Source organism: Phalangium opilio, unplaced genomic scaffold (assembly GCF_054372755.1).
Source record: "Phalangium opilio isolate 3A_F unplaced genomic scaffold, DU_Popi_V2 ptg000209l_1, whole genome shotgun sequence".
Classification (NCBI taxonomy): domain Eukaryota; kingdom Metazoa; phylum Arthropoda; class Arachnida; order Opiliones; family Phalangiidae; genus Phalangium; species Phalangium opilio.
In genome coordinates, this window is record NW_028324217.1 from 21,960,612 (window position 1) to 22,032,700 (window position 72,089).

Below are 72,089 nucleotides of genomic sequence, written 5' to 3' on the forward strand. Positions count from 1 at the left end.
CTCACGCTTTCCTGGACTGCGATGTAATATCCCGATTTTCTCTCTTTGTCAAGGACCTTTGACACGTAAAATTTTAATATAATAAAAATAAATATAAATCTAGATTTCACATTGATAAGTTTAGTACAACAGAATTCTAAGTCGAAGCTTAAAAAATGTACTATGTTAATAATTATGTTATCATAAATTTTAAAGTTATTTATGATCTTGGTTAAGTGATTTTTTACCTATTCTTCTGCTAACTATAAGACCAATGTGGAATTCTGGATAGTGAAACACCCAGGAAATATCTCCGAGTGATTTTAAAATTACAATTCTGTTGAGATTTTTATGGACAATTTGAAATACATAGTTTACAGGCATCTAGGATTCCTACCATTAATAGAAGGAGATTAGTCGACTAAAAGCGTAAAATCGTCTGCTATCGCCTGGTCTCCTTGTTTTAATGGTAGCAAATCTCCATTCCTGTAAACTATGTATAAGCACCTCCGGCTAATCGCGTAACGCCCTGCCTTCTTGATAACAAAATTCTCGTGGCACGCTCCTAGCCAAATGAAATTTAGCGCGAGATTTGATAAAATTGCTCGAGATGTAGAGCGTGCAATGGCAATTTTGATAACAGTAATGCAAAACGTTACGTGATTGGTCGGAGGTGCTTATTTAAAACTATCCATAAAATCTCAACCTAATTTGAATTTTAAAATCATTTGGAAGTATTTTCTGAATGTTTCATTATGCAGCCTGGTCTTATAATTAGTAGAAGAATCGACAAAAATCGCTTGATTTTCCTTTTCACCCTGCTTTTAACAGAAGCTTCCGAGCACGTGGGTGGCAGTTGAAAAAGAGCCACGAGCTCGAAAGTTTCTGTTAAATATTTTGTACTTTTATAATAAAGATTTAACCTGTGTATTTCTTCAATTTTTGATTAAACTGTATAAAAATAATGTTATCAGTTATCACTTACACTGTTATGATTATTTTCCTCTTTGAAGAAGTAGTAGTAGTTTCCCCTTTCATTTACCGTTATCTCTAGCAGACAGTTTTAGTTTTTGACCCCAGCGCCTGGGCCGTCCCATAGCCAACTCTATCACGCGCTCGCGGACACAAGCTGCTCGCAGTCGCGGGGCTACCCGGCTAGTTTCTTTTTCCTACGAGAGCTAGCTACTTCCGACTCACTTTCGTGAGTGTACAGCATATTTGGTGGTTAGAATTAGCAACCGATGGTGACTGTCATTTTTCAATTAACCCAAGATTTAGTAATATTATCCTAAAAAAGTTAATTAGGTTGTTATGTATCGGTCACGCGGTGGCGCTAAAGAAGTAGCGTCCGCCTAAAGCGAACAACGGATAGTTTTCAAATTCTATGTAACGATGCTTTAATAGTGGTTAATCATAAAGCTCAGATGGATCCAGAATAGTATGTTCTTACCAGCAGAGTTGGGCACTCCTCCTTAGATAGATTTTTTTCCTATCAAACTATCATAGATGGCGAAACTATCAACTCTTCTGACTATATTTTAGACTGACATTGCTGGTTAGATAGATATTTTTCCTCTCAAACTATCATAGATAGCGAAACTATCAACTCTTCTGACTATATTTTAGACTGACACTGCTGGTTAGATAGATATATTTCCTCTCAAACTATCATAGATAGCGAAACTATCAACTCTTCTGACTATATTTTAGACTGACACTGCTGGTTAGATAGATATTTTTCCTCTCAAACTATCATATTTGGCGAAACTATCAATTCTTCTAGCTATATTTTAGACTGGCATTATTTGTTAGATAGATTTTTTCCCTCTCAACAAATTATAGATGGTGAAACTATCAAATCTTCCTTCAATATGTTAGATTGGCTCTCATTGTTAGATAGATTTTTTGCCTATCAAATCAAATTTAAATCTTTAGGAACGACTAAATTAATCGATTATTTAATTTCCGGACTTTAAATTTGATTGTTTTCGATCAAACTGATTTGGGCTCTACCTAATTTTACTCTGTTTAATCGATTCCTGATATTTCCTGATTTTGTAGAATTTCTAATATTTTCATATATTCATTTCCATAATCTCATTTCTCAAGTTTGACTTTTAACTGTCTATAGTTCAAAAGCTACTATCCAAACTTTTTCAAATTATTCGCCCTTGATTTAATCTAAACCATCTACTATAAACGGTTAACTAATAATAATTAAAGGCAAAAATTGCAATTAAAAACTGTGGGTAGTAAAAATCAGAAAATCTACACTTTAATTTATCTACTTCTACGTTTGGATGATTTCGTGGAATCGCTCTTCCTCCTCGAGTAGTCGTTCACATCAGTGACAGCACGGAGCTTCTATATACAAGAAGCTCCGCCTTCACAGTTTGAACTGTTGAACCATCGTTTATTTTATTTTTATTTATTTGTTTGAGAGGGTTATAACGACCACCAAGTACAGAATCTTCTTATAGAATAAACCTACACTTGCTAACGTTCAAATATATTAAAAACTTCGATATCATTCAAAAAACGACTTATCTTTCCAGAAATTTTCATAACTATCAAAATTGCCTATCAAAGATTAGCACAATTTTTTAAAATGAAATCAGAAAACAGATGTCGCCAAATAAAATCACTCAAAGAATCAATATATTTCTCAAGGAATAATGCCTATCATTTTTTATGATTTCTAAAAGATGGGGTTAGTAGCCAGATCACGTTGAGAATCGATATTTTTTTCTAGAAGATTTCAACGAATCAATGAATCATATCAACTTTGAGTGCACTTTCTAAGCTATCAAACTCAATCGATCATTATAATTCAAATTTTTCTCGAAAATAACTATCAAAATTGATACTTTGATAGGGGCAGATTTAGTTTTCTATCGTATCAAGTGGTAAAACTATCAAATGATATGATAGTGCCCATCTATGCTTACCAGTCTATAGAAGAACTCAATCAAACCAGTTTTAAAACTTCCCAATAGTGTTACCGATATAAACCAGGCAGCTCGGTCAAATTCGGAAAAAATAAACATAAACAAAGAAACAACTTTCGAAAATATATTTAGATTAAAATTTGATCACTGAAACGGTCCTAAGACAATATACGGAATGCAAACGTATCCTAATGAACGCATGATAAAATATATGCGACAATATGAACAAACAGTAAAACACAAAAAGCCTGATTTCAACGGTAAAGTCAGGGTTAGCGACAATTTTCCTGTCTCTGTTGAAACCATCTAGTATACCTGAGCTGATGACGAAGTTAAAGTAATTAAAGACGCAAATGACGATCCAGGACATTTAGCAAGTACTACATCAAAACCTGAAGAAACTTCCTACAATTTATGTGCTAATGAAAGCTCCGAGGGGACTGATAACGGAAATGGAAATCGCTCGAAAGAAAAAACCTCAAACGTTTGGAAACAAGTTTGGAACAATTCGAAAAACGTATCCAAAATTTATTATGACTTATTTTAGCATCGTCTTTGTGAATTTTATTACATTTAATATAAAATTAGTTCTGAAAATGGCGGTGTTACAACTGGGTATAGTGCACCAAGAGTCTTGTCTCTGAAAATGAGCGGCGCTTCCGTTAATACAATTTCTAATGGAGAAATTTAATGGACTGTTACATACACAGCGTCGGACCATTCATTACACAAGCCGATGAAATATGGTTATTGTCCTACACATTTAAAATGTAAATCCATCTATTCATTCATGTGACTTCTACGTTTATGTACTATCAAATGACACTTCTGTCTGCATATACATAGTCCCACCGATCACTATTGAGGCGTTTTTCAACATTGTATCATCAAATTACTCAAATGATTACTAGCATATTCGCACTAATCTAATTCTGTGGGTTTTTCACCACTGTGAATAAATTGATGTCTGATCAAATGACCCTTCTGCGTGCTTGCATAGTCACACTGATCACATTTGAAGGGTTTTTCGCCGCTATGAATGCGTTGATGCGCGATCAAATTACCCTTCTGCGTGCTTGAAAAGTCACACTGATCACATATGAAGGGTTTTTCACCACTGTGAATGCGTTGATGTTGGATCAATCTATTATTCCACGCACTTGCATAGTCACACCGATCGCATTTGAAGGGTTTTTCACCACTGTGAATGCGTTGATGTTGGATCAAATTACCATTCTGAGTGCTTGAAAAGTCACACTGATCACATACGAAGGGTTTTTCACCTCTGTGAATGCGTTGATGTTTGATCAAATTATTCTTCTGCGTGCTTGCATAGTCACACCGATCACATTTGAAGGGTTTTTCACCGCTATGAACGCGTAGATGTATTTTCAAATCATAGTTCCGAGTACTTGCATAGTCACACCGATCACATTTGAAGCGTTTTTCACCGCTATGAACGCGTAGATGTATTTTCAAATCATAGTTCCGAGTACTTGCATAGTCACACCGATCACATTTGAAGCGTTTTTCTTCGTTACCCTTCTTAATGTGAAGTTGTGGACCCCTTTTATATTCAGCAGAATATTTGATCCGAGTTGAACGTGTGTTCCTGAATTTCCCTACAGAAATTTATTAATGAAATATAAAAACGACACATACGTCATTTACAATATAGTATCAAAAATACATTAACATTCAAGAACAATACGAAAAATCATTGTTTTTATTAAAGTATGAGTAAACGACCTAATAAACAACAAGTTGGGAAACCAAAATAGACCTCTACGAGTCGAGACGTTGTTCTTAATTAAATATAATTTATATTGATTATTTTTATCGTCAGTAATTTAGCTTAATATTAGTTTAGGCATTCTAAGAAACGTAATTCCTAAAATCATTTTAAACATATCTATTGTTGACGTTTCAATTCAAGCGTATGCCTCTTTAACAATTTTTGGAAATTTAGGGTATATAAGGCGATTGATTCAAAATAAATAATAAGAAAACCCGCAATTGCGTGAGCACGGTGACAGACACGTCCAGTGTAATACCTCTCCGTGACGACAGACACGTCCAGTGTAATACCTCTCCGTGACGACAGACACGTCCAGTGTAATACCTCTCCGTGACGACAGACACGTCCAGTGTAATACCTCTCCGTGACGACAGACACGTCCAGTGTAATACCTCTCCGTGACGACAGACACGTCCAGTGTAATACCTCTCCGTGACGACAGACACGTCCAGTGTAATACCTCTCCGTGACGACAGACACGTCCAGTGTAATACCTCTCCGTGACGACAGACACGTCCAGTGTAATACCTCTCCGTGACGACAGACACGTCCAGTGTTATACCTCTCCGTGACGACAGACACGTCCAGTGTAATACCTCTCCGTGACGACAGACACGTCCAGTGTAATACCTCTCCGTGACGACAGACACGTCCAGTGTAATACCTCTCCGTGACGACAGACACGTCCAGTGTAATACCTCTCCGTGACGACATCGTCAAACGGAGAGGTAAAAAGGGGATGAACATAAATTGAATTGCAAGAGAAACCTTGGCTCGAAAGGACGTATTTTCAAATTCAACGGATGTTCGGAGAATCAAATGCTAACTGATGCTGCGTGCAGACAAGCTACCATTCTCATTCCTTCTGGAACCCACTCTCTGTTGTCACATCTAGTTTTCACTTTGTTTCTCTGCCTAGCAAAAGGCACCCTGAGTACAACTCGATCTTCTTCTTCTACTTCTGATAGAACGTTGTTTTCGTAAAACTCACCGAATAATTTCCCTAGCCAGATTATTTAACTCAAAGCGAGATAAATGTAGAAGGGCAGCTATTTACTCTCAGATTAAAACTCATGCAAGAGGGGTTACTCGAAACGAAACCCTGTCGATATCTAGTTCGACAACTTCTGACAGAATACCATTTTTGTGATTTTCGAGACCGAGAGAGATGTCGATCGACAACTCCCTTTCGAAGCTTACAGAATAGGCACAATGGTGTTGTTAAGTAAAAGTCGTACCTGATTGATACTCAATGCCCCGGCCTAACCGTCCCCCGAATAAATGTTGCAGGGACGTTAAAGAAATTGGTTTTAATCCGCGGACATCTTGAAAAATGGCGGCTAGAAATGACTTACGTGCAATTCCCGAATGAGGCGATTCTGGAATCTTTGGAGTAATATTTTCAAATGTCTCCAAGTTGGGCTCCGAACCATTATTTTCAACTTGAATCGGAACTTCGGGTTTATCAATTTCCATAGAAGTCAATTCTGATAGGTCATTTGGGTTGCGTTCAAGTTGAGGAACACACACTGGCACACTCAATGACTTCGGATCAACACGCTTCAGTTTTGGCAAGCACAGTCTCATAGTTTGATTTTGCTTATTATAAGTTTTCTTTGTATCTGTCAAGATGATCGTGGATTGGTTATCATCAAGATCGTTTTCACGGGCTTCTTCTAGCGGATCGCTTTCGGCATTTGCGTCAAGAGGAAGATCCAAATGTTTTTCGGATTCAACATTCAATTCAGGAACACGAAATTTCTTCGATGGAGTTGAATTATCCTCAGTGTCCCCCTCTGTCGAGACACTTTGCGATTTACGATAAGAATCGTTAATGGCAATATTGTTTTCAAGAGGTTCTCGTGGCGGATCGCTTTCCGTGTTCGTGTCAGGAGTCATTTCGAATTGGTTTTCAACGTTAATTTTTGGTGAAGGCGCACATAGAGGCAAACTGTCACTGTATTTCAGTTTATGGACACAAGGATTCGTAGTTCGCGTTATAAACCCCATATTTTCAGTTTTTTTCAAGGTAGTTTCGGTGTTTGCATTGCCAACCTCAACAACAGGTGATTCTTGGACATTGCGCATCACAACTGGAAGGGTTAACTCCTGGCCATTAATTCCAGAATCATTTTCAACGGGTTCAGTTTTCACTAATTCATCGTTATCTAATTGAAGTATTCCACTTTTCTCCTATTTTTTAAACAATTAACAATAACTCTCATTCTTAAAGTAATTCTCTTTCCAATCGAGTATGAAAGTGAAGAATGTCGCATACCATGAGATCTTTGATTCTTTTCTCCAAGTCTTTAATGACCCTATTGAGTCTTTCAATTTCGTCTATTTGCTTATTTATCGTTAATGATGTTTTCACTCTCTCTTTTGCCATTTTTGAAATTAAAACATTACACTAAACAAAATGAGATTCCATTTCAAAACAATCTTCGGACTTTCTTTGGCTGAAAGTATTTTAAAGGGGCAAGCGAGAAAAAAGGGAAGATAATGACACGCAAGAAGGGGATCAGCAACAAAGGCCCTCGTCGGGTTTCTTTGTTAATAATGAAACGAAGGACGTGTTACCAATCCCCTTAGCTTTGTGCCAATCCTGATAGGTGTTTTCACCAATAACCTTAATTAATTAACCCACTCATAGAGTTTGGTTCTATTTCAAGGGACACCTGATTCAACAACTGTCCATTTAAACTTTCTCATATCTCTGTGCTTAATTTCACACTGCTAAAAACCCCTATGCTTTGAAAATACCTTGGCTTCCAGTTTCCTAATTCGATCATCTCTCGCTTTTACTTCATTGATTAGATCATCTTTGCTCAAATGATCATAGTTACATTCTTCCTCGTAGTCCATTTCCTAAAAACAAAGTTTCAATAACTTAACTCAGTTTGTCTTAAACAGGCAATATTCGAATAATTTCGCAAATACCTCTTTAATCGCCAACCTTTGAAGATTTACTAAACTCATTTCGGAGTTTTGTAACGAGAGTTGGTGAGATTGTAAATCTTCCCTAAAATAAAATAATTTTTCAAACTTAAGGTAAATCAAAAACGGACAAGGAAAGTTTCCCCATCGATGTAGCTTTCGCTATAAAAAGCTAAGAAAAACATAGCAATGCTTAAATTGTGACACTTTTGTTCAAGACTAGGGATTTTCTCAAGCACATTTTCTGAATACAACTACAACTAGCTTCGTATAAATTATTTATTCTGCTAGCATTTTTTATTTTTTAAACAGCAAGAAAGATCTATTTCTTTTCAAGGTATAATAGTTTCAATCGGTTAGGATCCGTTATGCCTGTTTAACATGATCCAAGTTGCATTATATTCATCACTTACCAGTTTAAACGTTCCACCATAACACGACATTCTTTAACAAACTCCATCTTACTTTGTACAGTTTTCCTGTTATGATAAAATACGTAACATTTTAATAATAATAAAAAGTATGGCCATAAACAAAGATTTAGTGTTACCAAGGGCGTTTCCCGTCAGTTTAATATACATTCTTACCAGGCAAGGCTTATATTGACGTTGTATTGGTTTCACAGTTACTCACACTGCTATGTTTTTGGGGTCTTAAAGAGAAAAAGCTTCAAGTTTTATTAAGAGCTTTTCTTGTATATAGATACTCTTTTTAATAATCAATAAAAATACATTAAAGCCTTTAAAGGAGGAGCCGTTACCGTAACAAAGGAATTCACAACATAGTACAAACGCCAAAAAAGAGAACGTCTAGCAGACAGCTTTTTCCTAACCAATCAGTCTGGGAAATAAGGATATTTTTTAAACTAGTCCTTGGGAGTACAGGGTGGGAATGGGAAATAAGGATTTTTTAAAACTGGACATTGGGCCTGCCACCCCCTGGTCTGGAATAAATAAACTGGTCCATGACAGGGTTGAAAATAAGGTGAATTTTGTAAGTGGTCCTCGATACCAGCGACCCCTCATGTTGGAATTAGAAAACTGGTCCTTGGGACCAGTGACCCTCGCATTAATTATTATTTTACCGGTCCCACTATAAATTAAATTTCTAAAATGTTGAGAATAATAAGCACGTAAAGACAGAAAAGTAAAGAAGCTGAAAATTCTAATTGATTTTGAATTTTTACTGTAGGAAAAGGTAGCATATAACAATCCATAACAGTTAACTTTTATTTCTTATCACAATTTTTCAACTAGTTGCCACTAAATATCAATCAACATGTCTAATGATATTTGAAGTTCTTAATCCTTTTCTGAACTATCCTTATTCCTTATTGCATTAATTAGAGATGGGCCGATACCAGTTTTAACCGATACCGATATCATTCGATACTTGGGAAACCGATACGTACCGATACCGATATTTTACCCGATCCTTCGAATAAACCGATATTAAACCGATACCGATATATTAACCGATATCAATAATAAAATAAATAAGAAAATAGGTTGTAGAGATGGGCCGATACCGATCCCATATCGGTATCGGTACCGATATTTTTGACTTTTACCGATATACTTCTTTAAAAAATATCGGGTAGAAATATCGGTTCACTTTTAACCGATACCGATATATCGGTTAAAGTCAAATATCGGTACCGATACCGATATGGGATCGGTATCGGCCCATCTCTATTGCATTTTACATAAATTCGGTGGCAATATCTTCTCTCGCTATCAGTAAGCCAGATCAAAATCCTGTGAGTATAGACTACAAAACTTTTGTAGGGAAGTTGTAGCCAAGGAGTACTAACTACCTATGAGTAGAATTGGTAGAAAATGTGTTGAGCTAGAAAAATTCTAATAAGGAACCCCGAACTTAATAAACTGGTCCCACCGTCTATTTTTTTCAATTAGAAGGGGATGAACATCAACTTAAACGGAGAAGAAACCTTGGCTCAAAAATCGAACCGCCGTATTTTAAGCTTCTCTTTGCTCTAACCATATTCAACGGATTTTCAGTGAATCAAATGCTAGGTAACGCCGCTTAAAGACAAGTTACCAATTTATCGCGTTCTGGCACCCCCTCTTTGTTAAAATAGTTTTGGTCGAAATAATTACCAGCGATAATAAGAAATGAGTAAAGACCCTTGGGAAAGAGGGCCATTTTATTATTTTCATTATTCAAGAGGATGAAAAGTCATAAGTGCTACAGTTCAAATATACGTTATGCACAATTTTAAAAGCAACATAAACAAGATGGCCCCGGCCAGATTAGAGCCCCATCGTTTGTAAGGCTCCATCTATCGAGGACATTCTATCTTTGGAATAAGTATTAGTTGTTCTTAAAAGACATATAGATACTGGTGTTTGTTCATTAATATTTTCTCAGTGCATCCGCATTGTACTGTTATAGATAAATCATCAGCCTTTCCCACTTAAAATCACCAATCAGTGAAAAATGTCACCTTAACATAATTTATCCCTTTCACTCTAAGTGTGTTCATTAATATGTGTAGAGTACATTCCCAATCCACTGTTGTAGACAAATCATAATTCTCGCCCTTTGAAAATCACCAATCCCTCTTTTCACTCACCCTTTGAAAAGACCAACGATACTTCTTCTTCGGCATCTTCAGACCAAGCCAAACTAATACCTTTAACAATGTGGCTAAAAATAACGATAACGAAAGCGAAAACCCCGGCCACAACTACTACGGCTCGGGTCAAACTAAGAGCCTATCGTATACTACGATGTGGCTAAAAAAGGGAAAGACAATTTTTAAGAAAAATACAATTCGTTTAATTTTTATTATAAAAGCAAGAGTAATATTAAAATCATTTCTTCCCATTAAGTTACTATCATTTTATAAATTCGACCTTTAAAAACCTATCTCCTTTACAAAAATATTGGCACTTTTTTATTGTGGGTGTGCGCGTTTATATGCACAAAAGGCGTTAGTTTAGTCTTTAAATGTGAACGTACAAAAAATTGCGAAGTTTTGGATTTTCAAAAAGGGGAAGCAACAAATTTCTTGCTGGTGCGGTAGTAAATTGCCGTATATATTCATAACTCATCCATATATAACCGCTATTACTTGTGACTAAAAATATATTTTTGACTGGGACCAGACATGAATTTTTGACCAAGGATTAGGTTAGAGGTAAAGAAAGTAGACAAGTTAAGGGCAGTGGCGCCGCCAGAGGTAATCGCGGTAAGCGACTGCTTACTTCAAATTTTGAAGGGGCCTAATTTTGGAGGAAGGGCTTCATTTACAAAAATACGATTTTACTGAAAATATTCAAAATTTAGTCCTGGAGTTGCAGGTGGAATACCGCGATGGCTATTACAGGTTTGGCCGACTTTTGTAGACCGTCGCTATCATAATGGGATGGGGTTAGGACCGTTAGGTTAGTAAAGAATGCGCTTTGGGGATGGGGACCTTTAGTCCTACCGGGCCTAGAAGTGAGAGGCAAAAATACTTTCACGTGATAGAAACCTCCTGCTGGTAGAAATTTATTGGAAGCGAAAGAGGTAACTAAAACGAGCACTTTTCACTTCGACCAGCTCTATTGTGTTACTTTTTTGTGTACTGATAAGGATCGTCAACGGGACGGCGCTGACTCGAGGATTATTATTAGAGAGATTATGCTGCACTTCTTGTAGGCTTCTACAGTGCATTTGTCCAATGCACTTTAGAAGATTACACGTATTGCAACTTAAACTCTCTACTGTTACTTCTTATTTCGAAATAGTATATACAAAGAGGAGAAAGAGGGAGATAGAAACGCGCTTTATAAAATCCGCCGAAAAATAGGGGGGTAGTAAAAACAATTTTCGATACGTTTAGTTTTAGAACGCACATCCTTTGCGCATGGGGGATTGACCTCTTCGCCTTATCTCTGTCATCCCCTACGTCAACTGTGCGCGAGAAAGCAGCGCCCAGGCACCGCGGTGTACCTTAGATTTACCCCCGTTTTCACCACGCATGGATCAATGCTGGGTAGGGGCCCATTCACAAAATACCGCTTACCCCGCAAAAGTTTCTAGCGGCGCCACTGTACACTGATCACATTTGAATGGTTTTTCACCACTGTGAATGCGTTGATGTGCGATCAAATTGCTATTATCTCTACAGACTACCGGCATAATCACACTGACCACATTTGAAGGGTTTTTCACCACTGTGAATGAGTTGATGTCTTTTGAAATCATTCTTCCACGAACTTGCATAGTCACAATGATCACATTTGAAGGGTTTTTCACCGCTGTGAAGGCGTCGATGTTGTTCTAAATAACTCTTCTGACTGCATCTATATTCACACTGACCACATTTGAAGGGTTTTTCACCACTGTGAATGCGTTCACGTCTGATCAAAACATACTTCCGCTTACATGCATAATCGCACTGATCACATTTGAACAGTTTTTCACCGCCATGAATGCGTTTATGTTTGATGAAATCGTACTTATACTTGCAAGAATAGTCACATTGTTCACATTTGAAGCCCTTTTCTTCTTTACCCATTTTAATGCGACGTTGTAGAGCCTTTTTATATTCAGTTGAATATTTGAAGCCCTTTTTACGTTTCTTCTTCAATTTCCCTACCAAAAATATAAACCATAAACATCACCTTGGCTCGAAACCCGAAAGGTTGTACTTTTAACATTTCTTTGCTCTCAAAATAATTTTTGTTCAATCGTTTTAACTTATTGCCAGATCTAACTTATGTTTAAGAATGTAGGACTGATTTAATTACTAAAATAAGAGGTTCATAATTGTTATGACATTTGTCGTAAGTTCCTCCATGTGGAGGTTAGACAGTTCCCGTAATCTTATCCGTAACGATTATAATGGAGTTGCATACTTGCAGGCAATCTTTTGATGATGAATAGCGAAATTCCGTGAACATTTTGCGTAAGCCCCGCCCCTTGGAGGCAAGACGTTAAGTGCTACAATTCAAATATACGTTACGTAGAATCTTAAAAATAACATAAAAAGTGTGAACGTTTTGTCCAACACATTTAAATATGTTCCATATAGGACGTAAATTAAGGTTTTTTGGCTGTGTAGTCTTCAAATCCATTCTATTTACAGATGCTTTTACCAAGTCAAGAACGTTCATCCTAAGGCACATTGATGATCACGAACAAGGGTTCCCCCCCCCCATTTGTAAATGGCTTGTTGTTTGACCAAATTTATTTTCAGTGTGCTTGCAAAGAAACACTAATCAAAGTTGAAGATTTTTTTTCCTGGTTCGCGTTTTAATGTGACGTTTTAGATTTTGAATTAATATTACCCTAGATTAGTTTTCGTCTAAGTTTAAAGCGAAATTAGATCCTAAAACTGAACACTGACTTTCCGGTAGGAAGTTCGTGTCTCCCACATTCGCGATTTTCGAAAGATGAAAAAAAAAAAAATACATTCGGATTTTATTGAGCAAATCGAGAGCGATCTTAAAGTATTCAAATGGAATACGCGACTAGACTTTATACCGAGGAGTCGGAAATAGTTGCTTAGAAATATGACTTCTCAATCTAGGCACTCAAGACTATTAAAGAATGAAATGACTTACGTGCAATTCCCGAACGAGGCGATGAGGTTTTACCTTCTGGATTCTTTGGAGCGACATCTTCAAATGTCTCCGAGTTGGACACCGAACTATTATGTTGAACTGCAATTGGAACTTCGGGTAAATCGCTTTCCATAGAGACGGAGGTCAGTTCTGATAGTTCAATTGGGTTGCGTTCAAGTTGAGGAACAAACACTGGAACACTCAATGAACTCGGATCGACAAACAGTTCCACACTTTGATTTTGTCCATCACTTTTTTTTGCATCTGTCACGGCGATTTCGGATTGGTTTTCATCAAGTTCGTTTTCTAGGACTCTTTCTAGTGAATCGCCTTCGACATTTGCGTCGAGAGAAAGATGCAAATGTTTTTCGGATTCAACATTCAATTCAGGAACACGAAATTTCTTCGATGGAGTTCTATTATCCTCAGTGTCCCCCTCTGTCGAGACACTTTGCGATTTACGATAAGAATCGTTAATGGTAAAATTGTTTTCAAGAGGTTCTCGTGGAGAATCGCTTTCCGTGTTCGTGTCAGGAGTCATTTCGAATTGGTTTTCAACCTTAATTTTAAGTGAAGGCGCACTTTGAGGCAAACTAGAGGGCTGCAAACTGAAAAAAGTCATTCCCAAAGCCTGCCAACTCCAATGGTAAAATTTTCACAAACGCCACAGCCACCCTAACGCCATTGCTATATTTTCAACTCCTCCCTAACGCCACACTAAAGTTCATTTCATTTTTGAATCTCTGCCAAAGCCAATTTTGAAGTTTCACACGAATTCCAATCCCTGCCAAAGCCGATTGACAGATTTAAAAATCTTTCCAATCCCTACCAAAGCCAATTGATAAATTCAATAATATTTCCAATCCCTGCCGAAGCCAATGTGAAATTTAACAATTTTTCCAATCCCTGCCAAAGCCAATGAGAAATCCGACAAGTTTTCTAATAATCCCTGCCAAAGCCAATGAGATATGCGACAAGTTTTCTAATCCTTGACCAAACTAATGAGATATCCGACAAATTTTCCCATCTCTGCCAAAGCCAATGAGAGCTCCAACAAACTTTCTAACTCCAAACACAAAAGCATTTAACCTAACCAATGTTCATTTATATTTACCCCAACGTTTCCCAGCCGGCCGTGTGGTATATTATGAACTTATATATTATGCAGGTTTTCCAACGTTATCCCACTGCATTTTTTCAATTATTTCTATTATAAACTCGAACATTGTTTATAATTGTAGTTTTCCTTTTTACGTTTAATCTAAGGCGACGGAAAAATTTATGACTCTCTAACTTAAAAAGAACAAATAGTTTTAGTTTCGTTTTCTCTCGCACAGCAATGATTTTGATTTTTTTGCGGAGGGACGGCTGTACCAGCCGCGACCGTCATGTGCCGTCTGTGTGGGGTTGAACTTCATGCATCCCGCTTGAGCCAAAACAACCGCGTGGGAAATTCAAAGAGGAAAAATTGACTAATATCACTAATGCCACCCAACTCCAGTTGAATAAAATAAGGCTGGCTCTTAATGCCACCAACTCCATTTGGATACTATAAATGCCAACGCCAGCCAAAGCCACCTGAATCCAACAATAATCCAGTCCCGACCGACTCCCGGATAAGTTTTCGAAATATTTCCACTCCCTTCCGACTCCGTTCCATTTCAGAGATAATATTCCCAAAGCCACCCAAAGCCAAATTATTTATTTTACCCAACTCCAACTCCGACCAAAAATTAGGGAGTCCCTTGGCTTTCTATGGAGTTGGAGTTTTCCCAAAGCCTTTGCAGTCCTCTAAGGCAAACTGTCACTGTAATTCAGTTTAAGGACACATGGATTCGTAATTCGCTTTATAAACCCCATATTTTCAGTTTTTTTCAAGGTAGTTTCAGGGTTTGTATTGCCAACCTCAGAAACAGGTGATTCTTGACTAATATTTTCTTTACTCAGGTTTCCTTGGACATTGACAGCTTGGACACTGTGCATCACAACTGGAAGGGTTAACTCCTGGCCATTAATTTCCAAATCATTTTGAACGGGTTCGGTTTTCACTAATTCATCGTTATCTAATTGAAGTATTCCACTTTTCTCCTATTTTTTAAGCAATTAACAATAACTCTCATTCTTAAAGTAATTCTCTTTCCAATCGACTATGAAAGTGAAGAATGTTGCATACCATCAGATCTTTGATTCTACTTTCCAAGTCTTTGATGACCCTATTGAGTCTTTCAATTTCGTCTATTTGTTTATTTATCGTTAATGATGTTTTCACTCTCTCTTTTGCCATTTTTGAAATTAAAACATTACACTAAACAAAATGAGATTCCATTACAAAACAATCTTCGGAGTTTCTTTGGCTGAACGTATTTTAAAGGGGCAAGCAAAGAAAAAGGGGAAGATAATGACACGCAAGAAGGGGATCAGCAACAAAGGCCCTCGTCGGGTTTCTTTGTTAATAAAGAAACGAAGGACGTGTTGCCAATCCCCTTAGCTTTGTGTCAATCCTGATAGGTGTTTTCACCAATAACCTTAATTAATTAACCCACTCTTAGAGTTTGGTTCTATTTTAAGGGACACCTGATTCAACAACTGTCCATTTAAAGTTTCTCATATCTCTGTGCTTAATTTCACACTGCTAAAAAACCCCTATGCTTAGAAAAGTACCTTGGCTTCCAGTTTCCTAACTCGATCATCTCTAGCTTTTACTTCATTGATTAGATCATCTTTGCTCAAGTGATCATAGTTACATTCTTCCTCGTAGTCCATTTCCTAAAAACAAAGTTTTCGTCATCTTCAGTTTGTCTCAAACAGGCGAAATTCCAATAATTTCGCAAAATACCTCTTTAATCGCCAACCTTTGAAGATTTACTAAACTCATTTCGGAATTTTGTAACGAGAGTTGGTGATATTGTAAATCTACCCTAAAATAAAATAATTTTTCAAACTGAAGGTAAATCAAAAACGGACAAGGAAAGTTTCCCCATACATTCTAGCTTTCGCTATAAAAAGCTAAGAAAAACATAGCGATGCTTAAATTGTGACACTTTTGTTCAAGACTAGGGATTTTCTCAAGCACATTTTCTGAATACAACTACAACTAGCTTCGTATAAATTATTTATTCTGCTAGCATATTCTTTAACAAATTCCATCACTTTTTGTACAGTTATCCTGTTAAGATAACATACGTTATATTTTAATAATAATAAAAAGTATGGCCATAAACAAAGATTTAGTGTTAAAAAGGGCGTTTCCCTCAGTTTAATATACATTCTTACCAGGCAAGGCTTATATTAACGTTGTTTTGGTTTCACAGTTACTCACACTGTTATGTTTTTGCGGTTAAAAAAGAGAAAAAGCTTCAACTTTTATTAACAGCTTTTCTTGTATATAGATACTCTTTTTAATAATCAATAAAAATACATTAAAGCCTTCAAATGAGGAACCGTTACCGTAAAAAAGGAATTCACTAATCACTACAAAGTACGAACGCCTGAAAAAGGGAACGTCTAGCAGACAGCTTATTAACTTTTTCCCAACCGCCGTCAATCAGTCTGGGAAATAAGAATATTTTTTAATACTGGACATTGGGCCAGCCACCCCCCTGGTCTGGAATAAATAAACTGATCCATGACCATTGACCAGGACGCGTCGTCTGCTAAAATAAAGAAGTGGGTAATTAATATAGTTGAGATAATATCTGGACTCTGGTTACCCAGTTACCTTTGAATTTTATTAGTGGTCAAGTACACCTCTGACCCCCCTCTGATTTAATTTTTAAACTGGTCATTCGCCCTATGCCACCGCCTTATTTCCCACGCTGCTTGGGACCAGTGACCCCCTAGTGTCCGAAATAATAAACTGGTTTCTGGACTGGCCCCCACCTTTGTTCTTAGTTAATAAACTGGTCCTGAGGACCAGTAACCCTCACTTCTTGAATTTTAAAACTAGTCCAAGCAATTAATAAACTGGTTTTGAACCAGAGGAAGTGTGCTGAAGACTGCTGTCACTGCTGTGGAGTGAACTGTGGTTCTCTAGAAGTATCATGTCCAGAAAATATCGGAGATTCTGCCAGACTTGGACCGCAAAAACTATCTATAACAATTTTCAAAAGCAAACTAAATATTTTTGTAAAAGTAGGTATTTTGCGATGAAATCAATTCATATGTCTACACTCACAAATCACTCGTTCTAATAAAAAAATAACTACAATACAGAGCTAATTAAAATACAGATTTTTACGCCGAAAAAACAAAAACCTTAAATCTCCCCCCCCCCCATGGTGAATTACCTTGAAATTTAGCATAAAGATACTAATTGAGCTCAACTTTCGAATTATCCCGGTCTCGTTAATTGCAACTCGGTCATTCTAATTGAAATTAATTAAAATCTTGTTTTTTAAGGTACAAAAAAGCTTTCATTGTTTACTTTATATACAGAATCATCAGATTGCAAACTTAACCCAATAAATGTATGATAAAATAAACTGAACAAACAGTAAAATTCTCCCATTAAACCTCTATCCGTGATAAACCTAATAAATACAGAAAACACAACAAGCCTGATTTCAACGTTAAAGTCAGGGTTAGCGACAATTTTCCTGTCTCTGTTGAAACCATGTAGTACCTGAGCTGATGACGAAGTTAAAGTAATTAAAGACGCAAATGACGAACCAGGACATTTAGCAAGTACTACATCAACACCTGAAGAAACTTCAGACAATTTATGTGCTAATGAAAGCTCCGAGGGGACTGATAACGGAAATGGAACTCGTTCGAAAGAAGAAAAGCTCAAAGGTTTGGAAAATCGCTTGGAACAATTCGAAAAACGTATCCAAAATTTATTATGGCTTATTTTAGCATCGTCTTTGTGAATTTTATTACATTTAATATAAAATTAGTTCTGAAAATGGAGTTGTTACAACTGGGTATAGTGCACCAAGATTATTTCCTCTGAAAATGAGCGGCGCTTCCGTTAATACAATTTATAACGGAGAAATTTAATAGATTGTTACATACACAGTGTCGGCCCATTCATTACACAAAACGATGAAATATGGTTATTGTCGTACACATTTAAAATGTAAATTCATCTATTCATTCATGTGACTTCTACGTTTATGTACTATCAAGTGACACTTCTGTCTGCATATATATAGTCCCACCGATCACACTTGAGGCGTTTTTCACCATATTATTCTTCTGTGTGCTTGCATAGTCACACTGATCACAAAAGAAGGGTTTTTCACCACTGTGAAAGCGTTGATGATTGATCAATGCATTCTTCCACGTACTTGCATAGTCACACTGATCACATTTGAAGGGTTTTTTACCACTGTGAATACGTTGATGCGCGATCAAATTACCCTTCTGCGTGCATAAAAAGTCACACTGATCACATTTGAAGGGTTTTTCACCACTGTGAATACGTTGATGCGCGATCACATTACCCTTCTGCGTGCTTAAAAAGTCAAACTGATCACATACGAAGGGTTTTTCACCTCTGTGAATGCGTTGATGTGCGATTAAACCAATCTTCTGGGTACAATTATAGTCACACCGAACACATTTGAAGGGTTTTCACCACTGTGAATGCGTTGATGTCTGATCAAGCGATTCTTCCACGTACTTGCATAGCCACACTGATCACATTTGAAGCGTTTTTCTTTGGTATCCCTTCGAATGCCAAGTTCAAGCTCCCTTTCATTTTCAGGTGAACATTACTATCGAGTTGAACATTTTTTCTCGGATTTTCCTACAGAAAGGAAATAGATTAAAACCTCAAATTATATCATACAACTCGCATCATAAACATTTCACTATCCAAAGGCAATTGATATAACAGGTTATGCTTAGGCTTAAAAAGACACAAAGGCAAACAAAACAAGCTCAGAAACAATAACCGATGTCCGAGTCGAAGCAGCGGTTTCCAAATCTAATATATGCGTTGAGAACGTGGAAGATTGAAACTTGATCCCACGTTAGACACTCGCGTAATACAGAATGCAAACTACCCCATTATAAACGTACAATAAAATATACGTGACAATATGAACAGCCATATTCTGCCATTAAACCTCTGTCGGTGCATGATAACACCTACTAAGAAGTGAAAAAACGCAACCATGAATTCAACGGTAAAGTTAAGCTTAGCGACAATTTTGCAGTCTCTCTCGTTTCTGCTGAAACCAACTAGCACAAGAAGTTATGACGAAGTTAAAGTAAGGAAAGAAGCAAATTATGATTAATCAATTATTATGGTAAGAATATCATTCTTTAATTATATAAAAACGTCTTGGTTTGGACCAAGGCCGAAAAAACAAACGATATGTGTGAGGTTTATCAATTGACTGAAGTTTCAGATATTGAAATTTTTTTCTAGTTATTTTTATCCACTCAATCCTTAATCAATATTTAATTCAATCAACTGATTTTACGGTTAATCGATCTAGTCCCTCTAAATTAATTGAAAAAATTACATATCTACGCTTTTTCAAGAACAATTACATTTTCCGAAAACATTTTATCATGAAATTAATTATTATTGAAAAAGCGTAGATATGTAATTTTTTCATTTAATTTAGAGGGACTAGATCGATTAACCGTAAAATCAGTTGATTGAATCAAATATTGATTAAGGATTGAGTGGATAAAAATAACTAGAAAAAAATTTCAATATCTGAACTTCAGTCAATTGATAAACCTCACACATATCGTTTGTTTTTTCGGCCTTGGTCCAAACCAAGACGTTTTTATATAATATCTGTCACTTCAGTCTTAATGTAGTTAAATTTTGAATAATTATGTTTGCTTTACCGTCATACATTTGCACTCTAAAATATAATGGTGCATTCAAACACCATATATGCTGTTTTTTCCAGTGCCAAAAAAGACATCATTTAGGGTGTACTTTAACCCCATTTCTATGATCATTTCACGCCATTTACTAATATTATTTGGAAGTATTAAGGAAATATTAGGCATTTAAGCACCATTTACAGTGGCTTTTAGCATCTTTTTTTTGGCAATCTGTTGAACTTCTAATATTACTTAGTTTAATGGTTTTAAAAGTTGGGAAAAAGTATGCTACCTATGTCACATTATTAAACCAAGTGAAGTGAAATAATTGTTAAATATTTATTATAACCACTACACCACAGACACGTGGTAAGTCTAAGTTTTCCAAGAGATCTAACTAATTATTATGTCCAATCACGATGGTTAAAACATGCATCTACTTGGGCTCGAAACTGGGACTTTCCGTGTGTGAAGCGGACGTGATAACCACTACACCATTAATACGTGGTAATACTGAGTTTTCCAAGAGAACTAGCTAATTCAAGCGCCCAATCACGATGGTCAAAACATGTATCTACCAGGGCTTGAACCTGGGACCTTCCGCATGTGAAGCGGACGTGATAACCACTGCACCATAGATACGTGGTAGCACTGAGTTTTCCAAGAGACCTAGCTAATTCTTATGTCCAATCACGATGGTCAATACATGTATCTACCAGGGCTCGAACCTGAGACCTTCCGCGTGTGAAGCGGACGTGATAACCACCACAATACAGATACGTAATAACACTGAGTTTTCCAAGAGATCTAGCTAATTATTATGTCCAATCACGATGGTCAAAGCCGTACTTCTGTAATTAAGTAAAATTAACATACTTAGACTTAATTGTTTTGATCAAGCTGGCCGATAGCACACCCTGAATACTTAATTGTTAATTTAAGATAGTTCCGAAAAGTATCTTCGCTGTGGTTTTTAAAGGGGCTAACCGGACCTTTCCCAATGTAAGTCTGCCTTCATTTCCTTTTATCGCCACTGTTTCTATTTTGGCGCTGCTGTCGGGCAAATGTCTCAAAGCTATATATCCCTACTCCAACAGATCCGTTGGATAATGAATAGATGGCGCCACCATAGACCAATTTACTACTATTGGAAATAAGTGTCCCAACCCCAATAAAATGTAGTACCCGGGAAAGGTCCGGTTAGCCCCTTTAAGTTATCGTTGGGGAAAAATCACGAAAAACCCATGTTAATCTCCATAGGAAATTAGCAAAAGCGGGTGAATATTACTTTAACGTTACAAAACGGTATCAAGTCATATCTACAAGGGCCTACCGGCCCTGTAGAATACCGAAGATATAATTACTGATAAACTATTTGTCATATTAAATATTGTTAATTATAGTTTAAAAGAAGGGTTACATTAAATATTGTCGTGAAGGTTTTATAAATAACTAACACAAACATCGTTTTACTACCAGTTTACCGTTAAGACGTTAGGCTAGTTACACTCCACAATTTTATAAAACCGTGTAGCCTGTCCGGTGACTATTCCGTCACGAATGGTTTTTTAGTTTTTTATAGTTTTTCTATGATCGAAAACATTTTGTTACTGAGCGTCTACTACAGTTGTCAAGAACTGTAATGTGTGAAACGAAAATGAAAACACGTTGCGCAATTAACACTTTTGAAATGGTTCTTTGCGAGTTTTAAATTGCTGAGTATGCTTAACTACAATCCATTTTATTAGTCCATGTGATTATAACGTCGATGTTTGATCAAACTAATCTTCTGCGTGCTGCCATAATCACACTGATCACATATGAAGGGCTTTTTCAACGCTATGAATGCGTGGATGTTTTATCAAATTATAATTCTGTGTACATTTATAGTTACACCGAGCACATTTGAAGGGTTTTTCGCCGCTATGAATTCGTTGATGTCTGATCAAACAATTCTTCGTCGCACTTGCGTAGTCACACTGATCACATTTGAAGGGTTTGTCACCACTGTGAATGCGTTGATGTCTGATCAAATTAATCTTCTGCGTGCTTGAAAAGTCGCACTGATCACATTTGAAGGGTTTTTCACCACTGTGAAATGTGCGATCAAACCAATCTTCTGTGTACATTTATAGTCACAACGAGTACATTTGAAGGGTTTTCCGTCGCTATGAATGCGTTGATGCACGATCAAATTATCCTTGCGCGTGCTTGCAAAGTCACACTGATTACATCTGAAGAGTTCTTCGCCGCTGTGAATGCGTTTGTGTTTGATCAAACTACTCCTGTTCTTGCTACCATAGTCACACTGTTCACACTTGAAGGGCTTTTCACCGCTATGAACGCGTTGATGTGTGATCAAAACATACTTCCGCTTACATGCATAGTCACACTGATGACATTTGAAGGGTTTTTCTCCACTGTGAATTCGTTGATGTCTGATCAAATTAATCTTCCACGCACTTGCATAGTCACACTGATGACATTTGAAGGGTTTTTCACTCCTGTGAATGCGTTGATGGATGATCAAATCATCCTTCCGCGTACTAGCATAGTCACACTGATCACATTTGAAGGGTTTTTCTCCAGTGTGAATGCGTTGATGTGTGATCAAATTACTCTTGTTCTTGCTAGCATAGTCACACTGATCACATTTGAAGTGTTTTTCCTTGGTATCCTTTCGGTCGTCAAGTTCAAGCTCCCTTTCATTCTCAGGTGAACATTTGTATCGAGTTGAACATTTTTTCTTGGATTTTCCTACAGAAAGGAAATAGATTAAAACCTCAAATTATATCATACAACTCGCATCACAAACATTTCACTATCCAAAGGCAATTGATATAACAGGTTATGCTTAGGCTTAAAATGACACAAAGGCAAACAAAACAAGTTCAGAAACAATAATCGATGTCCGAGTCGAAATAGCGGTTTCCAAAGGTTTGACCTTACCGAATCTAATACATGCGTTGAGAAAGTGGAAGATTCAAACTTGATCCCACGTTAGACACTTGCGTAATACAGAATGCAAACTTCCCCATAATAAACGTACAATAAAATATACGTGACAATATGAACAGCCTTGTTCTGCCATTAAACCTCTGTAGGTGCATGATCACACCTACTAAGAAGTGAAAAAACGCAAATATGAATTCAACGGTGAAGTTAAGCTTAGCGACATTTTTGCTGTATCTCCTGTTTCTGCCGAAATCAACAAGAACAAGAAGTGATGACGAAGTTAAAGTAAGGAATGAAGCAAATTATGATTAATCAATTATTATGGTAAAAATATCATTCTTTAATAGCGAAGATAAATTACTGATATACCATTTGTCATATTAAATATTGTTAATTATATTTTTTTAAAAAAAGGTTACATTAAATATTGTCGTGAAGGTTTTATAAATAACTAACAGAAACATCGTATTACTACCAGTTTTCCGTTAAGACGTTAGGCTTGTTACATACCACAGTTTTGTAAAACCATTTAGTCTGCCCTGTGACTATTCCGTCACGATAGGTTTTTTAGTTTTTTATAATTTTTCTATGAACGAAAACATTTTGTTAGTGAGCATCTACTACAGAACGGTAATGTGTGAAACGAAAATGAAAACACGTTGCGCAATTAACACTTTTTGAAATGGTCCTTTCCAAGTTTTAAATTGCTGAGTATGCTTAACTACAATCCTTTAATTAGTCCATGTGATTATAACGTCGATGTCTGGTCAAACTTATCTTCTGCGTGCTGCCATAATCACATATGAAGGGTTTTTTCAACGCTATGAATGCGTTGATGTTTGTTCAAATTATGCTTCTGTGTACATTTATAGTTACACCGAGCACATTTGAAGGGTTTTTCGCCGCTATGAATGCGTTGATGCACGATCAAATTATCCTTCCGCGTGCTTTCAAAGTCACACTGATTACATCTGAAGGGTTTTTCGCCGCTGTGAATGCGCTTGTGTTTGATCAAACTACTCCTGTTCTTGCTACTATAGTCACACTGTTCACACTTGAAGGGCTTTTTTCCGCTATGAACGCGTTGATGTGTGATCAAAACATACTTCCGCTTACATGCATAGTCACACTGATGACATTTGAAGGGTTTTTCTCCACTGTGATTTCGTTGATGTCTGATCAAATTAATCTTCCACGCACTTGCACAGTCACACTGATGACATTTGAAGGGTTTTTCACTACTGTGAATGCGTTGATGGATGATCAAATCATCCTTCCGCGTACTTGCATAGTTACACTGATCACATTTGAAGGGTTTTTCTCCAGTGTGAATGCGCTGATGGACGTTCAAATCGCTCTTCCGCGTACTTGCATAGTCACACTGATCACATACGAAGGGTTTTTCATCACTGTGAATAAGCTCATGTGTGATCAAATGAACCTTCTGCGTACTTGCAAAGTCACACTGATGACATTTGAACGGTTTTTCACCGCTATGAATGCGTTGATGTTTGAACAAATTAATCTTCTGCGTGGATCCATAGTCACACTGATCACACTTGAAGGGTTTTTCACCACTGTGAATTCGTTGATGTCTGATCAAATTAATCTTCACGCACTTGCATAGTCACACTGATCACATTTGAACCGTTTTTCTTTGGTATCGTTTCGAATGTCAAGTTCAAGATCTCTTTTATATTCAGGGGAACATTCGTATCGAGTTGAACAATTTTTTCTCGGATTTTCCTACAGAAAGGAAATAGATTAAAACCTCAAATGATATCAAACAACTCGCATCACAAACATTTCAATGTTCAAAGGCAATTGATATAACAGGTTATGCTTAGGCTTAAAAAGACACAAAGGCAAACAAAACAAGTTCAGAAGCAATAACCGATGTCCGAGTCGAAACAGCGGTTTCCAAAGGTTTGACCTTACGCGTTGGGATAACATGGGAACGTTAGAAATTTGGGTAAAACTGAACACAAACTTTCGCATGATCGACGTATAATAAAATACACGTGACAATATGAACAGCCATATCCTGCCATTAAATCTCCGTAGGTGCATGATAATACCTACAAAGTAGTGAAAAAAAAAACACAAGTATGAAGTCAAGGGTAAAGTTAGAGACATTTTTGCAGTCTTTCCTGTTTCTGTTGAAACCAACTGGCACAAGAAGTGATGACAACGATGAAGTTATTAAAGAAGCAAATTAAGATTCAATGCAATAACATATTAATCAATTATTAGGGTAACATTTTTATTCTTTAATAGCGAAGATGATATTCCATTTTTAATATAAATATTGTTAATTATAGTCAAATAAAGGGCTATATTCAATATTACTGGTGAAGGATTTATAAATAACTAACACAAACATAGTATTACTACCAGTTTCCCGTTAAGACGTTAGGCTAGTTACATTTCACAATTTTATAATACGATAAGAAGTGATGACGAAGGGAAGAAGCAAATTATCATTAATCAATTATTACGGTAAAAATATCATTCTTTAATAGCGAAGATATAATTACTGATAAACAATTTGTCATATTAAATATTGTTAATTATAGTTTTAAAAAAAGGGTTACATTAAATATTGTCGTGAAGGTTTCATAAATAACTAACACAAACATCGTATTACTACCAGTTTTCCGTTAAGATTAGGCTTGTTACATTCCACAATTTTGTAAAAACGTGTAGCCTGCCCTGTGACTATTCCGTCACGATAGGTTTTTTAGTTTTTTATAATTTTTCTATGAACGAAAACATTTTGTTAGTGAGCGTCTACTACAGTTGTCAAAAAACAGTAATATGTGAAACTAAAATGAAAACACGTTGCGAATTAACACATTTTGAAATGGTTCTGTCCAAGCATGGTTCGTACGAAATTTTTACATTAAAAATCCCTGACTTTTCCAGGTTATCCCTGACCATTTTAAGGTATTTACCAGAGCCCACTTTTCACACCTGGCTCATATTTAGCATTGCTCGAAGCATGGTTTGATATACCAAACGAAATCCCTGACATATCCCTGACTTTTTAGGAAAATGTTTTAAATCCCTGACTTTTTCCGCTATTTTCCATATCCCTGACTTATCCAGGTTTTCAAGGTTATCCAGGTTCCGTACGAACCCTGCCAAGTTTTAAATTAGTGAGTATGCTTAAATACAATCCATTTTATTAGTCCAAGTGACTATTACGTTGATGTCTGATCAAATTACTCTTCTGCGTGAATCCATAGTCACACTGATCACATTTGAAGAGATTTTCACCACTGTGAATGCGTTAATGTCTGAACAAATCACAATTCCGCGGGCAAGCATAATCACACTGATCGCATTTGAAGGGTTTTTCACTACTGTGAAAGCCTTGATGTCTGATCAAACTAGTCTTCCACGCGCTGGCATAATCACACTGTCCACACTTGAAAGGTTTTTCACCACTGTGAATGCGCTGATGGCTGATCAAATCACTCTTCCACGCACTAGCATAGCCACACTTATCATATTTGAAGGGTTTTTCTCCAGTGTGAATGCGTTGATGTGTGATCAAAGTACTCTTGCGCTTGCTACCATAGTCACACTGATCACATTTGAAGGGTTTTTCTCCAGTGTGAATGCGTTGATGTGTGATCAAATTACTCTTGTTCTTGCTCCCATAGTCGCACTGATCACATTTGAAGCGTTTTTCTTTGGTATCCTTTCGAATGTCAAGTTCAAGCTCCCTTTCATTTTCAGGTGAACATTTGTATCGAGTTGAACATTTTTTCTTGGATTTTCCTACAGAAAGGAAATAGATTAAAACTTCATATGATATCAAACAACTCGCATCACAAACATTTCAATGTTCAAAGGGAATTGATATAACAGGTTATGCTTAGGCTTAAAAAGACACAAAGGCAAACGAAAAAAAGTTCAGAAACAATAATCGATGTCCGAGTCGAAATAGCGGTTTCCAAAGGTTTGACCTTACCGAATCTAATACATGCGTTGAGAACGTGGAAGATTCAAACTTGATCCCACGTTAAACACTCGCGTAATACAGAATGCAAACTTCCCCATAATAAACGTACAATAAAATATACGTGACAATATGAACAGCCATGTTCTGCCATTAAACCTCTGTAGGTGCATGATAACACCTACTAAGAAGTGAAAAAACACAACCATGAATTCAACGGTAAAGTTAAGCTTAGCGACAATCTTGGTGTCTCTTCTGTTTCTGCTGAAATTAACTAGCACAAGAAGTGATGACGAAGTTAAAGTAAGAAAAGAAGCAAATTACGATTAATCAATTATTATGGTAAAAATATCATTCTTTAATAGCGAAGATATAATTACTGATATACCATTTGTCATATTAAATATTGTTAATTATATTTTTTAAAAAAAGGGTTACATTAAATATTGTGGTGAAGGTTTTATAAATAACTAACACTATCGTATTACTACCAGTTTCCCGTTAAGACGTTAGGCTAGTTATATTCCACAATTTTATAATACGATATAGCCTGTCCGGTGATTAATCCGTAACGATAGGCTTTTACAATTTTTCCACGAACGAAAACTTTTTTCTTAGTGAGAATCTACTACAATTGACAAGAACAGCAATGTGTGAAACGAAAATGAAAAAGCGTTGCGCAATTGACACAATTCGAAATCATGGTTCTTTCCAAGTTTTAAATTAGTGAGTATGCTTAAATACAATCCATTTTATTAGTCCTTGTGATTATAACGTCGATGTCTGATCAAATTACTCTTTTGCGTGAATCCATAGTCACACTGATCACATTTGAAGGGTTTTTCACCACTGTGAATGCGTTGATGTTTGATTAAAGTACTCTTCGAGGTACTAGCATAGTCGCACTGATCACATTTGAAGGGTTTTTCACCGCTATGAATGCGTTGATGTTCGATTACAGTACTCTTACGGGTACTAGCAAAGTCGCACTGATCACATGAAAAGGGTTTTTCGCCGCTATGAATGCGTTGATGTGCGATCAAAGTCCACTTACGGGCACTAGCATAGTCGCACCGTTCGCATTTGAAGGGTTTTTCACCGCTATGAATGCGTTGATGTTTGATTAAAGTCCACTTATGGGTACAAGCATAGTTGCACTGATCACATTTGAAGGGTTTTTCACAGCAAAGAATGCGTTGATGTACGATTAAAGCACTCTTACTGGTACTAGCAAAGTCACACTTATCACATGAAAAGGGTTTTTCGCCGCTATGAATGCATTGATGTGCGATTAAAGCACTCTTACGGGTACTAGCATAGTCGCACCGATCACATTTGAAGGGTTTTTCACCGCTATGACTGCGTTGATGTAAGATCAAACTAATCTTATGCGTACATTTATAGTCGCACTGATCACATTTGAAGGGTTTTTCACCGCTATGAATGCGTTGATGTTTGATTAAAGTACTCTTACGGGCACTAGCATAGTCGCACTGATCACATTTGAAGGGTTTTTCACCCCTGTGAATGCGTTGATGTCTGAACAAATCATAATTCCGGGTGCAAGCATAATCACACTGATCGCATTTGAAAGGTTTTTCACTACTGTGAATGCCTTGATGTCTGATCAAACTAGTCTTCCACGCGCTGGCATAATCACACTGTTCACACTTGAAGGGTTTTTCACCACAGTGAATGCCTTGATGTTTGATCAAATGATACTTCCGCGTACTAGCATAGGCACACTGACCGCATTTGAAGGGTTTTTCACCGCTATGAACGCGTTGATGTGCGATTACATTACTCTTACGAGTACTAGCATAGTCACACTGATCACATTTGAAGCGTTTTTCCTTGGTATCCTTTCGAATGTCAAGTTCGAGCTCCCTTTCATTTTCAGGTGAACATTTGTATCGAGTTGAACATTTTTTCTTGGATTTTCCTACAGAAAGGAAATAAATTAAAACTTCAAATGATATCAAACAACTCGCATCACAAACATTTCAATGTTCAAAGGCAATTGAATAACAGGTTATGCCAAAAGTAGATAGGGGGAAAGTAAAGCTCGAGGATGGTCCCCCACCTTTGACTGTGGGTTTCCTCTAAGTTTAGAAGCTCTCTCTCCTCTCCCTTACCCCCTATGCGAGTTAGGCAATGACGTTTGAGAAAACACCCCAACCCCTTATCGATTTTTTATGAGAGGTAGTTCATAGCGACGGCAGCGCCCCGGGACAGTAGCCGGTGAAATTATCTGCTCTAAAGGAAAATTTAAATCGACCAAGTGTTACATCGTTTAAAAATTCGGGCGCTGATTTTTATCCTTTAATTTTTGTATTTCCCTGTCACATATAATTACAGGGTCGGGCCCATTTTAGTTGACTAATCCACCTAGTCCAGGCAAAAAGAAATGCAGAATAACCACCACTATCTTCTTCATGTTTTGACTTAAGAAGATCACACTGGCAAATCATATCATATAACAGTACATTCATGGATCCATTACCTTTCATACAGTTAAACATTCTAATTCTACTAATCTACTTCCAGTATCGTCCGTATATCCGTATTCAATCTTGTTAAGCCTTAGCTAGTAGGAGTCCTTTTAAAACTGTTTACAGAACTATTTTTCAGTTGCAAATAGGCACTGGCAATGTGCAATGCCTCTCCTGCGCGAGGGGGTAGGAACTGTGTGAGAGAGGAAAGGGGGTTTCTAGGTTTTCATGGCGCGGGGGATCTTCCAAGTGCTTTACTTTCCCCCCTATCTACTTTTGGTTATGCTTAGGCTTAAAAAGACACAAAGGCGCAAACAAAACAAGTTCAGAAACAATAACCGATGTCCGAGTCGAAACAGCGGTTTCCAAAGATTTGACCTTACCAAATCTAATATATGCGTTGAGAACGTGGAAGATTGAAACTTGATCCCACGTTAGACACTCGCGTAATACAGAATGCAAACTTCCCCATAATAAACGTATAATAAAATATACGTGACAATATGAACAGCCATATTCTGCCCTTAAACCTCTGTAGGTGCATGATAACACCTACAAAGTAGTGATAAAACACAAGTACGAATTCAAGGGTAAAGTTAAGCTTAGCGACAATTTTGATGATTCCTAACCTAATATATGCTTTGAAATTGTGGAAACTTCAAAAAAAAAATATATATTCTATGGTAATAAAAATAGACTTATAAACAGATTCTATATTATTTATTTCAATGATATTCCACGTGAACCTAGGAGGTGCACAAACCTATGACTGTTGAATATATTTGCAGTGATGTCACCGGGTTCGATCAAGGAGCGGGAATGGAAGCTTTACCCTGATTCGATTAGTTAAACTTATAGAACCATCTGAATCTCTATTTAGAGACAACGCACAGTCTGCTTTATGCCTTAGTGTGAATTTTAATTTCGATCCGGCCCGAGCCGTTAAATCTTTGCAGACAATTGTAATTAAACATTAATGAGCATTGCACATTACATTATCTAAAGAAACTTTGTTAAACAGCCCGATATGTACCTATCCTATGAATGTGTTTATGTGCAATCAAGCTACTCTTCCGAGTACTTCCAAAGTCACACTGATCACATTTGAAGGGTTTTTCGCCACTGTGAATGCGTTGATGACAGATCAAATGATTCTTCATCGTGCTGGCCTAATCACACTGATCACATTTGAAGGGTTTTTCACCGCTATGAATGCATTGATGTGCGATTAAAGTACACTTACGGGCAGTAGCATAGTCACACTGATCACATTTGAAGGGTTTTTCACCACTGTGAATGCGCTGATGTACGTTCAAATCGTTACCAATTTCCAATTTATTCTGGCACCCCCTCTCTATTGCCAAAGTATTTTGGGCCAAAATAAGCACCAGTGATGATAAGATAAGAGTGAAGATCCTTGGGAAAGGGAGCATTTTAAGGGTTTGTTTCATTATTCAAGTGCTACAGTTCAAATTATGGAGAATCTTAAAAATAACATAAAAAGTGTGAACGTTTCGTCCAACACATTTAAATATGTTACAACCACAACGACTTAAAATTAGCATAGATTAGCGGCTTTTTGCCCAAGATTAGTTTTCATCTAACTTTAAAGCGGAATTTTTCGGACTGATTTTCCGGCAGGGAGTCTGTGTCTCCCACATTCGCCATTTTTGGAAGATGAAAGCCAAACAAGGTCGATCTGAGAGCAGTTAAATCATGTTCGTGTCTGATCAAAGAACCGTTCTCAGAGCTAGTATAGTCACACTTATCAAGTTTGAAGCGTTTTTCTTCAGTACCATTTTTAATGTGACGTTCAAGATCACTTTTATATTCAGGAGATATTTGTAAAGAGTTGAACGTTGCTTCTCGGATTTTCCTTCAGAAAGCAAACAAACTGAAATTTGTCACAATTTGAATCAAACACACAGCACTGTTCAATAGCACTTGATAAAACCGGTCATGGCGAGGACAAAAATGGCTCAAAGTTAAAGAAAACAAAGTTCGGAAAACAAAATTAATACCGCTCCGAATCGAGATGACTACCTCCGAAGATTTTACCCATCAGAGAGTGGAAACTAATGGTTATTAATTATTAAGAAAATATTTAAGGTTTTAGTCTATTGCAATAAAAATATGCTTATAAAATAAATTGGAAGGGAAAATGGTATGACTGCCGTTATTGAAAGGCGTTATAATGTCCTCTCTTCTTTTTTGTTTCTAGGTGATCGAGTTAAAATGCAAGTAACTGCAATTCGTTAACACGTAACTCCAAATTAAGCACTTGGACTGGCGTTACCCTTATGAACTGAATATAATTGTAGAGAAAGTGGAAAATTTTCGATAAGTCGGATATCATCATAATTTTAGGATATGATGGCCACTTCTCCGAGGAAGGTAGACACTCAGCATAAGCGGTGTATGTGACAAAACCGTGATTTACTTATTGCAACAATTGACTCAGATGAAATTGTCCTGGATAGTTTGCAACGACTATAACAATATTTTTCCGAAAGGCTCTACCCAAATCCCAAGGATGTTTACCTTAACACCATTTTCTCTTTAAATCCATTGTTTCCCCATACATTAAGTAATTTTCAGTGCATTACAAATTGTGTCCTTTTCATTTTCAATAATAGATCGTTTCATATTTCATTATCAGTAAGACCAAAAGCGGTAAGGCTTCACAGACAAAGTATGCATCTTGGGCCATAGGTGAGCTACACGATATATTCGAAACGCCTCGTAAAGAACCTCCTAGCACGCGAAGGACAATTATTCGGTGACGCGGTTCCTTCGACACTGTTGGAGATAAGCGACAGCGCCATAAAAAACGAAGCCTAACTTTGATCTATTTTAAATTATATTTTTTTGTTCTATTTCTATATAAAGCCTGTTATTACTAAAATCAATGTTCACAATAAAATCCGTTATCAGTTTTGAAACCCGGTTCAGTTTCTTACGCTTACCTACAGTAATCTAACAGGTTATGGGCTTAGTTCCGCTTATCGCTGCGTCGTGTTAAACAATTTGACTAGCGTAGCGCCTTGGTATAATGGCAACGAGTACCGATACCAAACCTACCATCACGAAGTTGAACGAAGCTAATAACCAATTGTGGAAATTCAAGCTAAAGATGCTCTTGTCCAGAGACAACCTTTGGCAAATGATAGAGAGTGATCCACCAACGGAAATGACGACCGACTGGGCCAAGCGTGAGCGACAGGCTCAGGCTGCCATTGCCTTAGCTCTCGAAGATGATCAACTCATTCACATTGTGAACGATACCACAGCTCGAGCAATGTGGAACACGCTGAAGAAACTTCACGAACAGTCCACTATCACAAGTAAACTCTTTCTTCTCAGAAGAATTCACAAGATGCGTTTCACTGAAGGTCAAACCATGAAACAACATATCTCCGCCATGATGGAACTTGTGGAACGTTTACGCGGTATAGGGGAGAATATGAAAGATAGCTACGTCGCGTGCATGTAACTATGCAGTCTCCCGGATACCTACGATAATCTTATCACGGCGTTAGAAGTCAGACCCGAAGCTGATTTGACTCTGGAGTTCGTACGTTCAAAACTGATGGAAGAGTTCAACCGAAACGCAAACAGAAACGGCTTTGAGTACGTGGAACAACAAAGGCAGGACGGGAACATTCAAGCAACAAGATGATTCCGTAGAATGCTATCACTGCGGAAATCCTGGACACTATCAAAGAAATTGCCGATTACTGAAGTCCAGGAAACCACAAGGACGTTATAGAAGAGGGAACTATAGACAGAAAAGTGAAAGTGCCACTCCGGAAGGTTCTGGATCCCAAGCAGAACGTGGCTTTATGGCCTTCAAGGCCTCGAAGGTCTGTTCATCTTCTACGTGGTATGTTGACTCAGGAGCTACAAGCCATATGAGCAGTGATAGATCATTTTTCAAGACTCTTACACCAAGTTCAGAGAAGGTCTACCTAGCTGATGACTCAGTCATTGAAGCAGAAGGAATAGGACAAGGCGTTATTCAATGCATCGGTCCCAGAGGAAACGTCAGAGATATCGTCGTGAAAGAGGTTCTATACGTACCTAAATTGGGAGTTAGTCTCTTGTCTGTTCATAAGTTAGCAAGAACTAAGCATACGGTGGTCTTCAAGGACGATAGTTGCAAGATCTATGAAGGCCGACATATCGCCGCCATAGCACATGTGGATGGTTGGCTTTATCGATTACAATGTAAAGAACGCGTCATGGTCTCCAAAACCGAAGACAAGACAGCAACATGTGAAGACAGCATTTACTTATGGCACAGACGGATGGGACATAGAGATCCAAAAGCAATCAAAGGGCTTCACGAGGAAAAACTAGCAACGGGTATTAACCTTCGCCCATGCAACACTTCGATGTTTTGCGAGTGCTGTATCATAGGAAAAATGTCTGCAAAACCGTTTCCGACGACTTCTACGACGACAAGTACCCGACCATTAGAATTGATCCATACGGATGTCTGCGGGCCAATGCCAGAAGCCTCTATTGGAAGGAAAAGATACCTACTTACCTTTATTGATGACTTTTCCCGTTATACCCAACTCTATCTATTGGAGAAGAAATCTGAAGTATTACCGAGATTGAAAGAATATATGGCCATGATCAGCAATAAGTTCCAACGGAAACCTCTTCGATTACGGTCAGATAACGGAGGTGAATATATCGGCACAGCCGTAGAGGAATACCTAACGAAAGAAGGCATCGAGCACCAGAAAACGGTGCCATACACGCCTCAACAAAATGGAGTCGCCGAAAGGAAAAACAGATCTCTTATTGAAATGGCCAAATGTATGCTTCTGGACGCTAACGTGAACAACACTTACTGGGGAGAGGCTGTGACTACGGCAACTTATCTTCAGAACCGTCTTCCGAGTAGTTCGCTGAATAAAACGCCGTACGAGCTTTGGAACGGATCAAAGCCCAAACTCTCACATATCAGGGTTTTTGGAAGCAAAGCATTTATGCACATACCAAAGAATAAACGTGGTAAATGGGATGACAAGGCCATGGAAGGAATCTTAGTTGGCTTTGGTACTGCTACGAAAGGCTACCGGATACTGGATCCAAAGACAAAGAAGATAATCATGAGCAGGACGGTCAGATTCGACGAAGGGCAAGGAGACGCCACTAATGACTTAGCCAAACGACCTGTCTTGGCCCCCTTGGCATTACAGCAAGAAGGGGGAATGAAACCTTCCATGGACTCGGTCGTCACCGTACCTGATCCAGTCAACGAATCGGCAGAAGAAGATTATGACACAGCCCCGGAAACGGAATCTGAGGACGATTCTCAAGAACTTAAAATGCCCCGACGCTCAGCCAGAACAAATAAGGGAGTTCCTCCAAAGAAATTATCCTATAAAATAACGACAAATCATTGTCGAGAACCCGAAGGTTGGGAAGACGTGGAAAGTTTACCGCAAAGTGAGAAAACTAAATGGGTATCGGCAGCCAAAGCAGAAATTTCGTCGCTACAAGAACGAAATACATGGGACTTGGTAGAACTACAGGCTGATCGGAAGGCAATTGGATGTAAATGGGTGTTTAAAGTTAAATATGACCAATACGGAAAAATACAGCAACACAAAGCGCGTTTAGTAGCGAAAGGATATTCTCAAAAATATGGTGTGGATTACGACGAAATATTTGGCACCTGTCGTCAAATACGAAACCGTTCGAATTGTCGTAAGCCTTGCAGCCGCCGAAGAATTAGTCGTTCGACATTTTGACGTAATAACTGCCTTCCTTCATGGAGACATTGTAGAAGATCTATACATGGAGCAGCCACCAGGGTTTGTTCAAACCGGACAAGAACATCGAGTCTGCAGGTTGCGTCAAAGCATTTATGGTTTGAAACAGTCCGCAAGAGCATGGAACACAAAGGCCAATCAAGTACTTCTTGATGAAGGATTTTCTAGAAGCCAAGCAGATCCTTGCTTATATAGTAGATTAGAGAGAGACCATACTTGAACCTATATCCTCCTCTACGTTGATGATATGCTGGTCACTAGTAAATGCAACTCAGTCACGGACACCCTCGCACGAAGATTAAATAACCATTTCAAACTTAAGGATCTGGGACCAGTGTCGTATTACCTCGGAATCCAAATCGAGCGTGCAGAAGATGGCAGTTTTTTCATTCACCAGTCAACCAAGATCAAGCACATGCTCGACGATTTTAATATGAATCTTGTCAAGCCTTCGAAAATACCGATGGATTTAGCGTATCAGAAATTAGACGGCGAAGAAGATCAGATGCCAAACAATACGTTATACCGCAAAGCCATGGGAGTGCTTTTGCATATTTCTACGGTGTCAAGACCGGATATCACATGCGCCGTAGGTATACTTTGCAGAAGAGTATCCAACCCACGAGAACGAGACTGGGTCGCTGCGAAGAGAGTTATACGGTATCTAAAAGGGACTATGGATTGCATGCTCAAACTCTCATCCAAGTCGAAACCAGAACTAACAGGATACGTCGATGCCGACTATGCAGGTGACCAAGCAAATGGAAAATCTACCAGTGGATATCTATTCCAATTGGGTAACAGGACGATCTCTTGGTCTAGTCGTAAGCAAGGAACTGTCGCCATATCGCTGAGTATGCTTAACTACAATCTATTTTATTAGTCCATGTGATTATAACGTCGATTGTTGATCAAACTAATTTTCTGCGTGCTGCCATAATCACACTGATCACATATGAAGGGTTTTTTCAACGCTGTGAATGCTTTGATGTTTGATCAAATTACACTTCTGTGTACATACATAGTCACACCGAGCACAATTGAAGGGTTTTTTCGCCGCAATGAATGCGTTGATGTCTGATCAAATTAATCTTCTGCGTGGATCCATAGTCACACTGATGACATTTGAAGAGTTTTTCACCACTGTGAATGCGTTGATGTCTGATCAATGAACTCTTCTGCGTGATCAGTGTGACACATTTGAAGGGTTGATGTGTGATCAAAACATACTTCCGCTTACATGCATAATCGCACTGATCACCTTTTGTCACCGATATGCGTTCGTTGATGTTTGATGAAATCGTACTCATACTTGCATGAATAGTCACACTGATCACATTTGAATCGTTTTTCTTCTTTACCCTTTCTAATGCGACTTTGTAGGCCCTTTTTATATTCAGTTGAATATTTGAACCCGGTTGTATGTTTCTTCTTCAATTTCCCTACAGAAAATATAAAATCACAAACATCATTTACAATTTAATATCAAAACAAGTTGGGAAAACCAAAATATTACCTCTCCGAGTCAAGAGGTCTACTACTACAAACTTATTTACCTAGATATGGAATTATTTCTCTTTTTTGAAGTAAAAATTTACGAAATATTGAAGCAGTATTCCAAGCATGGCGAATATACAGTAAAGCAGACGACATTTTACATCCAATAAGGATAAATCTTGGACACATGGAAATCAGTTAATGGCAAAAAGAACAGGAAATGAAGTCTACGCTTCAGCTGTTTACCCTATATTCTGATAGCTACATTCACAACTGGTTAGCAGTGTAAACACTATCGTCTCGTCTCACCTCAGCAATATTCTTAGTTTGCCAACATGAGTGTTAACGTTAAATAATACCAAAGCTAAATTGTAGCTAGACGCACTGATAGTCAATGCGCACCATAAAGAGAATAAAAACTCTGTAGCTTAGCCCTACTAATCTAATTGCCACCAAGATCTTTTCTTCTATTATAAAATCTTAGATTGATTATTTAAGAGTGTATTTAACTTTCGGCTCACTCTGAACCGTTGATGTCTCTTCATTTCAGACACGAAAATCAAAACCCAAAGTTTACTTCACCTCAGGCCTCAATTATTAACTCTATATTTCACTAATCTTATTGCAAGTAATACTAGATATACCCGCCGGAGTCTAGATCTTAGCTTTCTTCATGAAATTACTAAACCAAGGATTATTCTATATACAGATGTAGTATAGCTTAAGTAATATATAAACAGCCATTTCAAATAATAATATTAAAAAAAATCTTTGGAATATCAAAATGAAACAGAGCTTTAAAGCTACAAAAGCACTAAATGCATCATAATTACGAAAAATATTTCATCATATTCACTTTATATTCTATTGATTCGAATGACCAGAAGTGTTCAACAGTCAAGCGCTACGTCACGCCATCAAAAAAACCATATCGATTAGATGTTTCTTTGATGGGAAAGCGCTGAGCATCATGACGTCAAAACCGGAAACGTGAAAAAGCGTACAGTGGGGAAAATCTGACATCGCTTAGTAAGCGCTGTCATCAAAGAGGGTTACTGAACGTACCACTTGACAGACGAAAAGTTGGCGCGGAATTTAAAAATTAAATTCCAATAATGCTATTCTTACAGTAATTTTATTAGTTATCTTTACAAAACTACTTCTACCATTCAAATACCGTCACGATTGGTTTTTTAGTTTTTTATAATTTTTCAATGAACGAAAAAATTTTGTTAGTGAGCATCTACTACAGTTGTCAAGAACCGCAATGTGTGAAACGAAAATGAAAACACGTTGCGTAATTAACACTTTTGAAATGGTTCTTTCCAAGTTTTAAATTGCTGAGTATGCTTAACTACAATCTATTTTATTAGTCCATGTGATTATAACGTCGATTGTTGATCAAACTAGTTTTCTGCGTGCTGCCATAATCACACTGATCACATATGAAGGGTTTTTTCAACGCTGTGAATGCTTTGATGTTTGATCAAATTATACTTCTGTGTACATATATAGTCACACCGAGCACAATTGAAGGGTTTTTTCGCCGCAATGAATTCGTTGATGAGCGACCAAATTACCCTTCTGCGTGGATCCATAGTCACACTGATCACATTTGAAGGGTTTTTCACCGCTATGAATGCGTTGATGTCTGATCAAATTAATCTTCTGCGTGGATCCATAGTCACACTGATGACATTTGAAGGGTTTTTCACCACTGTGAATGCGTTGATGTCTGATCAATGAACTCTTCTGCGTGATCAGTGTGACACATTTGAAGGGTTGATGTGTGATCAAAACATACTTCCGCTTACATGCATAATCGCACTGATCACCTTTTGTCACCGATATGCCTTCGTTGATGTTTGATGAAATCGTACTCATACTTGCATGAATAGTCACACTGATCACATTTGAATCGTTTTTCTTCTTTACTCTTTCTAATGCGACGTTGTAGGCCCTTTTTATATTCAGTTGAATATTTGAACCCGGTTGTATGTTTCTTCTTCAATTTCCCTACAGAAAATATAAAATCACAAACATCATTTACAATTTAATATCAAAACAAGTTGGGAAAACCAAAATATTACCTCTCCGAGTCAAGAGGTCTACTACTACAAACTTATTTACCTAGATATGGAATTATTTCTCTTTTTTGAAGTAAAAATTTACGAAATATTGAAGCAGTATACGCGATGTACGAGGTTACCTCCCATTTTTAAAATGTGAGTAGTTTTTGGTAATCGCCATCTAGTGAGCGAATTCTGTACTTTGATTTTATTCCGTGTTTTAAAAATGGCCGCGGACAACAACAATCTTTATGACACAGAGTTAACCCCTTTGTCAGGTCCCGAATGAAGTTTGCAAACCCGCGATCTCCACTCCCTTAAATCCCTATCACTACTTTTACAGCCAAGAACGGAACATGTTCTACCCCAGCTTGCCACTTTTATTTTTCAAAACTTACTAATTACCAAAGAGAATTAAAAAATATGTTCAAATCATCGGATTCATCGAGCCAAAGGATTTCAGACGATGGTTTTGAACTTCCTGCTTTTGAAGTTACGCTAGATGGCAGTTTAAACACCGACGTTTAAAGAGACAAAAATACCGAATTTTACGCTTTACTTCGTCGCTAGATGGCAGTAGCAAAAACTACTAAGACGCTATGGCAGCCCCCCTTGAATTTGCCTGGTAAACGACGTATTCCAAGCATAGCGAATATACAGTAAAGCAGACGACATTTTACATCCAATAAGGATAAATCTTGGACACATGGAAATCAGTTAATGGCAAAAAGAACAGGAAATGAAGTCTACGCTTCAGCTGTTTACCCTATATTCTGATAGCTACATTCACAACTGGTTAGCAGTGTAAACACTATCGTCTCGTCTCACCTCAGCAATATTCTTAGTTTGCCAACATGAGTGTTAACGTTAAATAATACCAAAGCTAAATTGTAGCTAGACGCACTGATAGTCAATGCGCACCATAAAGAGAATAAAAACTCTGTAGCTTAGCCCTACTAATCTAATTGCCACCATGATCTTTTCTTCTATTATAAAATCTTAGCCTGATTATTTTAAGAGTGTATTTAACTTTCGGCTCACTCTGAACCGTTGATGTCTCTTCATTTCAGACACGAAAATCAAAACCCAAAGTTAACTTCACCTCAGGCCTCAATTATTTACTCTATATTTCACTAATCTTATTGCAAGTAATACTAGATATACCCGCCGGAGTCTAGATCTTAGCTTTCTTCATGAAATTACTAAACCAAGGATTATTCTATATACAGATGTAGTATAGCTTAAGTAATATATAAACAGCCATTTCAAATAATAATATTAAAAAAAATCTTTGGAATATCAAAATGAAACCGAGCTTTAAAGCTACAAAAGCACTAAATGCATCATAATTACGAAAAATATTTCATCATATTCACTTTATATTCTATTGATTCGAATGACCAGAAGTGTTCAACAGTCAAGCGCTACGTCACGCCATCAAAAAAACCATATCGATTAGATGTTTCTTTGATGGGAAAGCGCTGAGCATCATGACGTCAAAACCGGAAACGTGAAAAAGCGTACAGTGGGGAAAATCTGACATCGCTTAGTAAGCGCTGTCATCAAAGAGGGTTACTGAACGTACCACTTGACAGACGAAAAGTTGGCGCGGAATTTAAAAATTAAATTCCAATAATGCTATTCTTACAGTAATTTTATTAGTTATCTTTACAAAACTACTTCTACCATTCAAATACCGTCACGATTGGTTTTTTAGTTTTTTATAATTTTTCAATGAACGAAAAAATTTTGTTAGTGAGCATCTACTACAGTTGTCAAGAACCGCAATGTGTGAAACGAAAATGAAAACACGTTGCGTAATTAACACTTTTGAAATGGTTCTTTCCAAGTTTTAAATTGCTGAGTATGCTTAACTACAATCTATTTTATTAGTCCATGTGATTATAACGTCGATTGTTGATCAAACTAATTTTCTGCGTGCTGCCATAATCACACTGATCACATATGAAGGGTTTTTTCAACGCTGTGAATGCTTTGATGTTTGATCAAATTATACTTCTGTGTACATACATAGTCACACCGAGCACAATTGAAGGGTTTTTTCGCCGCAATGAATTCGTTGATGAGCGACCAATTTACCCTTCTGCGTGGATCCATAGTCACACTGATCACATTTGAAGGGTTTTTCACCGCTATGAATGCGTTGATGTCTGATCAAATTAATCTTCTGCGTGGATCCATAGTCACACTGATGACATTTGAAGGGTTTTTCACCACTGTGAATGCGTTGATGTCTGATCAATGAACTCTTCTGCGTGATCAGTGTGACACATTTGAAGGGTTGATGTGTGATCAAAACATACTTCCGCTTACATGCATAATCGCACTGATCACCTTTTGTCACCGATATGCCTTCGTTGATGTTTGATGAAATCGTACTCATACTTGCATGAATAGTCACACTGATCACAGTTGAATCGTTTTTCTTCTTTACCCTTTCTAATGCGACGTTGTAGGCCCTTTTTATATTCAGTTGAATATTTGAACCCGGTTGTATGTTTCTTCTTCAATTTCCCTACAGAAAATATAAAATCACAAACATCATTTACAATTTAATATCAAAACAAGTTGGGAAAACCAAAATATTACCTCTCCGAGTCAAGAGGTCTACTACTACAAACTTATTTACCTAGATATGGAATTATTTCTCTTTTTTGAAGTAAAAATTTACGAAATATTGAAGCAGTATTCCAAGCATGGCGAATATACAGTAAAGCAGACGACATTTTACATCCAATAAGGATAAATCTTGGACACATGGAAATCAGTTAATGGCAAAAAGAACAGGAAATGAAGTCTACGCTTCAGCTGTTTACCCTATATTCTGATAGCTACATTCACAACTGGTTAGCAGTGTAAACACTATCGTCTCGTCTCACCTCAGCAATATTCTTAGTTTGCCAACATGAGTGTTAACGTTAAATAATACCAAAGCTAAATTGTAGCTAGACGCACTGATAGTCAATGCGCACCATAAAGAGAATAAAAACTCTGTAGCTTAGCCCTACTAATCTAATTGCCACCAAGATCTTTTCTTCTATTATAAAATCTTAGATTGATTATTTAAGAGTGTATTTAACTTTCGGCTCACTCTGAACCGTTGATGTCTCTTCCTTTCAGACACGAAAATCAAAACCCAAAGTTTACTTCACCTCAGGCCTCAATTATTAACTCTATATTTCACTAATCTTATTGCAAGTAATACTAGATATACCCGCCGGAGTCTAGATCTTAGCTTTCTTCATGAAATTACTAAACCAAGGATTATTCTATATACAGATGTAGTATAGCTTAAGTAATATATAAACAGCCATTTCAAATAATAATATTAAAAAAAATCTTTGGAATATCAAAATGAAACAGAGCTTTAAAGCTACAAAAGCACTAAATGCATCATAATTACGAAAAATATTTCATCATATTCACTTTATATTCTATTGATTCGAATGACCAGAAGTGTTCAACAGTCAAGCGCTACGTCACGCCATCAAAAAAACCATATCGATTAGATGTTTCTTTGATGGGAAAGCGCTGAGCATCATGACGTCAAAACCGGAAACGTGAAAAAGCGTACAGTGGGGAAAATCTGACATCGCTTAGTAAGCGCTGTCATCAAAGAGGGTTACTGAACGTACCACTTGACAGACGAAAAGTTGGCGCGGAATTTAAAAATTAAATTCCAATAATGCTATTCTTACAGTAATTTTATTAGTTATCTTTACAAAACTACTTCTACCATTCAAATACCGTCACGATTGGTTTTTTAGTTTTTTATAATTTTTCAATGAACGAAAAAATTTTGTTAGTGAGCATCTACTACAGTTGTCAAGAACCGCAATGTGTGAAACGAAAATGAAAACACGTTGCGTAATTAACACTTTTGAAATGGTTCTTTCCAAGTTTTAAATTGCTGAGTATGCTTAACTACAATCTATTTTATTAGTCCATGTGATTATAACGTCGATTGTTGATCAAACTAGTTTTCTGCGTGCTGCCATAATCACACTGATCACATATGAAGGGTTTTTTCAACGCTGTGAATGCTTTGATGTTTGATCAAATTATACTTCTGTGTACATATATAGTCACACCGAGCACAATTGAAGGGTTTTTTCGCCGCAATGAATTCGTTGATGAGCGACCAAATTACCCTTCTGCGTGGATCCATAGTCACACTGATCACATTTGAAGGGTTTTTCACCGCTATGAATGCGTTGATGTCTGATCAAATTAATCTTCTGCGTGGATCCATAGTCACACTGATGACATTTGAAGGGTTTTTCACCACTGTGAATGCGTTGATGTCTGATCAATGAACTCTTCTGCGTGATCAGTGTGACACATTTGAAGGGTTGATGTGTGATCAAAACATACTTCCGCTTACATGCATAATCGCACTGATCACCTTTTGTCACCGATATGCCTTCGTTGATGTTTGATGAAATCGTACTCATACTTGCATGAATAGTCACACTGATCACATTTGAATCGTTTTTCTTCTTTACTCTTTCTAATGCGACGTTGTAGGCCCTTTTTATATTCAGTTGAATATTTGAACCCGGTTGTATGTTTCTTCTTCAATTTCCCTACAGAAAATATAAAATCACAAACATCATTTACAATTTAATATCAAAACAAGTTGGGAAAACCAAAATATTACCTCTCCGAGTCAAGAGGTCTACTACTACAAACTTATTTACCTAGATATGGAATTATTTCTCTTTTTTGAAGTAAAAATTTACGAAATATTGAAGCAGTATACGCGATGTACGAGGTTACCTCCCATTTTTAAAATGTGAGTAGTTTTTGGTAATCGCCATCTAGTGAGCGAATTCTGTACTTTGATTTTATTCCGTGTTTTAAAAATGGCCGCGGACAACAACAATCTTTATGACACAGAGTTAACCCCTTTGTCAGGTCCCGAATGAAGTTTGCAAACCCGCGATCTCCACTCCCTTAAATCCCTATCACTACTTTTACAGCCAAGAACGGAACATGTTCTACCCCAGCTTGCCACTTTTATTTTTCAAAACTTACTAATTACCAAAGAGAATTAAAAAATATGTTCAAATCATCGGATTCATCGAGCCAAAGGATTTCAGACGATGGTTTTGAACTTCCTGCTTTTGAAGTTACGCTAGATGGCAGTTTAAACACCGACGTTTAAAGAGACAAAAATACCGAATTTTACGCTTTACTTCGTCGCTAGATGGCAGTAGCAAAAACTACTAAGACGCTATGGCAGCCCCCCTTGAATTTGCCTGGTAAACGACGTATTCCAAGCATAGCGAATATACAGTAAAGCAGACGACATTTTACATCCAATAAGGATAAATCTTGGACACATGGAAATCAGTTAATGGCAAAAAGAACAGGAAATGAAGTCTACGCTTCAGCTGTTTACCCTATATTCTGATAGCTACATTCACAACTGGTTAGCAGTGTAAACACTATCGTCTCGTCTCACCTCAGCAATATTCTTAGTTTGCCAACATGAGTGTTAACGTTAAATAATACCAAAGCTAAATTGTAGCTAGACGCACTGATAGTCAATGCGCACCATAAAGAGAATAAAAACTCTGTAGCTTAGCCCTACTAATCTAATTGCCACCATGATCTTTTCTTCTATTATAAAATCTTAGCCTGATTATTTTAAGAGTGTATTTAACTTTCGGCTCACTCTGAACCGTTGATGTCTCTTCATTTCAGACACGAAAATCAAAACCCAAAGTTAACTTCACCTCAGGCCTCAATTATTTACTCTATATTTCACTAATCTTATTGCAAGTAATACTAGATATACCCGCCGGAGTCTAGATCTTAGCTTTCTTCATGAAATTACTAAACCAAGGATTATTCTATATACAGATGTAGTATAGCTTAAGTAATATATAAACAGCCATTTCAAATAATAATATTAAAAAAAATCTTTGGAATATCAAAATGAAACCGAGCTTTAAAGCTACAAAAGCACTAAATGCATCATAATTACGAAAAATATTTCATCATATTCACTTTATATTCTATTGATTCGAATGACCAGAAGTGTTCAACAGTCAAGCGCTACGTCACGCCATCAAAAAAACCATATCGATTAGATGTTTCTTTGATGGGAAAGCGCTGAGCATCATGACGTCAAAACCGGAAACGTGAAAAAGCGTACAGTGGGGAAAATCTGACATCGCTTAGTAAGCGCTGTCATCAAAGAGGGTTACTGAACGTACCACTTGACAGACGAAAAGTTGGCGCGGAATTTAAAAATTAAATTCCAATAATGCTATTCTTACAGTAATTTTATTAGTTATCTTTACAAAACTACTTCTACCATTCAAATACCGTCACGATTGGTTTTTTAGTTTTTTATAATTTTTCAATGAACGAAAAAATTTTGTTAGTGAGCATCTACTACAGTTGTCAAGAACCGCAATGTGTGAAACGAAAATGAAAACACGTTGCGTAATTAACACTTTTGAAATGGTTCTTTCCAAGTTTTAAATTGCTGAGTATGCTTAACTACAATCTATTTTATTAGTCCATGTGATTATAACGTCGATTGTTGATCAAACTAGTTTTCTGCGTGCTGCCATAATCACACTGATCACATATGAAGGGTTTTTTCAACGCTGTGAATGCTTTGATGTTTGATCAAATTATACTTCTGTGTACATATATAGTCACACCGAGCACAATTGAAGGGTTTTTTCGCCGCAATGAATTCGTTGATGAGCGACCAATTTACCCTTCTGCGTGGATCCATAGTCACACTGATCACATTTGAAGGGTTTTTCACCGCTATGAATGCGTTGATGTCTGATCAAATTAATCTTCTGCGTGGATCCATAGTCACACTGATGACATTTGAAGGGTTTTTCACCACTGTGAATGCGTTGATGTCTGATCAATGAACTCTTCTGCGTGATCAGTGTGACACATTTGAAGGGTTGATGTGTGATCAAAACATACTTCCGCTTACATGCATAATCGCACTGATCACCTTTTGTCACCGATATGCCTTCGTTGATGTTTGATGAAATCGTACTCATACTTGCATGAATAGTCACACTGATCACAGTTGAATCGTTTTTCTTCTTTACCCTTTCTAATGCGACGTTGTAGGCCCTTTTTATATTCAGTTGAATATTTGAACCCGGTTGTATGTTTCTTCTTCAATTTCCCTACAGAAAATATAAAATCACAAACATCATTTACAATTTAATATCAAAACAAGTTGGGAAAACCAAAATATTACCTCTCCGAGTCAAGAGGTCTACTACTACAAACTTATTTACCTAGATATGGAATTATTTCTCTTTTTTGAAGTAAAAATTTACGAAATATTGAAGCAGTATTCCAAGCATGGCGAATATACAGTAAAGCAGACGACATTTTACATCCAATAAGGATAAATCTTGGACACATGGAAATCAGTTAATGGCAAAAAGAACAGGAAATGAAGTCTACGCTTCAGCTGTTTACCCTATATTCTGATAGCTACATTCACAACTGGTTAGCAGTGTAAACACTATCGTCTCGTCTCACCTCAGCAATATTCTTAGTTTGCCAACATGAGTGTTAACGTTAAATAATACCAAAGCTAAATTGTAGCTAGACGCACTGATAGTCAATGCGCACCATAAAGAGAATAAAAACTCTGTAGCTTAGCCCTACTAATCTAATTGCCACCATGATCTTTTCTTCTATTATAAAATCTTAGCCTGATTATTTAAGAGTGTATTTAACTTTCGGCTCACTCTGAACCGTTGATGTCTCTTCATTTCAGACACGAAAATCAAAACCCAAAGTTTACTTCACCTCAGGCCTCTATATTTCACTAATCTTATTGCAAGTAATACTAGATATACCTGCCGGAGTCTAGATCTTAGCTTTCTTCATGAAATTACTAAACCTAGGATTATTCTATATACAGATGTAGTATAGCTTAAGTAATATATAAACAGCCATTTCAAATAATAATATTAAAAAAAATCTTTGGAATATCAAAATGAAACAGAGCTTTAAAGCTACAAAAGCACTAAATGCATCATAATTACGAAAAATATTTCATCATATTCACTTTATATTAAGGATAAAGGGAATATTATGGTTCTGTAGGATTTTTTTACACACCAAAACAAAACGAACTTCTAACGCAGCGCACTGCGGCACTAGAGTAATAACGGACGGACACACACAGACAATAACATAGACTGCTTTTTAACTCTTTCCGTATTAATTTTGAATTGAGAAACAAGATTACCTTAAATATTAAAATAAATATAATTAATATTTAATATTTTCTTCGTTAGTTATTCGCCTTATTGAACGTTACATCGTTTTAAAAAAGAACAATTAAACATTCTTGAGAGACTTGACTAATATTGGCGTTTGAAATGAAGCATACGCCGGTTGCTTCGCCTTACTAAAATAGGTAGTATATAAGGGTTTTGAATCGCAGCTATGGATAAGCACAGCGCAATTGCGTGAACCTTTGGTGGAAGCCCCACCTTAGGGAGGCCGGACGTTTCTCGTAACCCTGGTCGATCGCCGCGTATGTCTTAACCTTAAGGATGATGATGGAGTAGAAGCCAGGTGTGCAGACTGGTGTCCATGTGGGATGGACAAAAACAATGACCAGAAGATGGTGGTGTGTAGAAACCAGTGTGTACAGACTGGTGTCCATGTGGAATGGACAAAGACTAGAAGATGGTGGAGATTAGAAGCCAGTGTTTACAGACTAGTGTTCCATGTGGGATGGACAAAGACCAGAAGATGGTGGTGTGTAGAAGCCAGTGTGTACAGACATGTGTCCAAGTAGGATGGACAAAGACCAGAAAATGGTGGTGTGTAGAAGCCAGTGTGTTGCGACTGGTGTCCATGTGGGACGGACAAAGAGCAGATGAAGGTGGATTATAGAAGTCAGTAAGATGGACAAATGGCCTGAGGATAGGCAATTGATAATAGCCATTGTAAGTGGAATACAATTTTCCAAATTTCCGGGAACTGTAAATGCGGTCCGGAATTTGGGAAAACGTTTGCTCCGATTTGAAAACTGCGAAGGCGGTCCCCTGGGGTGTAAGTCAATAACAACAGACTGACACACAGACAGACAGACACGTCGAAATTAGAGCCTCTCCGTGACATACGTCACTCGGAGAGGTAAAAACAATAACGTTCAAGCGAATTTCATAGTAGTGCGTACGAAAACGCAGTGTTCCAGAATAAACAAGTTGCGAAAACCAAAATATTACCTCTCCGTGTCAAGAAGATTATATAAACTTAAGTATCCAATGAAAACGTCGACCTTTTTGCCCTCATCCTTTCCCGCGCTTTGCGCTTCCGCATTTCATCCTTACTCTCAACATTATCTTCCTCCATTTTACATACAAAAATCAAATACTCACAAAAAGAAGCGGGAAAAACCTGCTGGCTCTTTACAACCACTTAATTTGACTTAATATCCAAATCCAATTTCCCACAACAATAATATACCGGTAGTTTAATTGACAACCTACTAGCATCGAAATTCTCATTAAGAATGGCTCCCGCGGATAAAAAAGGGCAATTTTCAACTAGGTGGGCGTTATCTCATTAGATTTGAAAAATATCATTTGTCTTTTTTACCAATGCCTAACCGTTTGGATTTTTTAAAGCAATCTTAGCACCAAAAATATTTTTTGATACAAAATAAATGTTTTATATTCTTATTAAGAATAAAACAAGAGGATAAAAAGGTCTGTCTCTCGTAATTTTTTAAGCTTTTATCATGATTACTCTCTACAACAGTAACAAGGAGTATAAACCCATTAGTGGAATCAGTATTTTTTTCCCGAAACAATCTCGCTTATGTTTATCCACTCTAGACTTCGCTAAAAACGTATTACTCCTACGTAAAATATTAATAGACAGGCAAGGATTCATACCATTAAAGAAGGAGCGCAATATTATCCATATTTTCATTTCATATACAGAGAAAAGAAATTATTATGTTTCTGAGAGGAGCTTCCCATTTTGGTTGTTGTTTTGAAAAGTATATCGAAATGCACGGGCCTTGATAGATATAGGAGGCAATGAAGGAAATATATCGCATGCACGGGCCTTGGTAGATATAGGAGGCGATGATAATCTCTCTCTTTGCACGAGAGGTTTATCTTCAATATTTAAATAAATATTGTAACATGGCTGCCAGAATCTTTGGAGCTTCCACTCCTTGGTTCTGGCAGGGCATCTAGCCTCCATGTTACAAGCCACTCCCCCTTCCACAGTTGTAATATAGAATATGTTATCAGTTGTGTTATCAGTACTACTGTTGACGGTTGAAGAGACTAGTTCTCTCCCTTTGTAACATTGATACGGAGTTATTTTGTATTAACCAAGTTGGGTTACGGGATCATTATCCCTTAGTTGTTTTCGTTAATAAACTAAAGAAGAATTGTCTTCTTATTTTGGATTATTAAAGTAAGTTGTCTTTAATTCTTTTTATGGCCCTCGGGAGTCTTCCTCCCTTAGTTAAATTATTCTACGGAGGGTTACATAAAATGGCGCCCGAACAGGGACTCGACTAAGCCTCGGTCAGTCCCGTATAAGCTGTTTATCATTGTCGGTATATCCGCCCCCCACGTGGTGCTAAGCCTCGGCTTCCACGATGATAAATTATTAAAGATAATTAAATTATTTTAATCTAAACTAATCATAATTAAATTAAATAAATTAATTAAAATTAAGATTATCTTTGTAATAGATGTATTGAAGTTAGATAACTTACTTGTGTATTTGGTATAAACTGAAGTTGTTAAATTATTATTATTGTACAATTTAAATTAAATTATGGCTTACTCGGACAATAATACATGGAGGTCGCCTCGAACATCAGAGGAAGAGGAGGAGGATTTAATATTAAAGGAAAGGGAAGAACAATCAAAAGAAGATCTGTTTACGTCTACGGCAGACGAAGGCGACACGCTAGCATCGCCAGAAACAGAGGATCTATTGGAGGAATTTAACCGAATTCTTCGAATTGAGGATGAGAAAGACGAAGAGGATTCGGATACACGAAAGAGGACGGCCGCCTCTTCAGAATCGGAATCCTCCTCTTACCATCTATTCCCTCAAAATAGAAATTCTGCCCCTAAGGGAAGTTCAACTCCCTCAAATATCCCTCCTCAAACCGGGATTGATTCCCTTGTTACTCCCCAATCAACGTCCAAAAGTGATAAGCCTAAAGTTAGGTTTACTACCACATTGCCTAATCCTAGTGTCAGAACAGTCGGAACCCAAACTTCTCCGTCCCAACAAATCCCTCAATTAGAACCAGACACTTCCGACGAGGAATTAAAAGCCTTTATATTGCCCTTGCTCCAAACACTGGCAGATAATTCAAACCAAAATGTAGCAATACAAAAAGCTCTAGCTACTAGTTTTGATAGGTTAGTTAGGAATCTACCCACGTTAATAAATAGAGGTTCAACTCCTCAAACGGGAAAAGTCCCTATTGAACCGCCAGAAAGGTTGGCCTTTATGGGATCGTCTAACGATAACGCCACCGAGTTTTTAGCAGCTTTTGAGGAGTATGCTAAATTCCACAAGCTATCAAATGAGGAAAGGTTAGCGGCATTGCCTCTCCTATTACGAGGGCATGCCTTGTATTGGTATAGGGATTTAATCCGTCAATATGACGACATGTGTAGTTTAAACCCTTCCATCCTCATTTGGCTTGGGAAACATTTAAGAGACATTTTAAAGTCCAGTTTAGAGACTCCGAAGCTGACTCTAAGCTTAAGATAGAAATTAACCATAGAAGTCAGAAAGATAAGGAGTCGGTAGAGGATTTCTTCGGGGAGGTAATAAAGTTAAACTTAGGGATGAACATCCTCTTACCGAAAAGGAATTAGTTCCAATAATTAAAAGTAATTTAAAGGACGAGCTTAGGACTCCCCTCCTTTTCTTACAATTTAGTACCATGGAACAGTTAAGAAACTCCTGTAAAACCATTGAGAAGGATATTGAAGTTAGGAAAAGGAATTCCGAAAAAAGGGACAAGAAGAGATCACCCCCTAAACCAAAGGTTACAGCTGAGTCCTCTTGCCCAGCAAACAGGGGCTCCGCCCATAGTCAGTGCTCCCCCGGGCATTGTCAAAGCCCTTGCAATCCTCCTACTTCTCCTCAATGTGGTCCCTCTCCCGGTGCCCAATAAATTCCCCTAACAAAAAGCGTGTCGCGTTCCCTTTAAGGATTGAATCAGTCAAGAAAGGTTCAGTTTATAAAAGGGTTACAATTCCTGTTACTTTTGAACACGCGACAGTTCACGCTAAATTAGATAGCGGGGCCGATGCCTCTTTTGCCAGTCTAGAGCAATGGCAAAGGATCTGTAAATATAGAAATTCTTCAGAATTACCTGAAGATGAAGAACTAGATTGTGTAGTTTGGGGCGACGGCCGTTATACGTTTACAAAAGGTTCTCACGAGTTAGAATTTACTCTTAAGTCAATTGACAGTGAGAAACAATTCAAATTTAACATAGTTCCTTCCCTTAATAGTGACTTTATATTGGGTCAAGATTTTCTTGAAGAAAATAGGGTCAAATTAGATTTTGAGTCAGCTCAATGCTTAGTAGGTAACTTAAGGATCCCTTTTTCAATACCATCAGAAAAGGATCCAATAGATAAGGAGATTGTAGAGAATATTAGGGACGCAGTTTCCGCAGCCCCTATTACTGATGAACAACGTCATCAACTAGAAACCCTTTTATTGAAATTCCCTGAGTTGTTTTCTGATAAAGTAGGAAGAACAGAACTAGTCTTCCACGAGATTCATACGGGTAATAGTCCGCCCATCAAATCTCAACCTTATCGTGTTAATGACCAGAAAAGGAAAATAATAGAACAACATGTAAGGGAAATGTTAGATGACGGGATAATTAGACCCTCAGTATCTCCTTGGGCTTCGCCCGTAGTTTTAGTTGATCAAACAAAACGGGGTAAACCCTACAGGTTTTGTATTGATTACAGAAAACTAAACAGCGTTACCATTAAAGACCCTTATCCTTTGCCTAATATAGAGGACATCTTAGCTAGGGTTGGAAGACCTAAATACATAACTACACTTGACCTTAAATCAGGGTATTGGCAGGTGGAAATGCACCCTAAGAGCAGAGAAAAAACTGCCTTCGTGACTCATATGGGAAAGTACGAATTTAATGTACTCCCTTTTGGGCTATGTAACGCCCCTAGCTCCTTTCAGCGTTTAATTGACGAGATCTTTAGGGACGCAGATTACTTCCAATTAATAGACTATTTAGAAGATTTAATCTCGCTTAGCGAAGATTGGGACCAACACTTAACGTGTTTAGAATATGTCCTCAATAGATTAAAGGAAGCGGGTCTCACCCTACAGTTAAAGAAATGTCGTTTCGCTCAGAAAGAAGCTACCATATTTGGTCACATTGTAAATGAAAAAGGGGTGCATATAGATCCTTCTAAGATAGAAGCCATTCAGAAATTTCCTCCTCCTAAAAATATTAAGGAAGTTCAGAGATTTTTAAGAATGGCAGGTTGGCACAATAGGTTTATTAGCCACTATTCTCAAATAGTAGCCCCTATTAATAAACTTAAAAGAAAGGATCAAAAATTTATTTGGGGTTTCGAACAGCAACAAGCGTTCGAAAAAATTAAGGAAGCCATTTGTAAGGCTCACCCCTTAGCTTCCTTTAGAAGGGATTCCCCGTGCCTCCTCACTACTGATGCTAGTGACGCAGGGTTAGGTGCCCTTCTTTCCCAAATTCAGGATAATATAGAAGTCCCTATAGCTTATGCTAGCACAGGGTTAAAAGATGCCGAAACTAGGTACTCTACTAGCGAGAAAGAGTGTTTAGCCATATGTTGGGCAGTTAAAAAGTTTAGGCCCTTTCTAGAAGGTCGTAAATTCACGGTCCTTACTGACCATCAAGCTCTACAATGGTTGTTTAATATTAGGGAACCAAATTCTCGGCTAGTTAAATGGGCAATGTACCTCCAGACCTTTGATTTTACTATCAAACATAAGAAAGGAGTAGAAAACGTAGTCGCAGACGCTTTGTCGAGGGCCCCGATTAACGTTTTGAGCATAAACTTTAGTTCTTCTACTTCTAATTCTAATAGTAAATTGGATCCAACTAGTAGTAGTACTAGTCAAAATTCTACCGGTAGTAGCAGAAGTAAATAGATTATAAACAAGAAGTTAATATCTCCCCGGCATGGGCGCGTTATGAAAGTTGAGATTCCCGCTCCTATTCCGCGGCAGCGCACAAATGGCGTAGCACCTAGCGAACCACTTGACATGTACCTAACGTATCTAGTGTCGCGCCGCTCAGACAAAGTAGTGCGGGTTGTTGAAGGTTTAATCGACGCGCATGCGTTCTAAAGGTAATTTCAATCAGCTGTCTGCTGTGATTCTCTGACAGTATAGCCTAGGCCTAGTACAAAATCTGTGAAGACTACGTGTGATTGCCTATGAATGTGATAAAATAGTAATATGAAAAATGGATAAGGAATATGGTTATGACCAGTTATGACGAATTCGTGAAACAAAAAGATGAACGTAAAACAATACTACAATGTTGGGAGAGCCAAGGACGTTTGAAAACTTTTGTTTGCAACATGATGGAAGAGTATGCGGTATTATGGTATTATTCGTAGGTTTCAGATAAAAATTGCACTGGGTCGATACCGAAGGCGAAACTAAAATCGTTTTTTACGCGGCATTATGAAACTAATTACAGTTTTAGACTTTAGTATTTTAATATAATTTACCATAATTCAGCAATTACCCGCACTACTACGGCTACCAATGATATTGCCCTAAATTTACTCCCATGATGCTCAGTAATTTGTACTGCTTTCCAATATCTCTTGTCGCTTCTATGACGTCATGCGAACATCCTATTGGTTACAAGCAAGCCACGTGATACTCGATACTCATTTTACATAGCATGCAGGCGGGAAGGTATGACTGACTTAAAGCTATTAACTTTTTGATATCTATTTACTTTTGGTAGTAGTAATAGTAAAACATCCTCTAGTGAATCTGTTGAAGGTCGACTACGTCCTCCAGGTCCTAGAGCTTTATATTCAGTCTTTACCATAGAAGACGTAAGAAAGTCTCAAAGGGAAGATCCTTTTGCTTCCCCTATTATAAATTCCTTGCAAGGACCTAACCCAGTTAGGAATAAAATGTTTGAGTTAAAAATGATCTTCTTTATAGAAGACCTTACAGGAATCATCCTGAAAAGATTTATTTACCGCCTCGTTTAAGGCTAGAAGCTATGAGGTTATTACACGACCACCCTTTATCGGCTCACAGGGGCAAAGATAAGACCCTTAGTAAAGTCACATATAGATATTGGTGGCCCTCTATAATTGGTGACGTCCAGGATTATGTTCGAGGTTGCTCTTTATGCCAACAATTTAAGGCTAGAAACAGGAAAAAGCCAGGGCTAATGCAACCCTCAGAAATAACAAGTCCGTGGGACCAGATCAGTGTCGACATAATGGGACCTTTCCCTTCCAGTAGACACCACTATAAATATTTAATAGTCTTTGTCGATTATATGACCAAATTCGTGGAAATGATTCCACTAAAAACTATTACTGCTAAGACCTGTGTACAGGCTTTTAAGTCTATTATCACTAGGTGGGGAGCTCCTAAAGCCATTCTCAGTGATAGAGGGGTTCAGTTTACTTCAAAACTTTGGCTGCAAACTTGCAGAGCTTTTCGAATTAACCCAAAGTTTACCACCCCCTACACCCCTAAGGGAAATCCCACTGAACGAGTCAATAGAGTAATCGGTGAATTAATATCATTCTACGTAGGGAATCACCATGATAGATGGGATGAATCCCTTGACCTTCTCCAATTCGCTATAAATTCCGCACCCCATGAAACCACGGGAAGATCCCCTTTCTTTTTGAATTTAGGGCGGGAGCCACGTCTCCCTTGGGATTTAGATATTGAAGAACCCATTCAGTACAATGATGACCCTAGTCGTAGTAAGGCTTTGAAGGTTCTTAAGGAACAATTAGCATTCAGTAATGAATTGTCTAAGTTAGCTAAAGCTCACCAAAAGAAGTATTATGACCTTCGTCATGACCCTCTAGAATTTGAGGTTGGAACCCTAGTGTTATATTTGTTATATATGTACACCATATATAGATGGCGCCACTAGGCAGACCAATAGCTGGGAATAGCCAGGGGACGTTTGGGGCACTTCGCTCTAGGATGCCGTAGGCATCAGGTTGTAAAATATTGTAACCCTTTAATTTTAACTCGTAATAAATAAGTTGTTAATTAGTAATAAAATAGCATCCCTATTATTATTACCCACATACACAACAAATGGCGACGGAGATGGGATGGTGAGAGCAGATACAATTTCGACTACTATGATCATAAATTCTACCGACACGAGGCGAGCGACAAGGGACAAAAGAAGAGCGCAGTCCGCGAGGTACATTCTACCCGCGACGGAATTCATGGGAACGCAGGAGAACGTAGAGAAATACAAGAGGCTCCAAGAAGACCGAGGCTTAACTACACGAGGCTCCAGGAAGACCGAGGCTTAACTACACGAGGCCCGGGAAGGAACAAGGAACACACACATTCCTGATTTTAGGACAATCAAGATAAGTCGCAATTAACTTTGAACTTTAGTTTAAATACACCGACAACACTCTGAAGTTTCTCAACACCCTGTACGGCAAAATTTCAAATTTAAAATGCCTGGGAACGAAACCGGAGTACGAGAAGAAACGCCGAGAGCAAGGGGAGCTCACCTTCCTTATTTTGATAGCAATTTGGAATCTTGGGACCAATACTCGAAACGGCTTACTTCATACTTCGCAGTTACCGCAGTAAGCGAAGTCAATAATGTGACGTAATGTAGGCTTATCATCTAAATGATCTTTGTACCGAGAGCTGTAATTGATAAGATCACGTGATAACATAATGTAGATAAATAGCCAGGATTTATTGTATAATCAGTTAGTTAACGACGGCTTCACGGCATGAAATGTATACCCTGTTTATCGTGCAAATAAAGATTAATTAACTAAGTTAGTCGCAGTTGAACTCTAACTAAACATGGTGTCAGAAGTGTTTTACTAGCGCTCCGCGTTCCCAGTCCGTTCCGCCCTCACTCCGTACCGTCGCGATGGCCGCGTCCTCCGCGTTTCATATCGTCCCTCCGGGCCCGTTCGATTTCTCTCATCCTACCGACTGGCCGAAATGGAAACAACGCTTTCAACGGTTCCGTTCCGCGTCCGGCCTGGGGTCAAAGTACGAAGAGGAACAGGTCAATACCCTTATTTATCTTATGGGAGAGGCGGCGGAGGACTTATTCTCGTCTTTCAATTTGTCCGCCGCCGACCGCAAGACATACGCGCCGGTCCTTGCCAAGTTCGACAGCCATTTCGTTATTCGGCAATACGTGATCTACGAACGTGCGAAGTTCAATCAGCGTTGCCAGCAGGTCGGGGAGCCGGTTAATGATTTCATCACTGCATGTCGCGCGCAAATTGATAAATGCGACTTTGGCTCCCTCAAAGAGGAGCTACTTCGGGATAGAATTGTCGTAGGTATCCTGGACAAGGCTCTATCCGAGAAGATGCAATTCGACGATTCCTTAACCTTAGAGAAGACTATTGCTACAGTACGACAGGCTGAAGAGATCCACCACCAACAACGGACCATTCGCAGCCAAAACGGACAGGCTCAACCTTCCGTTGCAGAGATCGACAGGCTCGCGATGAACAGAGTTCCGTCGCATGCAAGCCAGCGCAACGCCACCCTTCCGGATCGCGTAAGATTCGAAGATACCTCTACCTCAGGGACAACATATCCCTGTCGCAACTGTGGACGATCCGACCGACACAACCGCATCAACTGCCCTGCTCGCAACGTGACGTGCCGCAACTGCGACCGACGAGGCCATTTTTCACGAGTTTGTCGCTCCGCACCAGCACGTTTCACTCGAGAAATAACGTCAGACCTACCAGTCAACACAACGCGACATCCTCCGCCCGCAACAGTCCCTGGCACCGTCATACCTTCCGAAACCAATCATAACGTTTTTCTGGGTGCTCTTACAGACCAGTCCACCTGCAACAAATGGGTAGTGTCCATAAAAGTTAATGAATCTCCAATCACGTTCAAAATAGATACAGGCGCCGATGTCAGCGCTATCCCGGAGGCAATGGTCGGAACATGCGGGTGGAACAATCAAACCGGCGGCTATTTGGGCCTGGCAAAGTTCAGCTCAATTGCAGGGGCATGGCGGCAGTGACGATGAAATGGGGTGACAGAACCATTAGCGACTACATATACATAATCCAAGGACTGCAGCTCCCTCTGCTGAGTCTGAAAGCCAGTGAAGATTTACGTTTGCTGCAGCGACTTGACGAAAGTAAAATCCAGGAAGTCTCTCACACCGATGTCATGGCAGAGTTTCCTGGTCTCTTTTCGGGTTTGGGGTGCATGGCTCAGGCGTACAAGATCAAATTAAAGCCAGGAACAGCGGCTTCTCCATTGCCACGCCCAGGCGAATTGCCCTACCGTTGATGGACAAAGTCAAGGAGGAGTTGGACAAGATGATCGACCAGGGGGTGATACGCAAAATAGAAGAAGCCACGAAGTGGTGTTCACCAATGGTAGTCGTCCTAAAGCGCGAAGGAAGCCTTCGTATTTGCGTGGATTTCACCGAGCTGAATAACTGCGTTGAACGAGAGCGTTATCAAATCCCATCGGTCGACCATACATTGGGGCAGTTATCGGGAGCAAAAATCTTTTCGAAGCTGGACTGCAACTCCGGATATTGGCAAGTGCCGCTCCATCCAGATTCTATTCCGCTAACGACGTTTTTAACACCATTCGGTAGATATTGTTTCAACCGCCTGCCTTTTGGACTTAATTCAGCTTCGGAGCACTTTCAGCGTCGGATTTGTGAATATATAGAAGGAATCAGGAACGCAGTCAGCCATCAAGACGACATCCTTGTATGGGGCAGAAACCGACAAGAACACGACAGTAACTTAACGAGGGTACTTCACCGTTTGGCAGACAATGGGATTACTTTAAATGAAAAGAAATGCCAATTTGGAGTTACTCGTGTCGTCTTCCTGGGGCACGTACTTGAACCTGATGGAATCAGTCCAGATCCGGAAAAGATTCGGGCTATAGTCCAAATGCCCGCACCGACCAATGTTCCCGACGTACGACGAATCCTGGGTATGGCTAATTACTTAGGAAAGTTTTTACCAAAGATGGCAGAAAATCTACATCCGCTGACGAGCCTGCTAAGCAAAAAGAACGCTTGGACATGGGGCCCAAGCCAGGACAAGGCGTTAGAATATCTGAAGGTGACGTTGACGAGCCAGCCAGTTTTGGGAGTCTACGACCCAAACTATCCCACCACAGTGTCAGCGGATGCCTCAGCCTTCGGCGTAGGTGCCGTTTTGCGCCAAGTCCAACCAGGCGGCGAAGTTCAAGTAATTGCTTATGCCTCAAGAACGTTAACAGCAACCGAAAGACGATACGCTCAAATTGAAAAGGAAGCGCTAGCGTTGGCCTGGGCCTGCGAGAGGTTCCGAGACTACATATTAGGGCTGAAGATCACCTTGGAAACGGACCACAAACCTTTATGCTCAATATTGAAAACGAAACCGGTGGACGATTTATCTCCCAGACTACAGCGTCTGCGAATAAGATTAATGAGATATTCGTATGACGTTCAATACACCCCTGGCCGACTGCTAACCACAGCTGACACATTGTCACGAAACCCGTTGAGCGATCTTGACGAAAACGAACTATCTGATGAAATTTCGGCGTATGTCCAACTCGTGTTACAAAGCCTGCCGACATCCGACGCTCGCCTGGCAGAAATTCTGGACAGCCAACTCCAAGACCAGTCATGCCAGACGTTAAGAAGTTATTGCGAAAATGGATGGCCAAGCAAGAAGAAGGTGGCGTGGGTAGCACAGGAGTACTACCCATACAAGGATACAATAACCATTCAAGAGGGCCTCTTAATGAAAGAAAGTCGTCTACTGATCCCATACTCCATGCGAACCGAAATTCTGGAGCGTATTCACGAGGGCCATTTAGGTATAAACAAGTGTAGAGAAAGAGCGAAGCAATCGGTTTGGTGGCCAGGGCTATCACGCAACATAGAAGAGAAAGTTCAAAGCTGCAAAGATTGCTTAAAGGAAACAACGAACAGACACCAGCCGCTTATTTCCTCGCAAATCCCGGATCGGCCATGGCAGATAGTCGCAATGGACTTGTTATACAACGAAGGAAAATGGTATTTACTCATAGTCGACTACTATTCAAGGTATCCGGAACTAACCGAGTTGAAGAATCAGCGTGCATCGACGGTCATCGAAGCGATTAAAACAACCTTTTCGAGGTTCGGTATCCCGGAGGTTGTACGAAGCGACAATGGACCCCAGTTTAACGCAACCAGAACGCTGGAGTTTGCCAAATTCGCCAAAAGCTATGGTTTCAAGACCGTCACAAGCAGCCCGAGGTATCCACAGAGTAACGGTTTTGTGGAATCCATGGTGAAAACGATAAAAAGTCGTTTAAAAAAATCGGAAAACATACACTTGGGACTCTTGGCCTACAGAGCAACTCCTATCGATAACGGGTTCAGCCCAGCCGAGCTGTTAATGAATCGACGTCTACGCACCACGCTTCCAACCAGCACAGTATCATTGGAGCCAGCTATCCCATCAAAACGACTAGTATTACAACGCCATCAACTGAACCAAGAAAAGCAGAAGACAAATTACGATCGACACCATGGCGTCCGTGAGTTACCCGAGCTGTCTGCTGGGGATCGAATCTGGATCATAGACATGCGACGAGAAGGAAAAGTTCTACGAAAAGCCAACGAGCCTAGGTCTTATATGGTTGAGACATCAACGGGAGTTATTCGCCGGAATAGATATCACCTAGTCCAAATTTCAGACCGGACAAACCAAATACAAACCGGCGAATTCCAGGTCAACACGCACACCACCGGAATTAGTCAGCCATGGTTCATTGCCAGAAATCCCGATCTTGACGTTCATGAAGAAGCCACAACTGTCAACTCGCCATCAAACACGGAGGCGACGAGTATCCAGGAGCCACCCTCTTCCGAGCAAAACATCATCGGGAGAGACAGTCCGTCCGCACCAAGGGATGAACAGGAGCCTCAATCTACTCCGCAAGGACCGGAACCAGAACGACGTGGCGGTAGCGAGAGAAAAGCCGACGATTCCGATAAAGTGGCAGACACCAGCCGTGCAGAACATAACAATACCCGTGTTACAAGGTCGGGGAGAATAAGCAAACCTCCTTCAAGAATAAATTTGTAAAAACAAAAAAAAAGAGAAAAGAGAGGATGTGACGTAATGTAGGCTTAGCATCTAAATGATCTTTGTACCGAGAGCTGTAATTGATAAGATCACGTGATAACATAATGTAGATAAATAGCCAGGATTTATTGTATAATCAGTTAGTTAACGACGGCTTCACGGCATGAAATGTATACCCTGTTTATCGTGCAAATAAAGATTAATTAACTAAGTTAGTCGCAGTTGAACTCTAACTAAACAAATAAAGCGCATTATCTGATAACAGTTCTAGGAGCAAGTGAATTAGCACTCCTAACTACGCTAATATATCCGGCGGAGATACATGATGTCTCTTACACAGAGCTTGTATCAAAGCTGAACGCCCATTTTACCAGCACTCCAAGCAAATTCGTTGGGAGATTCCGGTTTTCCAGTAGGAAACGTAAACCGGGGGAAACACTCATCACCTACATGTCCGAGCTCAAACGGCTTGCTAAGGACTGCAAATTTGCTGGAACCAGCCTTGACGAAAGGTTGTTGGAACAATTGGTTCTTGGAGTGAACGACACAAACATGCAAAGTAAAATCTTCGAGGAAAGTGAGAAAAATGCAGAACTAGACCTCCAAGCAGCCCTTAAAGCTATCCAAGGTATGGAAACGGCATCTAAAAACACTCAAGCAGTCGCGGAGGATGGAGAACGTACTGTCAGCTTCAACAACGAGCGCGTGCATGCTGTAGTAAACCACCGGCCGCAGAACAAGATGAAAAAGAATAACGCCAAACATCCCACCGCCGATACAAGGAATGGAAGTCAACAAGGCCACTTTCAGGCAGGTCAGTTCAAGCCACATCACTCACAATGCATTAGATGTGCCAAAACAGGGCACAAAGCAAATGATTGCCCATACATAAATGAAGTCTGTCACAAATGTCAAAAACAAGGACACTTGGCGGCGGCCTGTTTGGCAACAGCAACGGCGAGCAAACCAACTGCGCAGAAGAGCAGACGACACCGTGCTGCACCTTCCAACCAAACAAGCCATCACATTCAGCCAGTCCATGACGATTCAACCTCTTTAGAAGAATACAACTCATTTGTATACAACATCAAAAGTAAAGGACATGACTTTAACGAAGGAAGATAATGTCATACCACCCGCTGAGGTAATAAACCTCCAAGTAAACGGGGTAACAGTACCATTTGATTTAGACAATGGCTCTGGACACGCTACGCTCACGACAGACTGGTTTAATAAATTAACCCATCATTTCAAAGTCGAACCGTTCCAGCATGCGCCGCTTCAGGCTTACACTGGCCATATTCTACGAATCGAGGGTCAGACCAAGGTAACCGTTGGCTACAAGAATAGAACTGCACATCTACCGGTACTCATAGTCGACGGGCCTGGACCCAATCTATGCGGCCGCAAATGGCTTTATTCAACGCTCAATATCCTACCATCAATTTACACTACGTCGGGTATTAACCAAGTAACTTCGAGTACGGACGACGCCCTCCTAAATAACATTTTGAAAGAACACACGGAACTCTTTACACCGGGTTTAGGAAAGCTAAAGGATGTTAAGGTACACCTCCACTTGAAGGCTAATGCAACTCCCAAGTATTGCAAGGCACGAACAGTCCCTTATGCTTTAAAAGAGGATGTCGAGGAAGAACTTCAACGCATGGTCGATGTAGGCATACTCGAACCAGTGGCTTTCTCTCAATACGCATCACCAATAGTACCGGTCCAAAAGGTACAAAAGACCGAGCCTCAGGAGACAGGAGCACCTCCAATCCCGAAGAAAAGTTCCATACGCATATGTGGCGACTTCAAAACCACCGTAAATCCCAATTTGGATACCGAAATTTACCCACTCCCAAGAGCGGAATAAATATTCTCGAAATTAGCTGGATGTAAATTTTTCACCCGCCTCGATCTCAAAGAAGCGTACAACCAGCTGGAGCTGGATGACTCGTCTCAAGATTTCACTGTGATAAACACGTCGAAAGGACTCTTCAGATACAAACGCCTTCCACAAGGAATATCCTCTTCGTCGGCAATTTTTCAACGCCATATGGAAACACTTCTCCAGCATCATTCTAATGTCTCACCTTTCCAGGATGACATCCTGATCGGCGGCCGCACGAAGAAAGAGCACCTCAAATGTTTACGTTCAGTATTACAGACCTTGCGGGAGAATGGACTAAAATTACGATTGGAAAAATGCAGATTTCTACAACCCGAAGTTGAATTTCTGGGACATCTCCTAGATGCGGAGGGTCTACACCCGCAAGCGCGTAAAATGACTGCAATCATGGAAGCACCAGAACCACAGGACATCGAGCAACTTCGCTCCTTTCTGGGTTTGCTAAACTATTACACAAAATTTCTTCCAAATAATGCAACTAAACTAGCACCGCTTCACGAACTATTACACAAAAACGTTACGTGGCAGTGGCTGGAACCCCAAAAACGCGCCTTCCAAGACGCGAAAGCTTCTCTACAAAATTCGAACCTTCTCGTGCACTACGACACTTCGAAAACCGTCCATCTAGCCACCGACGCCTCTCCAGTCGGCCTCGGGGCCGTCATTTCACATATCAATGACGATGGTTTAGAACAACCTGTAGCTTTCGCTTCGCGTAGCCTCACCAAGGCTGAAAAAAACTATTCACAATTGGAAAAAGAAGCTCTCGCGATAATCTTTGGCATCACAAAATTCAGAGATTATCTCTACGGAAAGAAATTCGTACTACACACTGATCATCAACCGTTGGTTACACTCTTAGGTGCAGACAAACCAGTACCACCCATGGCAGCAGCTCGCATTCAGCGCTGGGCGCTATTTCTCTCAGCTTACAGCTATGAAATAAGATTTCGAAAAGGGTCGTTGAACGGCAACGCAGATGCTCTTAGCCGCTTGCCACTCCCTACGCCCGCGTCAAACACGCCCGTGCCCATGGAATATGTCCTTCTGCTCCAAGACTTGGATCGCGGACCGTTAAACGTCAAGGCTCTCGTCGAAGCCACACGACAGGACCCCGATCTACAACTCGTCTCCAAACACATGAAAGGAGGATGGCCTACACGTAAACTCAAAGCCAGCCTGCAACCTTACCAACGACTAAGATCAGAGCTATCAAATTTCCACGAGATTCTACTTGGGGGTAATAAATTAATAATACCAAAATCATGCCAACAGGAAATACTAGCGGAACTCCACAGTACACACCAGGGCATAGTAGCAATGAAAAACACTGCAAGATCCAAGATATGGTGGCCAGAAATTGACGCCCACATTGAAGGAGTAGTCAGATCCTGCCACACTTGTCAGAACGCGGCGCCCATGCCGAAGACAAACTATCACGCCTGGCCAGACCCTAAGAAGCCATGGCAGAGGGTACATGCAGATTTCGCCGGCCCAATCGAGAATAAATACATTCTAGTCATCGTGGACGCTTACAGTAAGTGGATCGAACTGGAGATAACTTCAACCACATCAACAGAGGCCGTAACGCGTTCGCTAAGGCAACACATTGCTCGATTTGGAATAATGCCCACATTAGTCACAGATAACGGAACATGCTTTACCAGCTCCTCTTTTCAAAACTTCATCACTCAATACGGGATAACGCATCTCCGTACAGCACCGTATCATCCCGCTAGCAACGGCCAGGCCGAACGAACGGTCAGAACGGTAAAAGAAACACTTAAGAAAGTTAGCGACTCTGGCACTCTTGAGACACGACTAGCAAAGATTCTTCTCAACTACCGGAGAACGCCAAACCCTGAAGGAAAATCCCCAGCAGAGCTAATGCTGGGTAGGCAAATACATTCAAAACTGGATCTTTTCAACCCAAAACTTCAAACAAGTCACGAAAATCCGCAAGACACGGAAGACAACCAACCAAAGAACCACTATAAGGTTTCTGACCCAGTATACGTCAGGAATTTTGTACAAGGTGATAAATGGTTCAAGGGAAGTATAGGAAAGTACCTTGGTCAGACAATGTACGAAATAAACATGGAATTCGGAATGCTCCGGCGGCACAAAAACCAAATCAGAAGGAGACAACCCGAAGAACAGCAGAAAGCGCCAGGTGCCCAAGAACCAGCCAAAACTCCCACCGAACAGACCCACCGAAGATTCGTTTGGACGACCACCACGGGCCCTGAAGTACACAATGATGCAGAACCTGCAAATGTAGGACATCCCACACCGGTTGGTAAACCGGAGAATCGTATAGCAATTAGGTCAGCACCTAATGAAGCGATATTAACTGAAGAAACTGCGAAGGAAGCAAGTCACGCAACGGGAACAGAGAAGCCCACTACAATAAACCCCAGGCTCGACTCCCTCCCACCTGCGAACACCCATACCTCGGAAACGTCCAGCAATTCAAACATTCCGAACTCCTCAGAAGCACCACCGCCAAGCAAGCGTATCCAGCCGGCACGGACCAGAAAACCACCAGCTAGATTTCGCCACGCAGAATCATGAACTCTATTACAGATTCATAATCCCCATGTATTCCCACAAAACAAACAAAAAAAAGGGGGAAGGTATTGTTATATTTGTTATATATGTACACCATATATAGATGGCGCCACTAGGCAGACCAATAGCTGGGAATAGCCAGGGGACGTTTGGGGCACTTCGCTCTAGGATGCCGTAGGTATCAGGTTGTAAAATATTGTAACCCTTTAATTTGTAACTCGTAATAAATAAGTTGTTAATTAGTAATAAAATAGCATCCCTATTATTATTACCCACATACACAACACCTAGTATGGATGGAAACACATCCTTTATCTAGTACGACTGGTCAGCTTATGAAAAAGCTTAGTCCTAAATGGGCAGGTCCCTTTAAAATCATAGCAAAACATTCTCCCGTTGTCTACGAGTTAGAAGACGCTAACTCAGGGCAAAATATAGGGAAAGTTAACTTAGAGCATTTGAAGCTCTACTGGACTAACGTAGCTGTCTTCGATAACGCCGGCAATGCCCCCTCTTCTCAATCAAACGTTGCAGATGATCCCGAGTCTAGTCCCTCAATGAACGGTGGTACCGCGGACCACCCTTCTGCAGAGACTTCCTCAGCCACGTCATCTGAATCATCATCTTCTACGTCTCCGTCACCTCAGGACGGTCAGGAAACCAATCAACCGATTTTTCCTGGTATTCCCGATGTCCCTCAAGCCTCGACATCAAGTACAGTAGAAGATCAAGCAGGGGATCAACCGATCCCTAGTGCAGTTCAAGATGATTCACATCAACCTACAGATTCTGATAGTGAACCGGGCATGGCCCTTTTTGAAGACCCTCCTCTCCTCCTTTTTACCTATCATGATATGAGGGCTTTTCAGCTCGATCATCCCTCAAACGATAGTCCGCCTTCTGCGGCAGGGGAGGCTTCCCCGTCTGATCAAGAATCAGTCGAGGAACCAGAGCCACATAAGTCAACGTCCAGTTTTTCAGAAGAAATTCGAACACCGGAAGACAAATCAACGTCTTCTGAACAATCAGTCATGGAACCGGCGTTACAGCATTCTCCCTCTTCTGGTTTTTCGGAGGAAATAGTACCTCCTGAACCGAATTCTACTCCTTCGGAGGAAATATCAACCCCTGAACAGATACCTCAATCGAAATCCCAATCACAGCGTGCGTCAGACAGTTCATCTACCACGTTGTCGGATTCAATGAGAACTCCTCGTCTAAATAGGGCTACATTACCCGACATTTATTTAGAACCGTTTAAATTGGGATGGCGCCGAGAGGTGTGTAAGAGGGCGACGGTTCAGCCCGGAGGTAATGAAGTAGATATTTATTATCGACCTCCTGATGAAAAAAGGTTAAGGTCCCCTTATGAGGTTCAAGTTTACCTTAACAATAATAACATTAAGAACCTAAAAAGGGAATATTTCTGTTTTACCCGAGAACCAATCTCTGTTTTCCCTTGGGAATTTATTTCCCAAGCAACGAAAAGAAATTACTAATATATCTAATGTTAGATGACCGAAGGAGGACGTCCACTACCCACATACTTTGATCCTCCGGAAGGAGAGCCTAATATCACGGTAAAAGGGAGGCCCTTCGAGTATCAAGATTGAACAGAAACTCATTCATCACCAATGAAGATAAAATCATTTCCTATACCCCTGCTAATGAATAAGGGTTCCTCGGAGTAACCCTAGACTGAAAAAAAAAATTGTTTTCTATTCTATATTTTTGTATTATAAACAAGTTCCTAAAGAGGGGGGGATGTAACATGGCTGCCAGAATCTTTGGAGCTTCCACTCCTTGGTTCTGGCAGGGCATCTAGCCTCCATGTTACAAGCCACTCCCCCTTCCACAGTTGTAATATAGAATATGTTATCAGTTGTGTTATCAGTACTACTGTTGAAGGTTGAAGAGACTAGTTCTCTCCCTTTGTAACATTGATACGGAGTTATTTTGTATTAACCAAGTTGGGTTACGGGATCATTATCCCTTAGTTGTTTTCGTTAATAAACTAAAGAAGAATTGTCTTCTTATTTTGGATTATTAAAGTAAGTTGTCTTTAATTCTTTTTATGGCCCTCGGGAGTCTTCCTCCCTTAGTTAAATTATTCTACGGAGGGTTACAATATAATTATTTTTAATTATTTTAATCTTCAATTATTAACATTAATTATACAAAAACGAGTTTTGCTTCGCAGTCCTTAAAAAACTGCATTTATACACAATCCGCGGCACTTTTTCAAACCCACAAAGGGCCAGAAATTAGAAATTATTTTATGTATTGCAATTTGAAATTAAGTTTAATCGATATGAGAAATTTGGTTTTAATTGCGTAGTTCAAACATTTGTTATGATTAGAAATTTTACTACAAACACGGGTATAAATGCCGCGTTTCGAGATAAAGGGAGCTTAGATTTTCACGTATGAAATTATATAGAATCTGTTCCCCTAAAAACTTATCCCTGTCAAATAATTAGAGAGAAAAAATAGAAAATGAGCTTTTAACATTTTAGTTTTTCAGGGTGGAAGAGATAAGAACACTTATTTCGAGTAAAATGTCGCTTTACTACTCCTAAAATGAGGTCCCTCATTCTGATTTGTGGTTTTAAAAGCAGTGTCGTATTTCAGACATTTATCATACATTCAGAAAAGGTGTTCATATGTGTGTTGTTACATCTTGTATAAGTTTTAAACTTCAATTCGAACTCGAGTCATAATAGTCCTTGATTTAGCTCTTTGTTCCGAAACGCCGCATTTATACCCGTTTTTGTTGTAAAATTTCTAATCATAACAAATGTTTGAACTACGCAATTAAAACCAAATTTCTCATATCGATTAAACTTAATTTCAAATTGCAATACATAAAATAATTTCTAATTTCTGGCCCTTTGTGGGTTTGAAAAAGTGCCGCGGATTGTGTATAAATGCAGTTTTTCAAGGACTGCGAAGCAAAACTCGTTTTTGTATAATATCTGTCCCTTTTTGGGGAGAAACGTTATTTGGGAATAAATTAGTTCTGGAATAGTGAAAGTCATTCGTCCAATTTTTTAAGACTAATTATATAGTATTTCACTAAATCGTAACTTGCATTCGGAAATTGGAATGGTCGGATAATACAATGCACTGTATAAAAACACACTATGCTAAATATTCGTTGAAACCATGTGAAAATTATAAAAATTCTCCAACTATTTCTTTGTGATCATTTAACGTTAGGCTTGGCTCTCGAAGTTGGGGACGCAAGCTAGATGGGGTGCATCTTTCCCCCCCCTTGCTTTGGCTTCCCGCTCGCGTTTTTAACTTCACACACGCTAGCTTGGGTCCTCATCGATGCGGAGTATCACACCTCCTCGGTGGTGAGAGCTGGTTAACCACTACGTTGTGTGGGCTAAGCGGATACGCGCCCTTCCCAAGCCAAGGTGTTGAGGCATCGTGCCGAGGGCTGCATGGTACTGGGGAAGTAAAACTACGGTATCGCTAACGATCCCGTCGGGGCACCGGGCGACACCCCGTTGTATCTAGCCTTCCACCCGGGTGGGGGACTACCGGGTGGTGACCTCTTACTTGCTCCCTTACTCGTGGGATTCCCATGGATAAATCTGATAAAAACAATTCTAACACTACCAAACCTACGGTGCAGGGGTCTGCTCAAGGCAGAACCCACACTGATACCACTCTACAAGGGCTTGTATCCAGCGATACTCGTGCCGATTTATCGGTGCGTGTGTCTGGCAAGCCCTCCAAAAGTACCGTGCGTCGTCGTCTCAAACGACGGATTGCTCGACAAAAGGTCAAATCGGGGTCTGAAACGGTCTCCACCCCCGCTGGGGGTGCGATGGCTCGTGACAACCCAATGAAGAGACCCAGAGCGGAGGGCTCGACTCCCTCACCAAGTACCTCGCAGGCGGCGTCGAAAAAGGCTAAGTCCTATAGCGACGCCGCCAGCTCAGAAAAGATGGCCATTGTCAAAAAAGGCTATCCGACGGCGGTCATCACGGAGGAAGACGTGGGCCCAATTCAGAAGGCGATTCTAGGGGCGCTGGATGGGATACCTTCGGGGAGCCCTCTACCGCGCCTTGCGAACTTTAGCCTGACGACCGGGGCCCTAGTATACTCCTGTGAGGATTCGTTCACTGGGCAATGGTTGAAGGACAACTTAGCCTACTCGGTGGTGGGGGATGCGGTGCTCTCAGTTATGAGAGCTAGCGAACTCCCTAAGCCGTTTAAGGTAATGTTCCGCACCAAGGACCAGATCACCAAGGAGCCGGCGGTGCTGTTTCGGCGCCTAAAGGCCCTTAATGCAGGTTTTGCCACTGAACGCTGGAAATGTATCCGGACGTACGTGGACAGGGCCGTACGGTACTGGGTACTGCTCATTGATGGCTCCTCATTGGAAGCCATTAAGAATGCTGGTTTCGCGGGCTATACTGGAGTGGACAAGGGTTCCTTCAAACTCCTTCAGAACACGGAAACCACTTAAACCACTGTAGCCGAGTCTGCGGCGGGGGGTGGGACTAGCGAGATGGGGGATCTCGCGGAGGAGCTCTCTGGTGTCGCTCTAGGCACAGAGGGGGAGGGGGGGGGTGGCTCATTCGGAAGTCTGTTCTTCCATGGATGAGTCCACCCTACTGGAAGAATCGGATGGGACCCTTCGGGGTTCAGCCGATGAGCGTTCTAGTGGTCCTGGTGAGGGGGAGGATCTTGGGACTGGGAGCTCGCCTGTCGGGGGGGAGGTGCCATTAGCCCTCTCGGGACCGATGAGGTGTAGCTAGGTCCCTTCTGAACCCCTCTCTTAGGGACCATGGGGACGCTACGTGCAATTCAAATCAATTTGCACCATAGTAAGGCGGCCTCTGCGGTACTCTGCAGGAGGTTTGCTATAGAGGGTCTTGATCTGGCCCTCATACAAGAACCGTGGATTTGCCATGGCAAAATCCTCGGTCTTGACGCGGCGGGGTCACTATTTTATGACCAAACTGCTGCTCGACCTAGGGCGTGTATTTTGGTTCGGAGGGATCTTTGTTGTATCTCTCTACCGCTGTACACGTCCCAGGACACGGCGGCCGTGAATCTAGTCCTGGCCACTGGGCATGCCAAGTTGACTATCACGGCTGCCTCCGCATACTTTGCCCACGACGCGGACTCTCTCCCGACAATTGAGTTGATCAATTTGGTCAATCAATGTGAAAAGAGAGGGGACAAACTAATCATTGGCTGCGATGCCAATGCTCATCACATCACGTGGGGCAGCTCTGACTGCAACAAGAGAGGTGATGATTTACTAGAATATTTAGTTGGTTGTAAACTCTATATTCTTAATCAAAACAATGAACCTACTTTTGTTACTTCTAATAGAAGGGAGGTCATTGACCTCACGCTAGCCACGGAAAACCTCGTGTCTTCCGTGTCTAACTGGCATGTGTCAAATGAATCGTCTCTGTCGGATCATAGGCACATCTGCTTTACTGTCGCGATTACTTCTGTCCCGGCGGGGAAGGAGATACGCAACCCAAAACGGACTAATTGGGCCGGCTATAGGGAAGACCTAATCCTACGCTACGGAGGGGGTCACACTCTTAAACTTACCTCACCTAAGGATCTTGATCGGGCTGCTGGTGATTTACAGTGCTCCATCATGGAGTCGTTCCACCGGAACTGCCCACTTAAGACCGTCAACCGCTCGAGGCTTGTCCCTTGGTGGAACGCGGATCTCAGCCGGCTTCGTAAATACACGCGCAGGCTCTTTAACAAAGCCAAGCGCACGGGTGACTGGGCTGGATACAGGCAGTCCCTTAACACCTACAACAGGGCCATTAGAGCTGCTAAGAAGGACTCCTGGCGGACCTTCTGTGAGCAAATCTCTAATGTCCCTGCCACGGCTAGGGTCATGAAGATTCTAGCGCACGACAGCACACATCGACTTAATGCTATTAAGCTACGGGAGGGTGTGTACACTAAATCTGGGGCTGAGACTCTCAAGCACATGCTGGAGGTCCATTTTCCTGATTCTACTTTTATCAATCCAACAAACCCTGACTCTCTCTACCCTGTCCTGCACAGGGCTAAGAGGGAAGACTGGCTTGTAGCCAGACAGGTTGTCACGATTCCCAAGCTTCGGTGGGCTGTCAACTGTTTTGAGCCCTACAAGTCTCCGGGACCCGATGGGGTCTTCCCTCTGCTTTTGCAGGAGGGCTTAGACCACATCGCCTCTCCGCTATGCAAGATCTACAGACTTTGCATTGCTCTCGGTCACATACCTCGTGACTGGAAACGCTCTAGGGTCATCTTTATTCCCAAGCCCGGGAAGGCTTCCTATCTCGAGGCGAAAGCATTTAGACCCATATGCCTGACCTCCTTCTTCCTCAAAATTCTGGAGAAGTTGGTGGACAGGTACATCAGAGACGAGGTACTTTCGGTAACTCCTCTCTCTTCTTCACAATTTGCCTACCAAAAAGGCAAATCCACTGAGACGGCCCTTCACGGCCTTACGAATTGCCTGGATAGGGCATTCGAGTTTCAGGAAATTTCACTGGCTGTCTTCCTCGATATCGAGGGGGCCTTTGACAAGGTCTCTAGCTCGGTTATTACTGAAGCTGTTGAGAGATTTGGCATCAGCGCCACTCTTGGCCGCTGGATCAAGTCCATGCTTACCGACCGCGAGGTGTCGGCGTCCCTCCTTGGGGACTCTCTAGGGGTGACTACCAGCAGGGGCTGTCCTCAGGGTGGAGTGCTCTCCCCCCTGTTGTGGTGCCTGGTGGTGGACGAACTCCTGGGGAGGCTCGGGGATGCTGGGGGCTGTTGCTGCTTCGGGTATGCGGACGATGTAGCGATAGTCTTTACGGGGAAGTTCCCGGACACTGTCACCGCGCTTATGAGATCTGCTCTCTCTAGCGTGGAGCAATGGTGTCAGGCGGTTAACCTCACCGTTAATCCTGATAAAACTGTCCTTGTTCCTTTTACGAGGAAGAATACCAAGGATCTGTTCAATGATATCTCTTTCTTTGGCCAGGTCCTGACAAAGTCCTCCGAGGTGAAATACCTGGGGGTGACTTTCGATTGTAGACTCACCTGGAAGCCGCATCTTGATCGGTGCATTAAGAAGGCCAAGATGCTCTTCTGGAGGACCAGGAGCTCTGTCGGCCAGACTTGGGGCCTCAACCCCAAGGCTGTACACTGGCTCTATACTGGGATCATCAGACCCATACTATCTTACGGGGCACTTGTCTGGTGGACAAGGGTCCGGCTTAAGACGGTGCAAGCTGCCCTGCGCAAGCTTCAAAGGCTTGCCTGCATTGGTGTTACGGGGGCCATGAGATCGACCCCAACTGCTTCCCTGGAGGTGCTCCTTGACATGCTTCCTCTTCATCTCTTCATTGAGGAGGAGGCTGTCATGG

General features: G+C 39.8%; 3 protein-coding genes, 1 non-coding gene and 1 pseudogene across 4 annotated transcripts; 1 reads left to right on the forward strand and 4 right to left on the reverse strand.

Moving 5' to 3' along the window:
- Window positions 1–13,784: 13,784 nt before the first annotated feature.
- LOC149621271 (uncharacterized) lies at window positions 13,785–16,219 on the reverse strand. The gene is made up of 5 exons (XM_089855936.1): window positions 16,203–16,219; window positions 16,075–16,156; window positions 15,900–16,004; window positions 15,412–15,543; window positions 13,785–15,326 (listed from the first exon to the last, which is right to left on the reverse strand). Exons 1-5 carry the CDS (start codon window positions 16,217–16,219, stop codon window positions 15,030–15,032), a joined length of 633 nt encoding a protein of 210 aa, XP_089712062.1. The 3' UTR covers window positions 13,785–15,029.
- A 4,380-nt stretch (window positions 16,220–20,599) lies between these two features.
- On the reverse strand, window positions 20,600–20,672 carry TRNAV-CAC (transfer RNA valine (anticodon CAC)). Its single transcript has one exon. It is a non-coding gene; the product is annotated as a tRNA-Val (tRNA).
- A 1,102-nt stretch (window positions 20,673–21,774) lies between these two features.
- LOC149621273 (uncharacterized) lies at window positions 21,775–23,068 on the reverse strand. The gene is made up of 3 exons (XM_089855937.1): window positions 23,020–23,068; window positions 22,143–22,787; window positions 21,775–21,869 (listed from the first exon to the last, which is right to left on the reverse strand). Exons 1-3 carry the CDS (start codon window positions 23,066–23,068, stop codon window positions 21,775–21,777), a joined length of 789 nt encoding a protein of 262 aa, XP_089712063.1.
- Window positions 23,069–25,296: 2,228 nt separating this feature from the next.
- On the reverse strand, window positions 25,297–31,871 carry LOC149621274 (uncharacterized; annotated as a pseudogene).
- Window positions 31,872–55,728: 23,857 nt separating this feature from the next.
- LOC149621275 (uncharacterized) lies at window positions 55,729–57,130 on the forward strand. The gene has a single exon (XM_089855941.1). It carries the CDS (start codon window positions 56,000–56,002, stop codon window positions 57,128–57,130), a length of 1,131 nt encoding a protein of 376 aa, XP_089712067.1. The 5' UTR covers window positions 55,729–55,999.
- The last annotated feature ends 14,959 nt before the right edge of the window (window positions 57,131–72,089 follow it).

Coding starts and splice junctions, on each gene's coding strand:
- LOC149621273 (XM_089855937.1), bottom strand. CDS start 23,068: ATGGGGAAGTTTGCATTCTGTATTACGCAAGTGTCTAACGTGGGATCA. Junction 22,788..23,019: donor AGTGTCTAACGTGGGATCAA/GTTTGAATCTTC, acceptor TCCTTTCTGTAG/GAAAATCCAAGAAAAAATGT. Junction 21,870..22,142: donor TAAATGTACACAGAAGATTG/GTTTGATCGCAC, acceptor ACGCATTCATAG/CGTTGAAAAAGCCCTTCATA.
- LOC149621275 (XM_089855941.1), top strand. CDS start 56,000: ATGGCCGCGTCCTCCGCGTTTCATATCGTCCCTCCGGGCCCGTTCGAT.
- LOC149621271 (XM_089855936.1), bottom strand. Junction 15,544..15,899: donor TTAGGAAACTGGAAGCCAAG/GTACTTTTCTAA, acceptor CATTTTGTTTAG/TGTAATGTTTTAATTTCAAA. Junction 15,327..15,411: donor GTAGAATCAAAGATCTGATG/GTATGCAACATT, acceptor CTTAAAAAATAG/GAGAAAAGTGGAATACTTCA.